Source organism: Ursus americanus, chromosome 33, assembly GCF_024610735.1.
Source record: "Ursus americanus isolate L20-20 chromosome 33, mUrsAme1.1.p, whole genome shotgun sequence".
Classification (NCBI taxonomy): Eukaryota; Metazoa; Chordata; class Mammalia; order Carnivora; family Ursidae; genus Ursus; species Ursus americanus.
Window position 1 is genome coordinate 18,277,510 of NC_142159.1, and position 71,686 is coordinate 18,349,195.

The 71,686-nt window shown below is 51.4% G+C and overlaps 1 protein-coding gene across 1 annotated transcript; it reads right to left on the reverse strand.

The window, feature by feature from the left end:
- Nucleotides 1-22,100: 22,100 nt before the first annotated feature.
- On the reverse strand, nt 22,101-24,984 carry ACTL8 (actin like 8). Its single transcript, XM_045782259.1, has 2 exons — nt 24,637-24,984; nt 22,101-22,853 (listed from the first exon to the last, which is right to left on the reverse strand). The coding sequence occupies exons 1-2, from the start codon at nt 24,982-24,984 to the stop codon at nt 22,101-22,103; spliced, it is 1,101 nt and encodes a 366-aa protein (XP_045638215.1).
- Nucleotides 24,985-71,686: the final 46,702 nt, after the last annotated feature.

Genomic DNA, 71,686 nt, shown 5'->3' on the forward strand with positions numbered 1-71,686 from the left:
GATGTCTGGAACCAGTGAAGAATCCCGAAGCGCTTTGCAAACAGACCTCGAGCCGGCAGCTGCCCCTCGGGAATTGGGGTTAAATTCTGGGCTTGTGCTCGGAGGAGCATAGCGATTTGCTGGATTCTTCCCTGTCTTCTCCCTCGAGAGCCAGAGATGAGACACGGTTCCTGAATTCCTGAAGATCCGAAAGGACCGTGGACACCTGGCAGTGGGAGGCATGGGGGCAGGACAGACACCATCCACCTCGGTGGAGACCACTGGGGACAGAGGCTGAGGACCAAGCATCAGATGTGGCCTGTGGATTCCACGAAGCCCCCGGAACTTAGCACCCTGAGGAGCAGGAAGGGAGGGCAGTCCCCAGTCAAACTGAGCTTAAGCCTGGAATGACTGAATTTACCTGGAATTGTCTGAGATTACATTTTCTGCCCTCAGGCAGAAAGGGAGCTGGGGATAGAAATTCCCTTCCGTGAGAGAAAAATAAAGTTACAGTTTCCGGCACACCACAGTACGTGGCTTGAAAATTCATACTCTCCACACACACAGCCCCTAGATTCAAAAATAATGAAAAGATATCGTGGAGTGAGAAGGAGCTCCGGGCCCCCTACCCCCTCGGCCTCTCTCTTGCCCCTGCAAGGAGGTCCCGGAAGCCCAGTTTGAAAACTTGCACACCAGGCCAAAGGTGGGGTGGCCGCATGTAACCCGTGCCTGCCCTTGGGAGTCTCCCTTTCCCAAATTTGTGTTGTCACCCCAGATCAGGGCAGATCGGGGGCCCCGAGGCCAGTCCTGGGAGCAGACCGGGGAGCACACATCCACCCGGAACCCGGGGGTGCCCCCAGGACTGGCAGGGCAGCACTACCCACACCCGTCGCCCCTCAAAGCTATGTGGTTGCCCCTCGGGACCTCAAACTCGAATTCCCCAAAATGACCGCCTTACTTTGTACCCCCCATACCTCCGGTTCTGGAACCACCTTTGACCCTGGGCCTGAGAGGGAAATGGGGACAGGAACCCATGGGTGTCTCCTTGTCCTTCTCCTTCCGTCCAGTCAGGCACCAGGTCCTGCCAACTGCATTTCTCCAATATCTCCCGAACCCCGCGCTCCCATCACCTCCGCGTACGGACTTGCATCCCCCATGCGGGCGAGCCGCCCGGCCTCCTGGGAGGCCAGAGACAGTAGCAGGCACGAAATTGCCTGGGTTCAAAACCTAGTTTCACCATGACTATTAGTCATAGGATACTGTTTTCCAACCTTCCCCAATCTTCTTAAAATTAGCCTGGGTGGTTCAGTCAGTGAAACGTCTGCCTTTGGCTCAGGTCATGATCTCAGGGTCCTGGGATCGAGCCCCGCGTCTGGCTCTCTGCTCAGCAGAGAGCCTGCTTCTCCCTCTCCCTCTGCTGCTCCCCTTGCTTGTGCTCTCTCTCTCTCTCTCACTCTCGCTCTCAAATAAATAAGTAAATTCTTTAAAAAAATAAAATGAAATTAGCATGAGGCCAGCCTCTACCTTACAGCGCTGTTCAGAGGATTAAATGAGTTCATAGTGCGAAGTGCTTGGAACGGTGCCTGGAACGTAATAAACAAGCAGTAACTAGCAGCTAACATCATTCCCCACTCCATCCTGTCTGCTGTGGCTGAGGAGGGGGGTGTCTTCCCAACCTGCAAATCTGACCTCACCTCCCATCACAGGCCCCCCATTAGACCCTTCACAGTCGGGGCTCCACTAACCACTCGAATTATCATTTGCTGTGTAACAAATGATCCCAAAACATAGTGACTTCAAACAATAAAAAGCATCGGTCATCTCCCTTAGGGCCTGCGGGTCGCCATCCAGGGCAGCTCAGCTGGGGGGCCCCGGCTCGGGTGGCCCAACAGCGCAGCCAACGTATCAGCTGGGGCTGCAGCCCAGCATGGGCTTGATGGGGGCTGGCGAATCCACTTTTAAGATGACCCATCTATGGGGCCATCGTCAGGATGCCTCCGTTCTCCCCACGTGGACCTCTCCCTAGGATGACTGGAGGTGGCAGCTGCCTTCCCCCAAAGCAGCTGACCCAAGAGCAAGGAAGAAGCCACACGGCCTTTTAGGACCCAGCCCCGACAGTGAGATACCATCACCTCTGCCAGGTTCCATCAGCCACACAGACCGACCCCAGCTCAGTGTGGCAGGAGATACACAAGGGCATGACCACTTCAGAGGCTGGCTCCCACACCCCTCCAAGCCACGGCTTTCCCCAGTCCACAGCTTAGGCAACAGTCCTGGAACACGCTGGCACTGCCCAGGCTTCACCTCTGTGCCTTCGCATAGGCCATTCCCTTTGCCTCCAATACTCTTCCCGCACATCTCCACCTAGCCAAGGCCTACTTATGTTTAAAGACTTAGATAAGGATTTAATTTCCAGAAACTAAGGGCTTTTCTGCCCTTCATGGGCCGGGTAAATTCTCTTTCCTTTGCTTAAGACTTTCACAGCTAGGGGTGCCTGGGTGGCTCAGATGGTTAAGCCTCTGCCTTCCACTCAGCGTCCTGGGATCGAGCCCCACATCAGGCTCCCCGCTCAACAGGGAGTCTGCTCTTCCCTTTCCCTCTGCCTGCTGCTTCCTCTGCTTGTACTCTCTCTGTGCCAAATAAATAAACAACATCTTAAAAAAAAAAAAAAGACTATCACAGCTATGGGACGGCCCACAGTGATGATGATATTAACATGCATCGAGCACTTAACTGTGTTCCAAGCACGGGACTAAACGCTCTCCGTGTCGTAACCCATGTGCCTCCAGGAGGGAAGTGCTATTTTACGGAGGAGGGAACCGAGGCTCAGAAAAAATAAGTCATCTGTCCAGGGTCACGCCACTGGTAAGAGGTAGTGTCCAAAGTCGAGCTCAGCTGTCTGACTCGTATCCATTATGAACACAGTGCTACGTCTCTCGCCTTGACCGTGAGCTCCAGGCAGGGTGGAATTTTGACTGATTGATCCCAGTGCTTCCAACACCTAGCCCACATCAAAGAGAGGAGGGAAGTTTTAAGAAGGCAGAATGGCAAGGAAGGTCAGAGAAGCACACAGGTCTCCGTCCGTCCGGGCCTCGGGGTAGAGGTTCAGGCAGGATCCTGAGCCGGTGGCCTGGGTCCCCCCACGTCAGCACCTCCTTCTCCTCCTCTCTGAACTGTGAGATTCCCGAGGCCCAGCCTGTTCGTCGAGCGCCTCCCCCTGGCGGGAGCGGGAAGCGCACCCGGCCTCATCCCACCCCGTTCCGCAGACTTTGGTAGTACCTGTTCTTAATTTTTATGTCTGCCTCGCCACTTGTCCTATTAAAGGAGTAATTTAATTAACTCCAAGAAATGTAATTAATTTTAATTGTTCATGATAATTCATTGTTTAATACTCTATTAATAATTATAAAAAATCCTAATGCCCAGTTACTGTCCAATAATAAGATCGTTAAACACTTGCAGGCGAGACACTCCACGTTCAAGTGCTCCCGCATCGCTTCGGTCTGCGCAGCAAAGCTTCCCCGACGCGACCAGCAGCGTGCTCGCGTGGAGTGTCCCAAAGGTGGTGACTTTACCTTCACTTTGGAGAAGGACGGGGTGGCCCAGAAGTTGGCAAACCGCTTCACAGCAGGCGGAAGAGACAGCGCTGCAGCCTCGGAGGAGGGAGACATCCCTGGAGCGGAGCCCTGTGCTCTCCCCAAAGCCGCGACGAGCCCATCTCGACCCGGCCACACGGCATCTTTGTGACCTTGGGACAGCAGCTGAAGGAGGCGCCAGTTAACATACACTATGGGGCATTCACCATGTCTACCGCCTGCCTGCCATCATTCCTGATGGGGGGGCCATGCCAGTGATCAAGACAGACAAAATATTGCCCTAGGGGAGCTCAAATTCGATCTTTTTTCTAAAAAAGATTTTATTTATTTGTCAGAGAGACAGAACTAGCAGGGGGAGCAGCAGGCAGAGGGCAGAGGGAGAAGCAGACTTCCCGCTGAGCAGGGATGGATCCCGATGCGGGACTTAATCCCAGGACCATGGGGTCATGACCTGAGCCAAAGGCAGGTGCTGAACCACCTGAACTACCCAGGCATCCATGGAGCTCAAATTCCAGAAGGGAGAGTTAGACCGTAGATGGATGGATAGATGGATAGACGCATGCATACATGGACAAAGGGACAAATACATGAATGAGAAAATTCAAAGTCTCGTGAAGAAAATAAAACAAGATACAGTAAAGCAAGTTTTGGTGTGTGAGTGTGTTGGGGGGGTGCTTTTTAGCTAGACTAGTCAGAAAAAGGATTTCAAGGAGATGACATCTGCCCCAACATCTGCATTATGCCAGGAAGTCAGTCTTATGAAGATCTGGGGGAAGAGTATTTCAAGCAGAGGGAAGCATGAGGCAAAGGCCTGGGGTTGAGATAAGCCTAGAGCATCTGAGAGGCGTGAAGAAGGACAAGTGGGCTGGCAGAAACAGTTAGGAGGAGAATGGTGGGTGATGAGGTGGGAGGGGCAAGGACTGGACCACGCAAGACCCTATAGGCCAGGGGTCAGCACACTGCAGCCTGGGGGCCAAGTTCAGTTGGCCACCTGCTCTTGTAAATAAAGCTTTATTGGAACACAGCCATGCCCATTCATTTGCGAAGCACAGCCACTTCTGTGCTATAAAGGCAGTGTTGAATAGTTGCGACAGAGACCATATGGCCCACAGAGCCGAAAATATTTACTATCTGGTCCTTTACAAAAAAGGTTGCCAACTCTCGTTGCAGAGCACTGGATTTTATTTTAACTGTAATGGGAGCCCCTGGAGGGTTTTAAGCAGGCGAATGTCATGATCTAATTTATATTTTTAAACTATCATTCTGGCAGCTGGGTGGAGAGAAGACCGGAGGGGTGGCAGGGAGGGGGGGGGGCAGCGGGAAAAGGCTTTGCAGCCTAGGCTTGGGCTGACGGAGGATCACTGCTGTGCGGAGGCTGGGGTGGAGGAGGCGGGAGGCCACGTAGGAGGCCCTGCAGCCTCCCAGCACGAGGTGATGGGGGCTTGGACAAGCATCAAGGTTGCCAAGAAGGAGAGAGGTCTGAACTGAGAGGTCTTCAGAAGGCGCAACTGATGGAGCTCTTTGATGGACTGAGATGTCAGGAGTCTAGTCCCCCCACCATCACGCCTGTGGCCCCCATGTGGTGCGTCCCTTCACTGGGCCTTGGTCTCCCCCAGTGAAAAATGAGGAGGTTGGACCTTCCAACTTGGCCCTCTTGCTTCGCTCAGTCTAGCCAGGAAGCCAAGTCTGGAGCAGTCACTTTACCCCTCAGCCCAATGCTGCCTCCCACAGTTATGCACCTGCCACAGCCAGCAGAGGGGGGAGGAGCAGACTGGGCGGGGGCAGAGCTGGCTGCGGTGGGAACTTGCTGAGGCAGCTGGGCCAGGGCTGACCTCAGAAGACCGGCCAGACTTGGCTAGGCAGAGGAGGAAGAGGAGAGGGGGCACTCCGGGCCAACCAGAAGACTGTAAGACTAGACTAAGGGTTCAGTCCAGTTTCTTGGAGCAAAGGAAGGAGGAAGGAGCAGAAATCCATCTGGACCTCTCAACTCCAAAAACATCTCAGGAGCAGTCATTCATTCATTCATTCATTCATTCCAGAAACATCTATTGAGAACCTAGAGAACCTAATGTGGATACAGCAGTTAATAAAACAGACAACAATCCCCTCCCTTGTGGAATGTTACGTTCCCCGAAAACCTAGCAAGGACCTATCGTGTGCCAGGAGCTGGGTGCTAGGTAATGAGATACACTCCACCACATGGACCTTCCACGCTCAGGGGGAAACCATTGCATTTGAACATAAGCGCCTGCTTAATGCCTGAGAGGTAGGATACGGTGAGTGTAAGGGGACGTAGGGGCCCAGAGCAGGTGCCATATCCCCTAGGGGCCATGTGGTCTGATGGTTAATTTCATGTGTCAACTTGGCGAGGCTTCGGTGCCCAGCTGTTTGGGCAAACATCAGTCTAGGTGCTGCTGTGAAGGTCTTTTTTCGATGAGATGAACTTTTAAGTCGGTAGACACCTAGTAAAGCGGATCGCCCACCATAATATGGGTGGGCCTCATCTCATCAGTTGAAGGCCTGAAGAACAACAACTGAGGTTTCTGGAAAAAGAAACAATTCTGCCTCTAGAATGCAACTTGAAAACTCACCTGAGTTTCCAACCTCCTGGCCTGTTCTGTGGATTTCAGACTCAAGAACACAATATCAGATCTCACCTGTATGTCTGACCTGCCCTACAAATTTCAGATTCACCAGCCCACGTGTGTGTGTGTGTGTGTGTGTGTGTGTGTGTGTGTGTATCCTATTGATTCTGTTTCTCCAGAGAATCCTGATTAATACAGGGTACCATGGTCCATCTTCACCTGAGCTGACAAGCCCCTGGAAGACGTCTGCGCCAACACTCCAGGGTACAGGTTGAGAAACTGAGGCCCAGACCCGAGAAGAGACTTTATCAGGATCACCAGGACAGACAGAACTTGAACATGGGCCTACCAGTGCCACAGATGTCCCCACGCCTCTTCAGTCTGAAACATCCGGCATTTCGTTTGAGAGTCCAGGGTGCCCTGGTAGAGGGAGATCCGAGAGCCTGGAACGTTCCATAAGGAGGCAGAATCGCCCTTGCCCCAAGCCAGGACGGCGGCCTCGAATCTGAAGGACGGCTCACCCCTTATCCACGGGCATTTAGTACAGGTGTCAAGGCACTGGCTGGGTAGAAATTTGCACCATATTTTCCAGGCCCTTGGGGAGACCATTTGGCATTGGACACCGCAGTGGGTTTGGAAAGCCCCTAGGTAAGCTGGCATTTGGGCCTCGTGGTGCACCCCCCCCACCTCTCAGACAGATCACCCCCCACCTCCACAGCCTGCCCAGGGTAGTGGCAGCGGGGCAGGCCCTCAATTGGAGGCCAGGAAAGGGCTGAGGGGGGGATTCGGTGAGAGGACTGTAGTGTGGCCTGGGCCACTCCTCCAGGGGCTGGTCTGGCTGGAGCTGGGAGGAAGGAGGTTATAGGGGTGCTGGCCTGAGGCAGCCAAGCATCCAGATATGGGCGCAGGGGGCACACAGGCAGAAAGGGACAAATGTCTTTAGACATCCAGAGGGAAATACGGAGTCAGACACAGCCCCAGAGAAGGACACCTTAAACACACACTCACACACACACACACACACACAACTTGCACACATGCAAGCACCCCTGACAGCAGCCAACCAGCTTCCCTGGAATTATCCTCCCACTCCCTATCCCAGCCTCTGGAAGAGAATGACATATGTGTACCCTTGAAAGGGACAGAATGGGGAGCTCTCCAGAGCTTCTAGCCCCCATCCCTGCCCTCGAAACCAACCAAGACCCTGCCCTTTTCAAAACAGGCAACAGGTTGGAAAAGTGGGACCAGGCCCACCCCCTGCAGTTAGACCCCTGCCTCCCCCCGTAGGTGGAGCCTGAATCTGGGGCAGGAGCTGGGGGTCTAGGGTACAGGGAAGGACCTGGCTGGAGGGAAAACTGATGGTCCCCGTGGGGCCCTGGGTCCACAGCGGCCCACTCCCCACCCTGCCCCAGAGGCCACATGGTGGACACAGGGCTGAGAGAATCAAGGGGACAACGGGCCTACCAGCTCTTGAACCCCTACTATGTGCTGGGGACTGGCCAGCAGTCTACCAGAACCACCTCCGTGAATCTCTTTAAAACTCCCCTGGGGGAAGCCTTACTCTCAATCCACGGTCAAAGGAACCAAGTGGGGGATCTGAACATTTAAACAGCATGTCCCCAAGGGTGATGGAGCTTGAACCATAGCTCATCCATCCTTTCTCCTCCACAAAGCTTGGGGAGGCAGCTGTCCCCTGCAGACACTGGGGCACTGAACCCCGAGGAGACCCGGGGAGACTGTCCCTTCTGGGGCGGGGGCAGTGGAACGCACACCCTTGAAACCCCCAGTCCTGACCCGGTCTTTGGGGTCAGGCACTGCCATCTCGGGGGAAGGCCAGGGGCGGGCCCCATCCTGCCTCAGAAGACAATATGGGGGAGGCCATCTGCCCCTGCCTGCCCCCAGCTGGGGCTGAGCACCCCCTCTCTGCCCCCAGCAGGCGTTCCAGAAACAAGGGCCCAGCCTCTTCCTCATTTCCACATGGAAGCCAGTAAGCGGCTGCTTCCCCACCCTAAGTGCTTAAATATACAATTTACTTGAAGGAATTATATGCTGCCGGCTGCTTTTAAAATCGAGAAAAGACCCCCCACAGAACTGTTTCCTTTCCTCAAGTGGCATCAGCTTCTGCAGAGAATCTGCCCAGTTCTCTAATTGCGCCATCTGTGCTGGGGAGGGCGGGGGCTCAGAGTCTGTTCCCTCCAACCCGGTCTTAAATTCCGCATCCCCACCTTCCGGGCTCTTGCTGGGTGGCCCTCCCACTCTGACCCTGCAGCTGCCAGCCGTCCCTCCCATGGGCCAGACCGGACACCTCACCCCCTGACTTCTCACTGTCAGATGCACAGCAGTAACCCCTCAGCCCCTGCCCTGAGGGATCCCCCTGCCCAGATGTGGGGTCAGCAGTGTCTCTCCTAAATGCCGTCACTTTGCAGAATCTTCTGGAAGCCCAGATGGGCATGACCCAGGGACCTTTGGCTGCCCTGTAACAAGACCCCAGTACGGCTCTGACTCCAGAGACCCGGCTTCTCTTTCCTCTCCCCACATTACCTGTCTGGGCCTCGTGGGCTCAAACAGACCCGGTTCGGAGCCAGGCTCTTCCCTTCCCGGCCGGATGCCATGGGGGAAGCCGCTGGACCTCTGTGGGCTTGTGTTTCTCCGTGAGAAAAACAACACACCTTGTCTTCTTCTATTCTTCTGACCACATTTCTCAGTTTGGGTTCCCCCCAAAGCAGACCAAAATTTGGCTACAAGTCAGTTAGGAAGGAGGTGAGCCCAGGACATCACATGCAGGGCAAGGGAGTCCCGAAGTGACAGAAGGAAGAAAGAACGCCATAAAGGGTGGGCACTGAGCACTTACGGCTGTGGGCAAGCAAGGCCCAGTCCCCCCGGGACCCTCTGAGAGACTGGGCGGAGCACAGCTCGGAACCGTCCCCCCATCCCCACTCTTAGGCACAGATGAGGAGCACTGGCTCCCCAGGCCTGTCCCCAGGCGAGGACTGACCTCAGTGCAGGGCTGCAGTGTGCCTGGGGAGTGTCTGCAGGCAACCGGGCAGGGGGCACCTAGGCCCATGACCCACCTCTCCTTCCTGCATGTGGTAGCTCGTGCAGCCCCCAGCACATAGCAGGTGCACAGCTGCCCCATTCTCCACCAGCTACATGGCCTCGTTTAAAATCCTGATCCATTAAGATTGAGACAAAGGAAAATGTCTGGTGCACAAGTCCCAGGCCCTTAGGCCCCCACTGTCCACAGCAGTCGGAGCCAAGCCGGTGGAGGGAAGCTGAGACCAGGGCCAGAGGCCCTGAGAAACCGTGACTCCATCCCCTTCTCCAGTGTCTAGGCTGGCTTCGTCTGCCTCACCTCCCACCTGCCCTGGGCACTGTCAGCACCACCTCCTCCCTGCAATCCCGTCCCTGGTCAGATCAGCTCCCCTGGAGTCCAGCCTCTTGGGATAGCTGGTTCTCCCCTGGGCGAAGTTCCACTTCTCCCTGCCCCCGCCAGCTCCCCACCAGCCCCGCTGGCAGCGGGCTCTCCTCTCACTCCTGAGTGATCTCAGGGACCTGCATGGCCCCTACCTGGGCAGGGAAGCAGTCAGCAGCTCCTTGCCCCCTGCCCGGGTCACCCCCTGCTTCTTCCTGTTTCGGTATTCACACTCCCCCCCCCGGCCCTCACGTTCTCTCCTGGGGTCTGAGCATCTGAGTCCGGCTCTGGGCCCGTCAATGTAGGAGAGGACCCAGGGAAAGCTGGACAGGCCGGCTCATGCCATTCTGACCAGCAAATACCTTTGCCGCCTGCATCAAACAGACAGAGCTCAGCAGGCCCCAATACCTCAGCCCCTTTCAGATGTCCCTGTGTCTTGATCAAATCCTACAGGCTAGACTGTGGACACCATCAGCTGGAGAGGGGAAGCGCATGACAAGGTGACATAGCCGAGGTCATTGCGAGGCCTCAGCCATGCAGGGATCTGAGGACAAGATACTCAGGCAGAGGAAGAGGGAGCAGTATGTGCAAAGGTCCTGAGGTAGAAATGCTCGAGGTATATTTGAAGGGAACTTGATGTTCTATTGATGGAACTATTTTGGTCTCCGTCTGGACGGGGCTCCAAGACACTAGACGCTAATCACACCTGCATTTCCAGCTGAGGCGTACAGACCACGCAAGCAGGGTTTGCAAAAGACCCGGTGAGACCTGGCCTTGCCATTCTTAGCTGACTTCCCACCTCTAGCTTACAAGAGGTTGGAAGGGCCAAGACGGGGCTGGAGGTGAGGAGGGGAGTTTGGGGGTGGGGGACTTTTCAGAGTTCTGAGAGTCCCCCGTCTACCAAGAGAGAAGGGTGGGGTACCTGCCCTTTCCCCAAGCTCGGGGAGGGGTTCTTCAGCAAGGTCACGTGGAGAGGGGGCTTGGCAATGCACAGCAAGGATATAGGACTCACTCAGGAAATGTTAAGACGGTAATGTGGGGGAAGGTAGTGGTGTTTGTCAGGGCCAAGTGTCTCCCAGAGACCAGATATGGGTCACAGAAGGAGGGGCTGATGGAGAGGGTCCCCGAAAGGGCGGGGAGACCTGCGTGGGTATGACATGCACAGAAGGCGGGCAGGCAATCCCACGGGCCAGTCCAAGCAACTGCAGGTGGGGTAACCAAGGTAAAATGAGGTCCTTAGGGTGGGCCCGAATCCAAGCTGACTGGTGTCCTTATGAAAAGAGGTGATCAGAACACATGGAGGGCAGACCTTGCAGAGGAGACCTGTGGGAGGTCACGGAGAGCTGAGACCCGCAAGCCGAGGAGAGATGCCTTCAACCTGCTGACACCTTGATTTTGGACTTGCAGCCTTCGGAAGTGAGAGAAAATAAACATGCGTGGTTCAAGCCCCCCCCCGCCCCGCCCCAAGCTGTGGTGGTTCGTTACGCAGCCAGAGCAGACTAAGATCCTCCAGCAAGTTGTGCCGAATCCAAGAAAGGAATACTCAGGGACCGAGGGGGACTGGGCTGGGGGCGAACGGACCTGAACTCCAAGCAGCTCGGCCCAGTGCTGAGCCACCGCCTGAAGCCTGGAACTGGGATCTCCTCCCCCTTCAAGGTCAGGGCACGCTCCTCCACCAGGCATTCAAGGCCCCAGATCTGTTTCCAACACCCACCAACCCACCTGGGTCCCTTGGCTCTTGACGGAACTGCCGGCCAGCCTTCTCACTCCTGGGCTCTCCTCTGTGCCTTTGCACAGGCTGTTCCCTCCACCTGGATTGCCCTCCCTTATCTAACTCCTAGGCATTCTCTCAGGCTGGGCCAACAGCACCTCCTTCAGGAAGGCTTCCTGGGCCCTCGGCTGGGCTTCCACAGGGCTCTGGGCTTCCCTACTGTTGTGATCAGTTTCCCAGGGCATTTCCTCTCCTGGCCCATGACATACTAAAGAGCAGAAGCCGCCTGGGCCTTGACCGCCGCTTCCCGAGGGTCCGACAGTGCTTGGGCCTTGGGTAGGTGGAAGGATACACAGAAGGAGGCAAGACTGGGGGGCCTGGGACTGCCCTCCCTGAAACGCACACTCACTGGAGGTGAGCATCATTGACCTTCAGAGTCACTGGAGGCTTTGGAGGCCACCTGCTCCAAATTCTTCATCTACATGTGGGGAGGCCGAGGCCCGGACAGAGGAAGCTGCCGGCCCAAGGTCACAGGGGTCAGACGTCCCAACAGGGTACCAGAACTCTGTCTCCCAGCCCAGCGCGCCCTGCACGGTGGTGCGGCCTAGCCAAGCCCCTCTTGACAAGTGGAGTTTAATTATTTACGACGGCGCTTTATAGCTGCGGGTGAACCCACCGGAACATATTTTGTAAAAGTAATGAAGGCTCGGTAATGCGAGACCTCGCTACAGCTCCCGTCACTAAATCTTGGCCCAGGAGTCGGCCAGACTGCGTCGCTGCTTTTTTCCCCCTTCTCTCTTTTGGAGAATTACAGAGTTTGCAGATCAGGGTTGGCTGCGGCACAAGGCGTCGCCGAGACAATTTTTCTCATTTAGGGAGGAGAGGAGCAGGCTTGATGGAACCAGAGTCTCAAGCCCTTAAGTGGGAATCGGGATGGGGAGTCAGCTACAGGGCCCCCACTGACGCCCCTGGGAGGTGTCCCTTGGGGCAGGCGGGACGCGACCCCGGAGCCCTCACTGTCCTCCAGCCCTGGCGGGCAGAGAAGACAGAGGAGCTGAGCAGTGAGAGCGGGTCTGGGAGTCTCTGGGCCTCAGTTTCCCCATTTGTAAACTTGGCCTCTTCTGTCTCCTTCTGTAACATTCCAACAGCAATGGTGAGACACAGGCTTATTCCAAGGGGCACTTGGGCCATGAGCGTCCCGTAGGCTCTCGCTGAGTGCCCCCAAGCCCCCTCAGGTAGGGTCAAGTGACTTATCCAAGGTCACTGCGCTGGGGGGCAACAGAGTTAGGATTTGAACCCAGGCCCTCTGGCTCCAGAGAGCACACTCGTACAAGCTTTGCCCTGAACACCTATGGGGCCGGGCGCTGTAATGGGTGCCTCCATGCTATGGCCCATTATGTCTTCCTGATAAAGATGAGGCATGCTGTCTCCCCTCATTTATAAGTGAGAACACCAAGGCTCCCGGTGAACCCTGACTTGGAACCTGGGTCTCCCACCTAACGACACACCCCAGGTCTCTCCACTCAGCGTGGCTGTTGCCCCAGGACTTTGAGCTAAGTTCCCTGGACTCCAGGAGCCACTGTTCAGCAGCCCCCCCACACAAAATATATCGAAGAAGCAAAGATGATGCCCCCAACTCATTGCACGGGAGGGCTGGGGGGCTCAGACTGAGTTGGCAGGTGATGCTGTTCGGAGCCAGACTAAAGAGAGAGGGGGAGCGGCAGGGGAAGGCAGGGGGCATTTACATGGAGGGTGTTCCTGGAACATTCCAGCATTTGGAGGAAGATTGTGGAGCCTTAAATAATAGAATTTGGGATGAAAAACTCAGATGGTGAAATGGAGGGTCTGGGCAGTGAGCCCCTCACGGAAAGGGACCGTTCATCTGTGACTCTCCAGCGGGGGACACCGAGCAGGTGCTCAGTAAACAGAAGCCAGGGTCGTCAAACAAGATGACAGGATTGGGACCTTGTTCTGCTACTGATAAGAGGCAACCCTGAGCCTATCCTACTTCTCTGGGCTTCTTCCTCATCTCTACAATCAGGCCCATCTCCCCACCACAGAAGACTCTCTCAGGCAGCTACCCAAACACATAATCCTGCAGGTGAGAGGCTTTCAAACCTCCTTGAGAGTCAGTTCGATAAATGCACTCCCAAGACCATGCCAATATTTAACGCCATGCCAGTAAAGTCTGCAAGCAGCTCATGAAATACATCCTGCTGGATACTGGAACCACACGCTTTTGCCTGGTCCTCCGGAGAGAATGCAGAGCTAGCGGACGATTCTCTGTGTTGATGATAGACCTGAGCTCAAGGAAAGAAGATTAAATCGCTCAGTCGTTCGACCAACGTTTACTGAGCAAGTACTATGCACTGGGTCTGCCGAAGACACTGGGGATGCAGCAGGGCATGAAACACAGAGCCCTGCCTTTGCAGAGCTTACCTTCTCGTGGAGAGACAAACCTGTATTTTGAAAAATAAACCAGGGAGACGCAAGAGAGAGGGTGTGGGGCTCAGGGACGTCCTCCGTAGTAAGGTGCTGTTTGAGCAGAATGGAAGAAGCAGGAGAAGGAGGCAGCAGACGTCTGGGGACGGTGCTCCAGGCAGAGGAACCAGCAAGGCCAAAGGCTGGGCGGGAGCACACCTGGCCAGACAGAGGACCACCGGGGAGGCCCGTGGGCAGGGAGAGGAGGAGTCCGAGTGTCGCAGGAGCCACACCAGGCAGGGCCTTGTGGGAACACGGTGGGGATTTTGGCTTTCACTCTGGGTGACATGGGAACCGAGGGAGGGCTTTTCAACAGAGTGCGACGTGACACCGCCTTCAGCAGGTCCCCTCGGCCAGCAGAAGCATTGAGAATAAACCGCATGGAGGCAAGCGGGGGCAAAGCAGGTGGGAGCTGCTCAAAGGAACCCAGGAGAGACACAAGGGCTTGGGGGGAGGGGGTCGCTGTGGAGTGGGTGAGAGGTGGCGGCTCCGGGACGACCTTGAGGTCAGAGACCACAGAAAGGTTATGTATTGCTGCTCTGCATTATGGTCCAAGGTGAATCTGACTTTCAAAGTCTTGGCACTTACAGGTGTCCTTGGCTGCCATTGACACTCTCTCTTTTGACGCTAATCCCCAGAAGCTGGAAGAAAAGGGGCTCCACATTCAAATTGTTCGCACCTCCAGGCAGGTGGGAGCAGGAGACGAGCTAGCTTGGAGGAGAAGCCAGTCTGCATGCAGTACGGGTGGTCGCAGATGCACTGTCCCAGGGGACCCAAGTCTTTCTGAGGGCTCTGTCTACCCCTGGCGAGAAGCTGGTACATGGCCAATAACCTCAGAGCAGCAGCAGGGGCTGTTGGTGCCAACGACGCCCCACCCCCGCCATTAGCCTAAGTGCCAGGCACTGGGCTAAGCACTTCGCTTACCTAGCTCACGTAGCCCTGTCTACACCATGAGGTAGGTATTCCCCCCACTCTACAGATGCGAGTTTGAAGCTTAGAGGCACTGAGTAATCAGCCTGAGGTTGCACAGCTAGAATGTGACAGAGCCCAGGCTAACACTCTGGTCTCTGGAACTGCCCCTTCAGCCTGGCTGGGGCATATGCAAATCCTGGCTCCTGGGACTCACCACCCAGACCCTCGGATCATCTCCCAGCCCTTGGCCCTGGACTGTCCCACTCTTCTCTTCCCAGGCAGGGCCAGCCCTCAACACCCACCGGCTCCATCCACACGCACCACCCCCCACCCTGACTCCCTGTGGCAAAGGCTCTAGGGTCCATCACCGTTTCCCACTGGCAGTGAGACCACCTCAACTCCCAGGGCAGGCGGCTGGAAACAGGCACAATTTTTAGAGAGCTGAAAGCCAAGTCCGTTGCTTATTGCAAAGACAACATACTAATACCGTAGCAAGGCCCGGGGGAACCTTCTTAATGAATATGTAATGACTACGGTGTTAGATGAAATGACAGGATCAGAGGGGATCCCCCCAACCCTGGACAGCCTCCTGGTGGGCCAAGCACTTTGCTGAGTGCACACTCACAAAACCCTGCAGGAGACAGGGCTGATCAGCAGTGTCTTACCCACGAGGGAACAGGCTCAGCAAGGCTAAGTAACCTGCCCAGAGATGCACAGCTAGCCCGGGTGAAGTGGGGCCATGCAGAGGTTCACTGCCCATATGGCAATCTCCCAAGGACTGTTAGACAGGGTGGGGGGAGGATGCTGAGTCTTCCCTCAGCAGGTTAAACATCACACCTGCAATTTTGCTCTATTTACTTTCAATGAACCCATTCTTTCCTCCATAAATCACACAGCGGTCCTGCCCTTGTCAGAATCATCAAAGGCCCAATTAACCCTGAATACCGTGGCCCCTACTCTGCAAACTGCCCCCCAAACCACAGCCTTTCAGGCTGGGAATATTACAAAGCTAGTCGAAAAGCAGCCCAGCAAGCAAGCACTTATCCTATAGCGACCCTGTGGGGGGAGAGGGGAGCCCACATGTATAGGAAAACCACCCACAGCAGCTAAATTCCGACTGCCAAGCCTTTATTAGTGGTGATAAAAGGCAGCAAAAACAGCACAGGGTTTTCGGCTCCCAGGTGGGGGCTGCAGTCCCAGGAATTAGTCATGTTTTGACTGGTAGAGTTATGGAATTTATAATGGAGGCCCTGGAGAAATTAAACACGGGTTACGGCCAACTCCCTCCCCCAGCTAAATGTCTCCTGCGGGAGTGGTGCCTCGGGCTCCCTCACCCCCTCCAGGAGCCTGGTTTCCTGGCCCAGGGGGCTGGGTGAAGACGGTGACCCCCTCAACACAGGGTCACAGAGGAGGTGGCTATCGCCTGCTCTGCACCTCATGGAGGGGGGCGTCCACTCTTCATGAAATCCTGGGCCGTCGGAATCAGGTCTATCCTGGGCAGTGCCGAGCACCCAACCCTGGTTCAGTACGGCTCAATGAAATGAATCTGCGTCTTCAACCTTCTCAGTGTTTGCCCTTGCTAGTTAAGCATCATTCTCTCCCTGGAGGGAGGCAGTAGTCGAAGGTCAGCAGAAGTGGCCTGAATTTGGGCAAGTCCGGGGAACTCTGTCTTAATTAAAGAAAAGAGCTGGACCCACCTTTCACACTCTGATTTTAGGGCCTCTTTAAGAAGCCAAAAATGCCTGGGAGCGGTTGTATATCAAGCTCCTAACATCTTAGTGGAAAAGTTCATCAAAAGGACAGGATGAAAAGGAATCTTAGCTAGCAGCTTGCTAGAGCTTGGGGCGTGCTTCGTGATGCCAATGTGCAGTTGATGGCTCCTGGAGTCCTTAATCCTGGCTTTTTGTTGCAGACCAGGGACGCAGGGAGAAACTTAACCCTTACAGAGCACCTACTATGTGCCAGGCACTGTGCTAGGCCACTTTACAAACATTCCTCAATTTAACAGATCCTAGAAAAGGGCTCAGCACAGGGTAGATGCCTAATAAATAGTCATTGAATGGATAAATGACTTTAAGCCCCGTATCAGCCCGGTGAGGTAGGGTACTATAATCATCTCTTTACAGATGAGGCAATAGCACCAGAGAGGGGGAGTTCTTTGCCCCAGGTGACACAGCATGCGGTGGGAAACAGAGAGTCAAGCCCAGTGTCTAACTCCCAGACCAGAGCTCCCTCTGGCAGGAATTGTTGGCTCTGGGATGGAGAAGGAGGCGGGAGGAAGTGAGAAGCCCCAGGAGCTGTCCAGCATTTGCATTGCTGGAAGGAGAACACAGGAACCAAGCACAGACTCCCAGGTGAGGCAGGGCACTCTCGTGCCCTCCGCAGGAATTCATCTCAGTCTCTCACCTTGGAGACTACTCTCCCCGAGTCCCCACCAGGCTGCCTCTCCTGCCACCACGCAGGTCGAGGTGCTCTAAAACAGCTACCAGACAGCTGCCAGATGATAGGATGGAAGCTCTGCTGGTCCCTCAAACCCACCGCAAACCCAAGTACCACCCATACTAAATCCCCAGTCTAAAGCATCAGAGTGGAGCAGGGTCTGGAGGCACAGAATGTCTAGCCTAGAGTCTAATGGAATGTGTGTTTTCCTGATTTATGTTAGTGCTCTGGTCTTGTCCCTCTCTAGGCCATTCTCCAAACTACACCCAGAGCTCCAATTCAAGTGACGTCATGACCCTGCTTACAATTCTGAAGTCTTCACTCCTTGGTGTGACACTCGATGTCCTTCAAGAGCTGGCCTTACCTACTTCCACCGATCCCCACTACCTACTGCTCTCATTCTCCAGCCATTCCAAATTCCCCATCTATTTAACCCCAGATACCAGGTTGTCGAAGACATCTATGGGGCTGGTAGCAGGGACAAGCATTCCAAACAAAAGGAACAGAGTGTGCTAAGCCCTGCTCTTCTGCAACAGTCATCTCGGAATCCCTTCCTACTGAAGACCCCTCTGGCTGACCGCCTTCCCCTGTAGCCAGCCACTCTGTGACAGAATGTGATTCTGCCCACCACTCAGACAAGAAATTACCCTGCAAACACTTCCCCCTGGAAGGTAAGCTAGCACGTCATGATGTTTTATCCATTTGGTATCACTAGCACCTACCTGCATGTGAGCAAGCAGAAATAAACAGAAGAGCCAGGTTTTTGCCTGAGGACTTGGTTAATAGAGGCTGGTGTGTATAGAAATAGTAACAGTTATAATGATAATGTATGATAATAACAGCTAGCCCCCATGTATCTGGCACCTGTGAAGTTATACATGTTAACTCATCAAATCCACAGGATAATCATCAAAACCACCCAGAAGGAAGCCGCTTCACCAGGTCCATTTTACAGACGAGAGAACTGAGGCACACCGAGTTAAGTATCCTCCCCGAAGGCAACAGAGCCAGAAAGCAGCCCAGCAGGGATGCCAACCCAGACAGTCTGGCTTCAGAGTCTGAGCCCTCATCCATGTCACCATCTGCTTCTCTAAAGGAAGGGGACCCAGGGTGGAAGAGGCAATGACAGTCTCTCCTAGAGCCAGGAGGATACTGGCGTTCACTTTGTTCTCCGCATCAGCAGGAGCTTTCGGTTCTCAGGGAACTCGGGCGTCCAAACCCCACCCAAACCCAAACCCAAGGGTGCCAAGCCCCAGCCTTGGCAGCAGAAACTGGCAGGATTGTACCCTCACAGCGGGAACAGCCCACCTCAGGGGCCCTTCTCTTTGTCCCCTCCACCAGCCCCATCCAGCCCCCACTCCCCAGCTGCCAAGACCCTGCCTCTCACCCCCCTGCACCTGGCTGCCCCTGGCAGGTAGCCCCAGACCCCTCATGGAGGAGAAGCTTCCCCCAGCTCTGAGCAGCTGCCAGGCCATGCCGGAGCCGGCAGGCATCTTCTGGGCACCACTTGCCGCCCCGCCAGGCCTGGCATGCCAGCAGCTCCACGTTAGGTTGATGGCCCTGCTCAGCCCCACGGAGCTGCTATTTTTAATTTAATTGGAGAGTCGGAGGAGAAAGATGGTACCCAGCGAGGGAGTTTTAAAAGCTTTCGGGATGGGGGAGGGGGGAGAGAATGCGAAGAAAAGTTCGTAATTATACACCAGGCAGCCAGATTTGATGCTTGAACAGAAAGGTTAAATGTTACATTCAGAATAAAATGAGAAAAAGAGTCCTGATGACAGTTGCCCAGAGCTAAATAAGGAAAAAAAAAAAATACCCCTTGCCCGTCTCTCCTCCAGCTTCCTCTTCTCCCTCATACTTATTTCTGAGTTTCCCCCCTTCTGCCTTTTAAAGCTCAGGAGCGCACAAATAAACCAGTTTGGAGCACAAAGATTACTACTCAGTATGTCAACACTTGATTGCCACCCAAAAGCAGCTTTCACTCATGCCTGAAAAAAATCACACATTTTCATTTCTCAAGCCAACAGGTTTAACAGGGCCCAGAAAACTGGGATGGCAGTCAGGCACTGTGGGGAATCACATGGGCTTTAGTATGAATGGACCTAGGCTCAAATCCCTCCTCTGCAAAGGGACAGATGCCTTAGGTCATAAACAGAAGTCTGCTGGTTAAGACTTTCCTATTATAAAGACAGAGGCTCCGATGGCACACTTCTTTCATCCTTCTTTTTCCAGCAGGGAATATAGATGTGATGCCTGGAGCTGCTGCAGTCATTTTGTGCTCATGAGTCAACACACTAAAAGTGGAAAAACTGAAAGACAGAGTTCTTGATGATATGGACATACTGCTGTTCTTCAGGGCTGCCTGCTTGTCACCTGAGACAAAGAAATCCCCATATGTTTCAGCCACTTTTAGCCTAGTTTTCTAGAAACATTGAATCCATTCCTGACTATGACAATCCTTTATTAGCCTGAGCTTGAGTGTGAACTTGAGCAAGAGCTTCACGTCGCTTAGCTTTGGTTTTCCTATGTTTAAATGGGGATGAACATCACTGTGTGTTTGTGAGGATTGAATGTGACTCCATTCGTAATGCAGGATGACTGATGACTGCCGTTGTTATTCACACTCCTGATTAAGATGAAAGTGATATCAAATTATAAAATTTAAAGTCACCTCTTCCATCTCAATAACACTGTCTGGTTTTCAAAGAGACTTCTCAGGGAGGCTTTGGCTCGGGTCATGATCCCAGGGTCCTGGCATCGAGCCCCGCTTTGGGCTCCCTGCTCAGCAGGGAGCCTGCTTCTCCCTCTCCCTCTGCTGCTCCCCCTGCTTGTGCCTTCTCTCACTCTCTCTCCTATTCTCCGTCAGATAAATAAAATCTTAAAAACAAAAAACAAACAAAAAAGAGACTTCTCTTTCTTCGTCTTAGCTCATCCTCAACCTCAAATCTCTGAGGGGAGGAAGGATTATTCCCTATTTTATGCCCAGCAGACTCAAGAGAGGTTAAGGAACTTGCCCAAGTAGCTTAGCTAATGACAGGGCCAACTGATAATTCAAATCTGACTCCGAGTCCCGGGGGCCCAGGACAAGCTGATTCTGATCTGTTCTACTACAGGCCCCACTTCTCCTCCTGGGGACCACTGATGTCTCAAGTTTGGGGCAAATGCTGTGGCTGAGACAGTATGGTTCATGTGACAAAGACAACGTGAGCTGGACTCTGGACTTGCAATTCCCTCTCCTGTCCCTGAAACCTCAGGATTCCTTGGGCTCCAATCTTCTGCCCACTGTACTTGTTACTCCATTAACATTAGGGAACCAAGAGCCCTGTTCAGAAGCAGCCATATAGGGGTGCCTGGGTGGCACAGCGGTTAAGTGTCTGCCTTCGGCTCAGGGCGTGATCCCGGCGTTATGGGATCGAGCCCCACATCAGGCTCCTCCGCTATGAGCCTGCTTCTTCCTCTCCCACTCCCCCTGCTTGTGTTCCCTCTCTTGCGGGCTGTCTCTATCTCTGTCGAATAAATAAATAAAATCTTTAAAAAAAAAAAAAGCAGCAGCCATATAACCCCATGCTTGAGAACCCAGACTGGATCTGAACCCCACTTTTGCCACTCACCAGAAAAAAGAATTTTTGTTAAATAAATAGTTTTCTCTGTGTATTAGTCAGGGTAAGTAAAACAGCTGCTGTAAGAAACAACCCCCAAATCTCAGTGGCTGAACTTGGCAGATTTTTCCTCATGTCCCAGTGCAGTGCATTAGGGTTGGGTGGGGCTTGGGGAGGGGGGAGGTCTATGCTCCAGCCAGTCATTCAGCCTCCTTCCTATGGCAGCTCTGCCCTTCCCCCATTAGATCCTCCACACCCTGCAGGCTGATAGGGCTATTTTAAGGGTCAGGCATTCGCTCAACTGGCCAGAAACTATGGTATAGTCACATGACTCTACCTAACTATGGGGGGAGGTGTGCTGGGAAGCGTAACCTCACCATGTGCCAAGGAAGGAGGGGGTGGTCACCCATGGTCTCCAGCAGTCCCATCTCAGGCTACCCTGATCAAAAGTAGGCAGCCCCCACCCCCCAGATCACATGACCTTGTTGCCTTTGATTCATGATTTCATTCTTTGTCACCTCAAATGGATTTCCCTGTTTACTGCCTGTGTCCCCGCAGCGGACTGCAATCTCCTTGAAACCAGAAACCTCAAGCATCTTTCTCCCCATCGTCCCTCCAGTATTTATCAAATGAGTATTACACTAGTAGAAACTCAAACTTTAACAGAATATTGGGACAGCTGGGATTAAGAGAGAGATTGTGGCAGAGGAAGAACAGGACACTCCAGGCCCTTGTGCAGCCCGCTCGGTGGGCCCCAGAGACTGCCCTGGACCCATGCTGGCCCTCACGTACTTATGTGCTCACTGTGTCCCCCCCAGAGACGGTCCACCCCACCGCCGTCCATGACAGAAGCCAGCACTGGTTCCGAAGAAATTATTTATTTGCAGATCTAAAACGAGACTCTGGCCACGGGAGGGGGGGCCCTCGGGCTCCCCTGTAGCAATTCCTCCCTGGCCAGAGAGAACGAGTAAGACTAGAAAAACTTCATCTCTCCCATCCCACCCCCCCATCTCCTAGTCAAAAATAACTGGGACCCCAGCAGAAGGTCCCATCTCTCTCGCTCCTGTTAAAACCTACTGAACTGAGAACAGGACAGCCCAAGGAAGATGCCAGCCAAAAGTAAGTGGCTATTGGAGATGTTAACTGACCACTCCCCTCAAATGACAGGCCACCCCCTGGAGACACTGTCCCTGGAGGGCTTCCCTGGCCTCCTCTGGGCTGGATCCCACTCTTGAAACAAGATGAAACCCTAGAACCTAAAAAACACCCTCATGACCTCGGGATTCCAAAGCCAGCTAACCCTCCCCCTGCCTAGACCCTGTCCCCAGAAATTAATCTCCCCGAGCCCCTGGGATGGAACCTTGGGTCGCAGGAGCCGCCAGCCGGTCACAGCCTCTGACTCTCTTCGTACTCCTCTTTGGTCATCCACTCGGACTTGTAAGAAGACAGATGGGCCACAACGGACGCTCCCAGCCAGACACTAAAGTTTCTGTTGGAACCCACCCACATGGTGGCCTTGGTGGAGGAGAAATGATCGGCGATCAGCTCCTTGTACAGGCGCTTGGTGAAGCCGGGGTAAAGGGTGTTGCCCCCGCAGGCCATAACGTGGGAGGTGAGCAGCGGGTGCACGGCGGCCTCGCAGGCCAGGATGGCATCCACCACGGCCTGGGAGATGCTGGGCCCTTGCAGGTCGAACACCTGGGGGCTGAAGAACATCTCGGGGGCCAGCCGCTGCATGGGGGTCAGCTCCACCGGGGTGCCGTCGGGGAGCTGATAGGTGTTGTTCTCATCTGAGCCGCTCGGCAGGCTCTGGCGGAAGTCCAGCGCCTCCGCCAGGTTCTGCGGCACGTAACATTTGCTCATCTGGGTGGTGGCCACGGTCTCCAGCTGAAACAGGTTGTGGCGATTGCAATCCTCCTTGAAGAGGCTCCTGAAGAGATAGGCCGTCAGATCCTGGCCCGCGAACTCCAGCGTCTTGCCGCTGGGCCGTAAGGGGCGGCCCAGGTGGAACGGCTGCACGCGGGTCAGGCCGTAGCCGGAATCAACCACCACGCCGGTCAGGAGGCCAGAGGCGTACAGGGACATCTCTAGCTGGTCCGCCAGGAGTATGGACGGCACATCCTGCAACTCAAACATGATCTGCAAGAAGGGAGAAGAGCCGCTAGGGTATCTCCCCCAACACCAAAGGCCCGATCCATTCCTGGCTGCTGTTCTCCCCAAGACAGAGCCACGTGCTAAGCTCTCAGAACTGAAGTCGGTGCAGACCTGTGCCCCCAGGGGACTGGGGGGCTGCCCCGGGGAGGTGGGGCACAGAGCCCCTGGAGCTCCTGCTGTGGGAACAAGAGAGGCGCTAGGGGATTAGGAGTCAGATTGGCCCTGGGTGGGGGTGGGGGTGGGGTTGTTTGAGGACCCTCACTGTTCAGAAGACCGTTTTTTTGGTGGAGGTGTGGGAGGAGCTGTCAGCTGCTGCGAGGAATGGTGCTGAGATACTTGGCTTTGTGAGCCGGGGACCAGCAGGGGTGACGGCCAAGGGGCAGATCTGCAGCCTGACCCATTTCTTTAGAAGAGGGAAGAAGAAATTAGACAAGAAACACACGCATCATATCCGCCACTGCCTCCAAAAAAGGAGGGAGGGAGGGAGGAAAGAAGGAAGGAAGGAAGAAAGGAAGGGAGGAAGGAAGGGAGGGAGGGGGGGTAGAAGGAAGGGAGGAAGGAGGGAGATACATACTCTCACCTCCTGGTAAGTGAAGCCTTTTTTTCTCCACGCATCAAGACAAAACTGGAATTCTGACATTTAGGTTTTGGCAAAGTCCCTAGGCTGATTTTCTCCCCCACCCACCACCACACTCCCACTCCCCAGATCTTTACAGAGCACCCCCACCGCCTCCGTAATTCCCCAGCTCTGACTGCACCCCCAGGTTTCTGACCCTACAGTCACAGAAAAGCAGCACTAGTCTGCCCTCTTCCGTGGCTTCTGGCCACGTAACCACCTCTTCAGGCCCCAGAAGGCCCATTCTCCCTGCTGATGGGGAGGGAGCTCCCGCACGCCCACACTCAGAATACTGTCCCGCCACCATCCACTTCCCAAATAGAAGCCAAGGCCCGCTTTTTCAAATAGGAAATTAAATATGAATCCCACTTAGAACTCTCCAGGATCTTCCGATTTATTTAGAGCAGGGGTTGGCAAGCATTTTCTATAAAAGCTAGACAGTTGGGGTTGCCAAATTTAGCAAATAAAAATACAGGCTGCCCAATTAAATTCAACTTTCAGACAAACAACAAATAATGTTTTCATATACGTACATTCTGTGCAATACTTGGGACATGCTTATAGGAAAGCATTATTTGTTGCTTATCTGAAATTCAGCTCTAACTAGGGAGCACGTGTTTTATCTAGCAACCTCTAAGTAAGTTTTTTACCCTTTACACATTATAGATACAGTCTCTGCCACAACTATCACAGCTCCGCTGATATGGTGTAAAAGTAGCCAAAGACAATATGTAAATGGGTGAACATGGCTATGTTCCAATAAAACTTTATTTATAAAAACAGATGGTGGGCCAATTTGGCCCACCAGCTGTTTGCCAAACCTAGATTTAGAGTAAAATCTAAGCACTCCCCACAACCTCTGGGCCCTACAAGACACGACCCCTGCGACTTCAAGGTGGAATATGGTCTCTGAACATTTATGGGATCCACGAGCAAAGTATCCAGTGCCTCCCCTTCTCCACACAGCATTTCAACTGCTATGTCTCTATCTGTTGGAGGAAACTCCGTGAACCCCATCTTGCCTACAACAGGTGCCAGGCACACACTGGGTACTCAGGAAACATTTATGGGGTGGATTAGTTAGAAAGCAGAGTTCCTGATACTCAGTCACGTCTGAACACAAAGTGCCAGGCCATTTCCCACTCGCCTTACCTCCAGGGTCTTCCGTCGGTCCGCAGGCTCCTTCAGAGGGGACTCTGTGACCATCACGGGGAAGTCCTCATGCTCCCGTCTATGTCTCTCCAGGACAAATGACCAGATGTGCTCCACACCCTCCCAGTTGAGGATACGGCCACGCTGGATAGGGTAGCTAAAGGTATCAGGATGGCAAATGTCAATGCCTAGACTCACGCGCCTTTGGGCATAGCTGGGGCCGGGGTTCTCCCTGCACGGGACGTAGTTCACGATGCTCGGGAAGACCATCTGGGGCTCATTCCACCCAGATAAGCCAGCCTTCAAAAAGCCAGACCCGTGGTCGATGATAATGGTTCTCGCGGCCATGGCGAAGGCAGAGGTGGGAGAGGTCTTCTGGACTCGACTGTGGAGGGAAAGGACAGGGGGTTATTCCAGGCCACCATGGGCTTCTGCCCACTCTCCACCCCAGAATCAAACTTCAGGCTCCCCTAAGGTGTGTCCGTCTCCCCTTCCCAGCCTTTGCACAAGCTGTGCCTGCAATGTTCCTCCTGTCCCAAACTCCTAATTATCCTACAAGGCCCTGCCTGCAAAGTCCTGCCAAGCTCTCCTTCCCACCCACCTCTCCCATTGTACTTTGCACACTCATCTGTTACATCAGGAGCACACTTCCACTCCACAGGAGCAGAGGTTGGGCCCTGCTACTCTTGGCAGCTGTAGCAGGAAGTTTTCACCCAGGAAGCACTCGCTGGCTGGCTGCCTGATTCGAGGACTCAGGGTCGTGAGCCTTGGAGGCCACCGTCCTCCACAATAATAGCGTAGGAGCAACAACAGCATGAGCAGTGGTAGCACAGTGACAATGACGATGATGACAATGACAACTGGCAGAGCCGCCATTTCTGGGGTACACACCCTCTGTCTAGCGCTAGGAGGCATACCTTGCCTGGGAGTTTGAACTACGTAAAATTACCATATGTGTCAGTCAAAAATGATCAAATGCACTTTCATATGGCTTGAGCGTGTGATCATTTCATCTTTACCACAACCTGTCAGGAGGTACCACTGTTACTCCCATTTTACAGGTGGGGAAACTGAGGCACAGAGGGCTTGAAGTTACTTTCCCAGGGCCACACAACTGACCAGCAGGGCTGACAGTTATACCCAAAGCAGATTCCAAAGGCCACACTCTGAACACCGGGTTAAGCCCAAGAAGTAGGTTTTGAGTAGGAACTAGGCGGCTGAGCTATTGTTTAAGGGAGGCCATACACAGGATGTCTGACCCTGATCATGGTCAGTTTTGATGCCTATAAAGTGGGGGGAATAAGAACCACCATGCTGGAAAGGTAAGTGTGGTCACTACCTGATTTCTGGACTTACTACAAAACTACAGTAAGCCGAGACAATGTGGCATTGGTGTAAGATTAGTCACAGAGACACGGGGGTCAGAATGACGAGTCCAGACAGAGATCCTCACACAGTTTGACAAGGTGCAAAAACCAGGACAGGGAGGACGGACAATCTTTACAATAAATGGTAGGGAACAACTGGATATCCGCGTGCAAAAAAACGAACCTCAATCCGTACCTCATACCTTATTTAAAAAACTCAGAATGGATCATAGATCTAAATATAAAACCTAAAACTAGAACACAACTTTTAAAAGAAACATAGGAGAAAAGCCCTGTGACCTCAGATACAGTAAAATATCCTTAGAGAGAACATCATTAGCCTGGTCCATAAAAGAACAAAATAATAGGCTGGACTTTGTCAAAATTTAAGAAATTTGCATTTTTTTAAAAGATTTTATTTATTTATTTGAGAGAGAGAGAGAGCACAAGTAGTGGGGGGAAGGGCAGCAGGAAAGAGAGAAGCAGACTCCCCGCTGAGCAAGGAGTCTGATGCAGGACTTGATCCCAGGATTCCAGGATCATGACCTGAGCAGAAGGCAGATGCTTAACTGACTGAGCCACGCAGGCGCCCCAGAAATTTGCACTTTGAAAGACACTGTGAAGGGAACAAAAAGACAAGCCACAGACTGGGCGAAAGTATTTGCAAATCATATATCTGATAAGTAATTTGCATCCAAAAAACATAATGAACTCACAAAACCCAATGTAAGAAAGACAATCCAATTGTTCAAGTGGGCAAAAGATTCAAACTCGTCACAAAAGAAGATATACAGATGGCAAGTAAACATATGAAAAGAGGCTGAACTCATGAGTCATTACAGAAATGAACATTAAACCCACAATGAGACGACATAGTCTGCCTAGGAGAATGCTCAGAGTTAGAGGCCGACCAGACTGACGTTGGCGAGGACGTGGGGGGGTCCTGGGACCCTCATACGCTGCCGGTGGGAATGCAAAATAAAACATACACACCCACCATACCTAGGATTTCCATTCCTGGGCATTGCCCCCACGTTCACCCAAAAACCCTTATGCACACGTTTATAGTTGCTTTATTCATAATTGTCAAAACCTAGCAACCACCTAGTGATCCTTCAGCTGGAGAATAGAGATGGATAAGCGAATCTCCATTCAATGGAGTTATACTCAGCAACAAACAGGAATGAACAAGTGGTATATGTAAGAATATGAGTAAATCTCGAGGGCACTGGGGAAGAAGTCAGCCTCAAAAGGCAACAACTGTACGATTCGACTCCCATGACAATTCTGGAAAAGGCAAATGTATAAGGACAGAAAACTGATCCGTGGGTGCCAGTGGCCAGAAGTGGAGAGAGGGGGTGACCACAGGGGGTCATGGCAGGATTTAGGGTCATGATGGAACCGTGCTAGATCTGGGTCATGAGGGGGAGTATATGACTGTGTGTGTTTGTCAACTCTTGCAACTATACATTAAAAAGAGTGAGTTTGGGGCACCTGGGGGGCTCAGTCAGTTAAGCGTCTGCCTTCGGCTCAAGTCATGATTCCAGGGTCCTGGGATTGAGCCCCGCATCAGGCTCCCTACTCAGCAGGGAGTCTGCTTCTCCCTCTGCCTGCTGCTCTCCCTGTTTGTGCTCTCTCTCTCTGATAAATAAATAAAATCTTCAAAAATAAATGAAAAATAAAAAATAAATAAAAAGAGTGACTTTCACTCTAAGTAAAAAATGTTAAGGGAAAAACCCTGTGGGTGTGGGGACACTTGAAAGGTGGTGCAATCACCTTGCAGAATACGACCTGTCACACAGACAGCAGACTCGGTGCCCAGAATGCACGTGGGTAAAAGACACCCAGAAGGCAGCGTAGCCCGAAGGTTATATTTGGGGCTGTCATTTCGCCGGCTATATGCTCTGCCTCCATTCTGGGCAAGCAGCTGTGCCTGCACGTCACTGTGGGGCATGACAGCCACTGCCCAGCCCTGGCCAGTGGCTCCCCACCACCACCACCAACCTTGGGGCAGTGACAAGGCTTCAACACCTTGAAATAGCTCTGATATCGGACGGAGGAGAACATCAAGAAAGAGAGATGGAGCCGAGGTGTTGGCCTCCTCCCTGGCCTGCTGGCGGGCTGAGTGGTGGATTCCTTACCCTGAATCACCCAGTGATGGAGAGCCGGCTGCCTGGATGACATCCACTGACCTCCCTGCATCACAAGAGCAGACTCACTGATAGATGCTTCCCTGGCCCTGGCCTTCGGAATCGGAGGACCGGCAGCTGGGATGACCTGCACTGTGGCTGTGCACCAGGATGCTCACTGAGGGAGGGACCCCAGGCTGGTGGGCCCAAGTGACTTGGCCTGGGAGCAGAAGGCCCCGTTCCTCTCCTGGGCCATGACGTAGGAAGAAAGTCTGGGGGATGCCACGGAGCCCAGGTCCAAGGACAGAGATACAATCTACATATTCAAAAGCATTTTTACGGAGTCACCAATTCTACAAATTCCTACAGAGCACCCACGATATACCAAGGACCATTCTAGACTGAGTGAATGGAGAGGTTCCTGCCCTCCTGGACCTTACATACTATTGAGAAAGACTGTCCGTAAGCACCAGATCAAATACATCATGCCAGGGGGAGGGGAGCAGGATTGAGTACAACGCAGAAAAATAAAATCTGGTAAGAGGGCCGGGGAGAATAAGGAGCACAGAGGTATGTTTGTTGATCTAGATGGGGCAGTCAGGAGAGGCCTCTTTATCAGGTGACCTGTGAGCAGAGAACAGGAGTGAGAGAATAAGGGATGCAATGACCTGGAAAATTGTCCAAGCCAAAGGGATAGCAGGTGCAAAGACCCTGAGGAAGAAACTGATCATGTGTTCTAAGAACAGCTAGGAGGACCATATAGGAGGGATGTATGTAGTGGGTGAGGGGAGGGGTGCCAAAGATCTTGGGAGGACCTCACAGGCTTGCATATTGTTTAAAGACATAGGAAACCACTGGGGGGGGGGAGGGTTGAATAGAGGAATGACATGATCTGACTTGAATCATACACACACCACTTGGGCTGATAAGAAAAACAGACCACAAGGCCAAAGATGGAAAGGACATGACAGATGATGGTGGCCTGCATACGGCGGCAGCAGGAAAGAGGGTGGGAAGCGGTCAGACTCTGGATGTATTTAGGAAAGACTGTTACAGTAGAGCGTGAGACAAGGAGAAGAATGAAGGAAAACACCAGGATCTGGGGCCTGAAAAGCTGGGAGAATGAAGTACCCACTTACTGAGATGGAGAACACCGTAGAAGGAGCAGGTTTGGGAAAGGGAGGAAATCAGGATTTTTTATGTTGGACGTGATAACAGTGTGCAATGCCTATTAGGTACGCATGGTGACGTCTGGAGGCAGAGTCTGCAGATGTCTGATCTGGAGATATAATTGGAACTTACTGAGTGGATGAAATTGCAAGTTTTGGGCATGGATGAACTCATGAAGAGACTTGGGGTAGATCAAGACCGGTGCCTGAGGGTAATTTAAGGTCTAGGGGCTGGGCATTGAGAAGGAACCAGTAAAGACGATGAGAAGGAGTGACTAAGGGGTAGGAAGGCATCTCAGAGGCCAAGCGGAGAAAATATGTCAAGAAGAGAGAAATTAGATGAAGACCCAGAAATATCCATGGAATTTAGCAACACAGAAGTCACCAGCAGCCTTGGCAAAAGAGTTTCATCAGAGTGTCACCAATGGAGAAAAGCCTGAGGGGTGGGAGACAGAGATTCTTACAAACCTGGCCCCTGCTCTGCAAACACACCAGCAGAGCACGTAACAAAAGAAACGTTAAATGTTCGAAATTAAAGGGCAGGGTCACAACACAACGTACATTTTCCAATCCTGGATCAGAGAAATAAAATGACCATAAAGAACATTATTATGGGCTTCTGGTGCTGGCCAGGAAGGAGTGCTGCACCCCACCTCCCACTGAATATAACTAACAATGTCAAACAAAATGCAAAAAGGAAAAGAAAAAGTACAACAGGCAGATTAAGGAGAAGAATCAAAACTTAGAGAAGCAACCCACCTAGGGGTGAAGTTCTTGTCTGTTCTATTTCCCTTTTTCTCTTGCAGTGTCAGCCTGTGGCAGGTTCCTAGCTGTGCTTCAGGAGGGGGTAACTGACCTCTAAGACCAAGGGAAGACCTGTCTTTCTGGCCATAACATCAGGAAAAGGAGCCCTTGTAAGTCAAAGAGGATGGAAAAAAGAGAGCAGAGAAAGGACTCCCCTCGTTCAGTGTAAGAACCGGCTCAAGGCCCAGACGTGTCCGTGCATGCGAGGGAGGGACCTAAAGCAGCAGCGCAAAGCCCCTATGAGTGGAACTAACATTGGAACCATCACCCACAGAAGAAGACCGAGTATAGCCTGAGCCCAGCTGGGCCACCGCACGCTAAAACAGAACCAAGAAAAGAAGTGTTCTCCAGAGGAGTCTCCCAACAGAATACTCAGGATATGCAGCATAGAAACCAAAATTACCAAACACACAGAGAATCAGAGAAACCTAACTAATCCCTCAGGGAAAAGATAAACATGCCAACCCTGAGATGACCCAGATGCTGGAATTACTGAAGACGTCCAAGCAGCGGCTATAACGGACATACAGGTAGACGTGTGGAAGCGAAGGGAAGGACAGGTGTTCTCAGTGAGAAGTAGATTCTATAAAAAGAACCAAGAGGTATGCATAATATCTGAAATTTTTTAAAAAAATCTTTTCCACGGTAGAATGGAGGTTGGCAGAGCAATGAATAAGATAAATTAAGATATCAACAGAAATTACCCAATCTGAAAAGCAGGAAAGAAATAATGTAACAAAAAGAGCCTCAGAGACCCACGGGACAATATAAAAATGTCTAATATTCATGCCATTGAAGTCCCACAAGAAGAGAAGAAAGATTAGCACAGTACAAAATATTTGAAGCAATAATGGTTAAAAATTTCCCAAATTCTGCAAAAGATATCAATCTGCCAATTCAGGGAGCTTGGCACATCCCAAAGAGAATAAATTTAAAAAACAACACACAAACACACGTGTAGATACAGTGTAGTCAACTACCGAATACTGAGGTTTCCTCTTGCTTAATCTTGAAAGCCTCTAGAGAAAAATGAAAGCATTATAAAGATGGGGGAGCTGGGGACAGCAATTAGGCTGATGGCAGTCTTCTCATAGGACACAAATGTCAACCGAGAATGCCATACCCACCAAGAGTATCCCTCAGGAATGAAGACAAAATAAGACATTCTTAGTTGAAGGACAACCAGGAAAATTCATCCCCAGCAGCACTGCTTTCAGAAATGCTAACGATAAAAAAATAAAAATAAATTTCAAATAAATAAAATAAATAAAAAAGAAATGCTAATGAAAGGTCCTCAGGTAGAAGGACAATGATACCAGAATCTGGAACTGCAGGAGTGAAGAAAGAAGAGCAGATTGAGTAAATACCTAGGCAATAATAAAAGGATCCTTTTTCCTCTTAAAAATGGATATGGCCATTGAAAGCAAAAATTATAACAACGTGCAGTGGTGCTTCCAGGGAATGTCAAGTAATGCATGTAAGTCCTATGAGAAAGGAGGTGGCGGAAGGGACTTACACAGTTGCAAGTTTTACAGGCTATGTGAAGTGTAAACATTAGCGCTAAATAGACTGTTAAAGGCTAGGTATACAAAAAAAAATTTTTTTTAATTTAAAAAAAAAGGCTAGATATAACCATGGCAATCCCAAGAGCAAACAATAAAAAAATAATAATACAAAGAGATGAACCCAAAAATCCAATAGATAAAGTAAAACAGAATACTAAAAAAATATTCAGATAATCTAAAACATGGCAAGAAAGAAGGAACAGAGAAGAAAAACCACAGAGCAGGGAAGGAGGGACACAGAGTAGCCCTATATCCAACCATATCAACAATTACACGAAAATAATATGTCCCAAGCCACACCAATGGAAAGACAGAGATTGTCAGTCGGAATAACAACAACAAAAAGACCTAACTGTAGACTGTCTACAAGAAATCCACTTTAAATACAATAATAGAGATTAGTTAAAAAGTAAAAGAATAGAAAAAATCTAAACCACGTAAGAATGACTCAAACGAAAGCAGGAGTAGCTATCTTAATATCAGACAAAGTTGGCTTCTGAACAAAGGATATCACCAGGAGCAAAGACAGGTGTTGCATAGTGTTAAAAAGTCGGTTCACCAAAATGACATAAAATAATCCTAAGTATATATGCATCTAACACATATTCAAAACTCTTCAAGCAAAGACTAAAAGATGCGTAAAGAGAAATAGAAACATCCACAATTCAACCTGTTAGCCTCAGCTCCTTTTTCAGTAATTGAGAGAAAAAGTAGACAAGCCAAGCTGGCTGGCTGTTCAGGAATTCTGTATCTTTGCTAATTTTCCAACTGACATTTATAAAGCATTCCATTAAACAAGAGCAGAATGCATATTCTTTTTCCAAAGCACATGGGACACTCACCACCTTACAGCCACAAAACAAACCTTAACAAATGTAAAACTGAAATCAGATAAAGCATGTTCTCTCATCATATAGGAATTAGCCTAGAAGTCAAAAACAGAATGATATCACAAAAATCCCCAAACCTTTGGAAATTAAACAGTTCGAGTCTAGGTAACACATGGGTCAAATAAAAAAATAGAAAATATTTTGAAATGAATGGAAATAAAAATACAACCTATTAGAATGGGCGGGGTGCAGCCAAAGCAGTGCTCAGGGGGAATTTATAGCATTAAATAGCATTCATGTTGGAAAAAGGAGAAAGGTTTCAAGCCAATAATCTAACCACCCACCGCAGGAAACCGGGAAAGGAAGAACACATTAAACCCAGAGCAAGCAGAAGGTGGAAATGATAAGAATCAAAATCACTGAAATTGGAAACAGGAAACCAATAGAGAAAACTCAATAAAACCAAAAGCTGGTCCTTTGAAAAGATCAATAAATTAATAAACGACCAGTAGGACCAAGAAAAAAAAGAGGAAAGACACAAAGGGTTGATATCAGGAATGAGGTGACATTACTTCCAACTCAACAGACCTTCAAAGAGAATATTATGAACAGCTTTCTGCCTGTCAATTTGACAACGTAGGTGAAATGAACAAAGTCCTTCAAAGACAGAAGCTACCACAGTTCACTCAAAAAGAAATACATAAGCTGAAGAGCCCTCGAACTAAGAAAGAGATGAATTTTTAGTTTAAAAACCTTCCAACAAAGAAAATGACGGTCCCCAATGGCTTCACTGGTAAATTTTACCAAACGCTGAAGGAGGAAGCAAAGCTCATTGTACAGAATCTCTTCCAGAAAGCAGAAGAGGAGGGAATGCATCCCAACTCATTTTGTGAGGGCAGCATTACCTTGATACCCAAATCAAAAATACTACAAAAAAACCCTACAAACCAAAATCCCTCATGAACACAGATACCAAAAATTCTCGATAAAGTATTAGCAAACCCAGGAATATATAAAAAAGATAATACACATCAACTGAATGGGGTGTATCTCAGAGACATAAGGCTGGCTCAATATTTGAATGTTGACCTACCAACATTTTATGTTATGACCTACCAATATTTTAATGTTGACCAAATTTAATACTTCAACCTACCAACAGAGCAAGAAGAAACACCACATGATTATCTCAATGGAAAAAAAAACATTATATAAAGTTCAATATGCATTCAAAATAAAAAGTTTCAACAGCTAGAGCTAGAAGTGAATTTCCTTAACCTGATAAGGGGCATCTAGAAAAAACCTTCAGATAATGGTAAAAGACTAGAACTTTCCTCCCAAAGATCAGGAATGGTAAGGAGGTCACCTCTCACCACTCCTAGTCAACAATGAACCAGAAATCCTACCCAGTTCAATGAGGCAAGAACCAGAAGGAAAAGGCATACAAATTGCAAAGAAATAAAACTGCCCCTATTTACAGAAGGCATAATTACCCATGTAGAAAATCCCAAAGAACCTACAAAAAAAAAAAAAAAAGATCTACAACTGGTAAATGAGCTTGGCCAAGTCACATCATTCAACTTCCATATTTTAAAAATCAGTTTTATTTTACATACCAGCAACAAACAGCTAGAAGTCAAAATTTTAAAAACAGTGCCATTCATAATAGCATCAAAAACCGCAAAAGACTTTGGCATAAATCTAACAAAATGTGTCATAAAATATGCTGAAAACTACAAACATTGATGGAAGAAACCAAAGACAATCTAAGTAAATAGAGATGCCGTGTTCATGGATGAGAAGATGTGGTATCATTAAGATGTCAGTTCTCCCCACACTGATTTACTGATTCAATCCCAATCAAAATCCCTGCAGAATTTCTGTTTTTTTAGGTATCAACAATCTGACTTTCAAAGTTATATGGGAAGACAACGGAATGAGAATGGCAGAAACAATTTTGAAAAAGAACAAAGTTGGAAGACTCACACTATCTCTTTTCAAGACCCACTACAAATCCACAATCATCAAGACGCTGTGATATTGGTATACGGGTGTCCACACAGATGAGTGAAAGAACAGAGCGCAGCAACAGACTCTGACAAGTATGGCCAAGGATTCTGACAAAGGTGCCAGGTAGGTCATGGCAGTGATGAAAGGTAGTCTTTTCGACGAACAGTGCTGGAAACAAATTGAAGCACTCTGTGGAAAATAACCTCACCCCATTCCTCACCTCTTACACAAAAAATTAACTCAAAATAGGTCACGCAAACTGTAATTAGAAAACCCCAAACTGGGGGCACCTAGGTGGCCCAGTTGGTTAAGCATCTGACTCTTGATCTCAGCTCGGGTATTGATCTCAGGTCATGAGATTGAGCCCTGTGTCGGGCTCCATGCTGGGCATGGAGCCTACTTAAAAAAAAAAAAAAACCAAACTGTAAAGTTTATGGGAGAAACCATAAGAGAATATCTTGTGACTTTATCTGAGAACATCTAGGTCTTCTTAGATACAGCACCACAATCCATAAAAGGAAAGATTTTAAAAGAATTTTATCAAGACTTAAAAAAATTCTGCTCTTTAAAAGACACTCCTATGGGAATGAAAAACATTAGCCACAGTGCTGGTAGAAAAGACCTGTAAATCACATTTCTGATGGAGGACTTATATATAGAATATATAAAGGACTATCAAAACTCAATAATAAAAAATGAGCATTTTAAAAATGGGCAAAAACGTGGATGCTTCATCGTGGAAGCTATACAGATGATAAATAGACATGCAAAGGGATGCTAACCTCATTAGTCATTAGGGACCTGCCAAGTAAAACCACGACGACATATTAGAAAGGCTACATATTAGAAAGGCTAAAATTTTTTTTTAAAGAACAATACCAATTGCTGGCAAGGATGGGAAAGAACTGAAACTCTCATGCTGATGGGAACATAAAAATGTTCAATCAGGAAAAGAGCTTGGCAGTTTCTTACAAAGTTAAACACCCACCTACCAGTCAACCCAGCAACCCGATTCTTAAGAGAAATAAAAATTTATGTTCACACAAAAGCCTTTACACCAATGTAAATCACCCACAACTGGAAACAACCTAAATGTCCTCCAACTGGGGTATGTCCACCCAACGGTGTCCCGCTCGGAAGAAAGGACCAAACTATGGATAAGCACAACAGTATGGACAACTGCCAATATCCGCGCGCGAGATGAAAGAAGACAGACCTGCAGGCTGTATGTTTGCATTAATAGGACATTCTAGAAAAAGGCAAAAACTGTCAACACGGAGAATGGACCGGTGGTTGCCGAGGGCTGGAGATGGTAGAAAGGGTTGACTACATCGGGGCACCGTGGAATCTGGTGGGACGACACAACTGGATTATTATCTTGGTGACATGGAGAATCACATTGAAAAGGGTGAATCTTACTTGCATGCAAATCTTTTAAGTGAATTTTTGAAAAGAATATTTGGGGAACTCTCGGTGATATTTGAACATGGGTTGTGTCTTCAACGTCAGATTTCCGGCATTTAATCACCGTATTGTGGTTTTGAAGGAGAATAGCCTTGATTTTAAAGAGATGCTTAAAGAAGTATTGAAGGTACAACATCATGCAATTTGCTGCCAAGTAGACTGGGAAATAACCCAGCACACGTATATAGAAGAAATCTCAAAGCAAATGTGGTCAGAAGATATTGGCTACTGCATAGAGGTGAAGGGCTTTCGAGAGTGCATTGAACTGTTCTCGCACCTTCTGAAAGTATGAACCGTTCTTAAAATTAAAAGCTTTCAGGAAAAGAAAGGCTGGGAGGACAGAAATCGGAGACAGTGAGTATAGATTTTGATGAGTTCTGCTATGAAAGGAAGCAGAGAAATACAACAATAGACGTGGAGAGATACAAGGCCCCAGGGGGTTTGGGTTCTTTTTTTATATATACAGATGAGAAATAATATGTTGGTTTTGTGCTGATGAGAATAATCCAGTGGAGAAAAAAGTTGAATGGCATCAGAACAAACCCCAGTTAATTCTAGACTCCGTACGAAACTTTTGCCTGTTTTTCCAAAATCATATTCTACCCTCTCCCTCAGCACATGGGCCTCCAGCCCCACTGACCTTTTTCTGTTCTTTCCTTCCCCGGGCCACAGCCTACTCCGTCCTCCCTGGGAGCCTTGCATTCCCTTTGCCCTCTGTCTAGAACACCTGTTCCAGCTCTTCTGGAAACAGCTGCCTCTCGCCATGACCTTCTGAGCCAAAGGGCTGCCCCATCGGAGGTGGTCTCCCTGTGCACCTGCTCTGCTCCCAGCCAGTATCACAGCAGCGAACTTTACTAGTTCCACAGCACTTTTCCCCATACCCAATACCCAACACTTCTGGGGTGTTGTCTGTCTTCCAAGGGCCACCAGAATCAAGCCTTCACTCCAGAAAGCTTCTAGCACCAGCCGACTCCCACATGGGAGCTCATTCCTCCACAGACGACCATGACCCAGAACACCTGCTGATGCCTACCCTGTGCCAGGTTCCGGGCAAGGCACTGCCCACGTATTATCTCATTTAAACTGCACAACAAGCCAATGACAAGGGCCTAGGACCATCTCCGGTGTCCAGATGCAGGGATTAGAGTTTACAGAGGTGAGGGCATTGGCTCCAAGACACCCAGTCTACAGGGCCATCAGGATTTAAATCCATGCCCGTGGCTTCCAGAGCCCAGGTAACCACTGCCATGGTTAACCAAGGGGCTCAAGCTAACTAATTCTCTAACCCTTCATTTTCAAATGAGAGCAACTACCTTTCATGGATGCTGAAAGGACAAGCAAGACTGCTTACAAGAAGCGCTTCAGAACCATACCGCGTTAGCTCCCATTAGTCGTTGAAGCTTGTTACTGCTAATTGTCTACCCCGGGTCTTCGCTCCCCCGGGGTCTGCCCACGTTTGTGCACATGGGCACTCTGGGGTGTGTCCACCAAGGCTCCCTCTGGGGCCCCTAAAAAACGCTTTGTGTTTGTTTGGAAACATTTTGTAAGGAACTCGGCACCTTTACCTACATTCTTGCTGGACCCTAAGAAGCCCTTGTGACATGGGGAACCTCACTCCATGTTTGGATATCAGCACTTGATTGCTGCTCACCCTTAGCGTACGTCCCACAACCCCCACGCCATGGGACCCCTTCGCCCCCCATCTCACGAGCACAGCCACCCTGTGGGCTAGACCCCGTCACCAGACTCAGGGGTTTATGTAAGGAAACTGAGGCACGGGTAGGAAACTCACCAAGTCCCCACAGCCACTGAGTGCCGAACGAGGATACAGACCCAGAGTCTCTGGTTCCAGGGCTCATGCCTCTCACCCAACAGCCACGTCATTCCCAGCCTCTCCATGCCGTGGTAGGCACAGCACAAAGACACCCATGTCCCAATCCCCAAACGTGCGAATGGGTTAGGCTATGTGGCCAAGGGGAATTAAGGTTACAGGAGGAATTCAGTTTACTACTCATCTGATCTTGGGATAGGAAACATATCCTGGATTATCCAGGTGAGCCCAAGGGAATCACAAGGTCCTTGAAATGTGGAGGAGAAAGGGAAAAGGTCAGAGTCAGAGGAAGATCTAAAGAAGCAGCCACACTGCTGGCTCTGGGGACGGAGGACGGGGCCACGAGCCCGGGAGTGCAGGTGGCCTCTAGAAACTGGGAAAGGCGGGGAGATGGATCCTTCCTTAGGGCCTCTAAGGGGAATGCAGCCTTGCCAACACCTTGATTTGACACTCTCTTTGTGCTTCAGACCTCCAGAACCGTAAGGTAATAAATCTGCCTTGTTTTAAGCACAAGTTTGTGGTCATTTGTCATAGCAGCCATAGGGAACCCATACAGATGGAAAAGCGACTCACGTTTCTTTCCTGTTCATGGCTGACCAGGCCACAGGGGACCCATGGTAGGGTCCGAAGGCAAAGTCCCTACCCCAAATACCCACCCCTTGCCTCTTGTAGGGAGATCCCACCTGCCGGGCTACCAGGTGAAACCAGACATTTTATCAGGAGGCCAGTCCTGGCTCGCGGCTTCCCTGCACATCAGGAACCAAGCTGGGGGACAAAAGCCAGGGTCCCTGCAACAGGCCTCATCAGCTCCAGGGTCCCCTCCCGGGGGGCAGGGAGCTGAGCAGGTCCCACCTCCGGAGGCAGATGGGCTGAGCCTCATCATAGGAAGTCCAAGGGCAGGGTAGAGTTGATCCTTCCAAAGAGCAACTGGGTTCAGGGAGTGCCTTCACTGGGGAAAGGAGAGGGGAGGCAGAAGGGAGAGAGACAGAGACAGAGAGAGACATCAAATTTGCATGAGGGGAAGACAGGGTTTTAATTACTCCTTTTCTTAACTCCATTGTACCTTGAGGTATTTTAACATTACTCTCCCTGGCAGGGAGGATTGATTGATTGTCTCTTGGCATTCAGAAACCCTGATTAATGTAAAACTAACCAGTCGTTCTGAACTCTGGGGAATTAATCACTTAAATGTGGGAATTACTCAATAAACCATTCAAACATGCAATAAACCAAGCCATTAAAAATTAATCGCTCGACATCCTGGCCGTGTAAACAGGGCTAATAAGATCCTGGCAGCCTAGACTGAGAAGGAAGAGGGGTGGGGGGAAGCAATGCCTTTAACCAGCTGCCCCCAAGGACCAGAGGGGACACACCAATGTCCAGGCCACATGTCACAGATCATCGGGGCAGGTGACATCTGGTCCCTGGCCCCCCCAACCCCGGCCAACCCTGGCCCTAGGACAACGCCGGCAAGACAGAGAGGAGTGCAGGTTGGTAAGAGGTGACAGGGTTAGAGCTATAACCTTTGACAAATATTTTTTTAAGACTATTTTTGTTTTTTTATTTATTCGACAGAGAGTGGGAGTACAAGCAGGGAGAAGCAGGCTCCCCACTGAGCAGGGAGCCCAATGCGGGGCTCGATCTCAGGACCCTGAGATCATGACCTGAGCCGAAGGCAGACGCTTCACCAACTGAGTCACCCAGGCGCCCCCTTTGACAAAAATTTATTGTGCTGGGCTCTGCAGATACAGCAGTGAAGAGGAAGACCATGGTGCTGTCACTGGTGTGTGCATATGTGTTAGAGGGAGGCAAGAAACACTTGTGTTATAAAATATTGTCTATAAAGAAAAATAAAACAAGGGACAAGAGTAGGTATACGGGAAGAAATTCCTGTTATAAACAGGCTGATCAGAAAAGACCTCTTTGAGGAGGTGCCATTTGACCAAGATGCGAAGAGGTGAGGGCACCAAGCATGCAGGTATCTGGGGAAGAGAGAGGTCAAGGCCACGAGGTGGGAGTGTACACAGTGTGGTGGATGGGAGTGACCTGGATATGTGGGGTGTGTTTTAGTGGGGAGCACAGGGTGCAGAGCGTCTAAGGCCTTGTCGGGAAATCCTAAAGGAGGACGTTGCCACTAAGGCTTCCTTTTAAAAAAAAAAAAAAAAAAGATTTTATTTATTTATTTGACAGAGAGAGAGACAGCCAGCGAGAGAGGGAACACAAGCAGGGGGAGTGGGAGGGGAAGAAGCAGGCTCCCAGCGGAGCAGGGAGCCCGATGTGGGGCTCGATCCCAGGACCCTGGGATCACGGCCTGAGCCGAAGGCAGATGCTTAATGACTGAGCCAGCCAGGCGCCTCGCCACTAAGGCTTCTGAGCAGGATGAGAGGGGACGTCCCTCCTGCATGTTTGAAGAGCCACACTGGCGGCTGGACTCAGGATGGGTGATGGGCACAGGCAGAAGCAGGGAGGCCAGTTGGGAGGTGGCCACCATCACTAGGGCAGTCACCGTGGCCCCCAGTTGTATATGCGTCAACCCCACCTGGTCAACAGCACCCACATCTGGCTTTGGACCCATAGTTTCCTTAACCCTCAACTCGGGACTGGGTCCCAAACCCTCACCATAGTGACTGGTTCAGGGAGGGACATGGGACCCGATGTAAGCCAATGATGAGGAGATATCAGCTCAGGGCTTATGGAAAGAACCTTTTTCTCTTATCACAGAGGGCCGCCCCCAAGAGCCATTTTCTCCCGTTTAGCATCACATGTCAGATCTGAAACTCTCACAGTCCTTACTGTGACACGGCTACCCCTTGAGGTTAAAGTGGGCCCAGAGAAAGGGGCAGAGCCAAGAATGTCCCAGAAAAATGGGGCCAGGGGCAACATCATGAGCTTCTGGATCAAACTGCTCCTGAAGCCAGGTTCCCTCTAGGGTTTTCAGTTCTTGGAGCCAATCAATTTCCTTGTTTCATTTGAGCCAGTTTGGGTAGGTTAGATTCCTGACTGACACAGAGTTCTTATGCTGTATCATTTCACCTAGGCCTGACACATACCCTATGAGGTAAGTATTATACCCAATTTTCCAATTTATAGATAAGAAAACGGAGGTCCAGAAAAATTGCCCAACAGCATACGGCTGGAGTCTGGCGAAGCTGGAATTTGAACACAAGTCTCGTTGGCTTTAAAATCTTTGCTTTGGGGATCTCTAAAATCACAGGGACCTTCAACTGGGCCCAGCAACTGAATTCGGGAACAATGATGCAGCACACACTGTTCCCTGCTCACACCCTGAGAAGACTTCATCACTAACGGGCATCACTCACCATCTGAAAAACACTTTCCTGATGTGGTGTAGACTCTGTCCACCCACTTCCAGGCACCTAGAGGCCCCATGTGACATAGTAACTGAACACAGACCTGACAAGATCAAGGACTAACCCTGGCTGCTGAGCCATGGCTACCAAGCCCAGGCGAGCCACCCTCTTCCAGGCCCCGCCACAGAAGAAGACTGACGTTGATGCTGAAACCAGGAGAAGCTATCAGGAGCTGGTGGTAGCTGGGCCCCTTGGAGAAGCCCCAACCTGGATGACAAGACTGGGGTACCACTCACAGGGGAGGCCAGGGGACCATACTTGTGTCCCACATGCCCCGGGCGGGTCACAAATTTGAAAACCAACAGAAGCTTCCAGAAAAATAGAAAATGCCAATATTGGTAAAAGAATAAACAAAAAAGTTGAGCAGACCAAGCCATCAAATAAATTGAAATGGTAATCCAAGATACCCCTCAAGGGGCCATAACCCCAGGTGAGCACAGAGGTGAGCGCTACCAAATGGGTCATCCCTCAATTACAGAATAGAGGGAAAAAGGAAAGCACGGATTTCATTTTACGAACTTAGTATAATCTGAATTCCACAACTGAGTAAGGATCCTATAAGCAAGGGAAATCATAAGCACATTCCACTAATGAACGTAAGTAATAAAACTCCAACATAAATATCAGCTAACCAGGGTAAGAGTCAAGTTAATGAAATCCAGAGGCAGCGTGGGTCAGATCAGGTCAGACAGCCTGGGTTCGAATGCGAACCCCTCCACTCCTTGCTAGCTGCATACCTTCCTTGAACACTGCCGTGGACCCCGGACTGCACCCCCAAAGAGTATGTGTGCACACACACATGCACACACAAATGGACACACATGCACACGTGCGTGCATGCACACACACACATATCCACGGTCACTCGGCCACACAACCCAACATCCACTCTCATGACTAACACCCTTCAGGCCCCAGACAAGAAGCTTGTGCAAAAACTCCTGCTCAACGTCACAGAAACAAGAGGCCACCTGAGTGCAAAAGTTGGGGCTCAGAAGGACCCAGCTTTGGGCTGCAGGAGGCACAGGGCAGCAGAGGTACTTTGCGAAGAGGAAAGGCAAATTAACCACTGTCTCAGACCTTCCTCCCAGCCCCCATGCAAGAGATTCCTGCAGAATGAAGGAACGTGTCCTCCCTTCCTGCAGGCTCCCATTTGTGGGAGTAGAGGCGCTCATGAATTAGCCGGACCAGGACAGCATTCCCAGCTCCTCATGGGGCAGCTCAGGGACATGTGAAACTTTGAACAAGTCACATGCCCTTAACATTTGTATGTGCCTGGATCTAGCAGTAATTATTTATATTGCCAACTAGACGGACAGGGAATGCCAGAATTCTGTTTTCAAAGGGCAGGCACATCCCAGCTTCAAATAACTTTGCATTTAAAAATTTTATTGATGTACACTTTGCCTCGTAATGTTTGCAGCTGATTTTGAATTTTAGATGAAAAACTTCTGAAAGCTTAAGAAATTCTTTTTATTTTTTTATATTTAATTTATAGTTCATAAAAGTTTAATTTAGTATACTTTGTACATAATTATGTTTTATTTTTTTCATCTTTTATCTCACTGCTATCAATAGGACCCAAATTATGGGAAAGCCTTGATTACAACAAAATTTAGTTATTTTACCGAATTAGAGACAAGGAAAGTCAGTTTTGTGGAATAAATATGTAACTTATGAATTATGGATGACTTCATTACTCACCCAAATATTTCTGGCTTATTAACAGAATACTGAAATGTGTGGTAATAATTAAATTCGGTGATCTTGGTATCTTGTAGATTTGATCTTTATCAAGGTAGATTTCTGAGACAGGAGGACGGAACATATTTTATTTAACAGCTTGTTAACTTGTCTTATAACTTTATTTTTAAGTTGAAATGAAATTTACGGTATTAGTGAGTACGGGGTTTTGCTTGTTTTAGAATAGTTTTTTAAATTTTTTTATTGAAGTATAATTAACGTACAGTGTTATGTCAGTTTCGGGTGCACAATATAGTGATTTGACAATTCTACACATTATTCACTGCTCATCATGACAAGTGTATTCTTAATTTCCCTTCACCTGTTTAACTCACCCCCCCACCTCCCCTCTGGCAAGCACCACTTTGTTCTCTATAGTTAAGAATGTGGGTTTTGGGGGGCTCTAACTCATCCCCCCCACCCAACTCCCCTCTGGCAAGCACCACTTTGTTCTCTATAGTTAAGAATGTGGGTTTTGGGGGGCTCTAACTCATCCCCCCCACCCACCTCCCCTCTGGCAAGCACCACTTTGTACTCTATAGTTAAGAATGTGGGTTTTGGGGAGCTCTAACTCATCCCCCCACCCACCTCCCCTCTGGCAAGCACCACTTTGTTCTCTATAGTTAAGAATGTAGGGTTTTGGGGGGCTCTTTTTTATTTGTTCATTTGTTTTGTTTCTTGAATTCTGCATATGAGTGAAATCATATAGTATTTGTCTTCCTCTGACTTATGTCACTTAACATTATACCCTCTAGATCCAACCATGTTGCTGCAAGTGGCAAGATTTCATTCTTTTTTATGGTTTAGTAATATTCCAGTGTACATATATTTAGAATTGATATATGGCTATTCATTTATACCCTTTTCCTGGCCTTACAAATGCTGAAGTTGAGCCTAACTAGCTGTGCAACTTTGGGCAAGTTAATTAGCCTCTCTGTGCCTTCCTTTGTCTCATCTAAGAAAGGGATAAGAAATACTGCCTCACTCACAGAGCTATTGCAAGGATTGAGTTCATACCTATAAAGCACCTATAATATCGTCTGGCACATAGAATTTTATAATCACTTTTAGACAGAGTAGGGTTTCGCACAGAAGTGCAAGAATTGTAGCAATAGATTGACGAAAACTTTGATTGAATTTAACATTTATTTTTAAAAACTCAACAAGGAATTGAAGAGAATCTCCTTAACTGGATCAATGCTACTCATAAAACCTACAGAAAATCTGTCTTTAGGTAAAAATCTTAGCCCTGTTCCTTTTCATATTGGGAATAAGGCAAGAAGTCTGCCGTCACTGCTACGACACCATTCAGTATGGCACTGGAGATGCTGGCCCATGCAGTTGGACAAGAAGAAATAAAACATAACATCACCGGAAGAAGAGAGAGAAAACTATCACTGTTCACATTTAAGATAATAATGTCAGCACCGATTAAAAAAAAAAAGTCCACTAGAATCGAAACACGTTCAGAACAATGAACTTAAACAGGAACATCATCTTCTATGCTGCATATAACCAATGAGAGACAGCACTCATGTTATCAACTAAAAGATATATCCTATTTTAGAATTGACCCAAATGCAGGACTTGTACGAGGAAAAGTTTTAAGATATCAAATGACCAAAAAGAAAAAGAAAAAAAAAAAAAAAGGAAATCTAAATGTCACATGAACATCGTTAAGATGTTAACTCCCCAAATTAATCCAGAAATTTTAATGCAACTTCAATAAAAATCACAGCCAGGTTTTTAAAAATTGATTAAGCAATTCTAAAAGAATCTGGAAGAAGAGAACAGCTCAACCTCGAAAAAGAAGAACAAAGCCTCTGGCCTCCGAGGAATGAACTGTCCAAGAGGTAGGGCGATAAAAACAGCTATCATGTTCATATAAAAAACAGATGAAGAGCGGAAGGGCAGAGAGAGCTCAGAAGTGGGAACCTCCTTTGCGTGCCAAGGTGAAGCCTGATAAAGGTGGTCCCAAACTGGAGAGGAAAGGATAAAACGTGGATGGTGGGAGGCAGGGGGAGGGACTGATTTATGGTACTGATTAAACTAAAGTTGCCTATTTGTCAGACAGAGAACACAGGACAGGATCCAGACGGATCAAAGTCCTAAATTTAAAAAGTAAAACTGTAAAGCTAAGGGGAGAAATCGTGGGAGAATCTTTCTAGCCTTGGCATCGGGAAGAGCTTTTAAAACACACACACACATACACACAATTTCTAAGGCCAAAGGCAAAAAAAACAGGAGAGAGAGATGTAACAACATAAAAGTGATCGATTTCCGTTCCGTGAAAGCACAGCCGCGTTTAACAGACACACATCACAATGTGAGAAGCATCCCGCGATGTCTAACAGCGACAAGTAAGGAACTCTTACAAACCAACAAGGGAACAAAAGACCAACAAATGGGGGAATGGGTGAAGTGCCGAACTAGCCAGCTCAGGGACAGGTGATCCAATTGGCCAGCAAGATGCAGAGGTGCTCTACCACACAGATTAGCAAAACTGAAAATCACCAACAGGTGTAGGGGAGGATGCTGGAGGGTGGGGGTGGGGAGGAAGCTCTCGGGCCCCACCGGTGGGAGTGAGCCCAGCAGGACCACCGGCGCAAGCTGCTGACTGGGCATTCCCACTCCTTGGTCTGCACTCCCAGAGAAACGCCCCCCCTCCAGGCCTGTGATGGGGCTTTACAAGGACGCTCCCTGAAGCCTGGTTCGTGGAGCGGGACCTGGAGAGGCCACCGACATGGGTGCCACTCAAGGTGAGATGGAGCCCTGGACGATGGCATCCGTGGACAGCTGGCTGGTCCCTGGACATTCCAGCCACAGACGAACTTTGAAACAGCACTGAGTGAGCAAAGAAAACGAGCTCATCGGTAGCACGATGCCGGTGACGTAAGCGAGCCTCCGTATTTTATATGGATGCACGCGGATCTCAGGAGAGGCAACAAGCAGGGGCGTCCCCGTGGGGAGGGTCGGGCAGCAAGACTGGGAAAGAAAGATGTGCCAACAGTGAAACCTCAGAAGCGCCTTGACCAGACAAATGGTACAATGATGTGAACTTGCTTTACCTGGGGACAAAAATAGAAGATTTGTTTTTTTTTTAAAGCTAACCTAGTTTTGGCGCGTGAAAAGCGGTGGGGAATGAATGCAAGGCAATCATGCGAGATTCAATCGTCCTGGTAGAAATGAGGGCACAACTCAGACTAACAAATCTTGAAACAGAGCTCCAAGAAAACTCTACGGACCTTTCAAATCTCAATTCCTCCCTCCCTCCTCTCCCTCACTCTCTCTCCCTCCCCCTCTTTTGCTGGCTTAATGTTCTTCCCTGTGCTCGGCACCTGCCAAGTAAGCCGTCGTTAGACCTCCTCTGAGAGCCGGCGCCCCCTCCAAGAGGCCATCCGGTGCTGCTTTCCAGCATCAGAGGGTCCCCTGCCCTTGTAGACCCCACCCCGCCTGCCTATCCTAACTGCACGTTCAGGGCCTGGCTCCCCCACCTGACGCTGAGCTCCGTGGGCACCAGGTCTTCCCCGAAGGGGGCACGAGGGTGGAGGGAAGTGAGGCCGTGGGCTCCATCCTGCAGGCCTAGCACGTCTGTGTAGCTCGGGACGAGATGGCAGGAAGAGCCGGGCTGATTAAGGCAGCTTAGTTCCACTGCACATTTCACAGAATTACAAACCGATACGACCTCTGCCTTCTAGGCAGAACCGGCCTAATTAGCTAATTCTTTGAGATCTGGAAAGAACCCAGGTGCCCCCAAAGCAAATTCATAGTGGGGGATGAGCTGGACTGTGAATCCACTCCAGGATTTGGCTACACGAAGAGCCTTTTTGGAGAGAGGAGAACTCCCCCCACCCTCACTTCTGTCCTCTCCGCATTCAGATCTGATAGCGTTCTGGTCTCATAATTATTCTAGACCTCACCCATCTCGTCTCCTGTGGAGCCAAGTCCTCGGCTTCTTGCCCCCCTCCCACCTCACACCCCCTTTCTGCTGGTAATAATGGTTACTGTTTGCAGGACACGGCTCAGGAAATGCCACCATCCCAGCAGGGCTTGGGCACACTATCAACAACACCTGAAGTCCCTCAGTGGCCCAGACGTGGCCACGCCCATCCTGCCCATAGAGGTACAGAAACAGGCTGCAAGGTGCTGGACACTTGCCCTCGGCCCCCAGCGAGGCAGGAGAGACGCACGTCTTCAACCCAGTCTGGACGGAAGTCGGCTCTCTTTCTGCTAAACCAAGTGCTTCTTAGTGCCAGGTGCCCCCAGCTGGGCTGTAAGCCGGGGGGGGGGCAGGAGTGTGGGGCCCCCAGTGATGGCTACTTCTCTGGGACACCAGGGAAGGGCCCCCACTGGCTCCAATCGGGGGGCTCATGCAGAGGGACACCTGAGCGTGACCTGAAGTGGACGTTCCCACCCACCTCAGCCCTCAGGGCTGGTCTGTTCCTGTTGGGGTGCCAGAGATGTGCCAGCTCTCATTGTGGAAATCCCCAGCCTGGAAGTTAATGAGCAAACTCCAGGAGCACGAGTTAATACCCCCAAAAAGCTGCCACAGAGACCTCCCTCCTCAGTAGGTGAAATTGAGGGCATCTTATCAGCTGCTGAAGAAGGGTCCACCTGGAAGAATTTAGAAGACAAGGTCGAGAAGCCCACCATCGGTATCTGAAGCCAAGTGCATCTGGGGTTTGAGTCCCGGGCCAACCACATGGTAGCTGTGTGAGCCTGGAGGCTGGAAAGTTCCAGCATGTCTTGTGCCAGGATCTGTACACACACATACACACACACACACACACAGCCATCCCCAACCTTCCATCAAGTTAAAGCCCACCCAAACCACTTCCTGTTCCTCCTCTTCATCCTCCAGCAGAGACAGTCTGGGCATGCTCAGTAGCCACGGCAGCTGGGGGACCTCAGGACGTGCTGCCCCACGGCTGACTCCGCCCTGGTGAGACACCCCTGGGGAGCAGCACGCCCAGTAGCCTCCACAGAGCAAAGCCAGCTGCCTGCTGGGCTCCAGCACTCACTAGCTCAGCTTTTAAAGGCCCCCGAGGGGCTCCTGGGGGTTCAGCCCTGGCAGGAAGTAGGCATCGAGGGAGTGAGAGGCTGCGCCATGCTGCAGCCCATGCCAGTTCACTTGGTGTGCAGTCTTGGAATTGCCCAAGCTCATCGGAAGGAGGGAAAGAGCCATGCATGCACACCCCAATCCGCCTTGTACAAACAGGGAAGGCAATCACGGCCATGTTCAGGAACCAAAGGGCAGGTACCACCGTTCTGAGCTCACCGGGTCCACACCCCACACCTAGACATATCCAACCTCTTATGCTCCATGTAGGACCTTGGCCCTGCTTTTTAGTTTCCACTTTCCAACCTCGTGGAGTGCAGCCAAAGGGAATCGGTTCCCCCAGAGTTCTGGTGTGTGTTGCAATATTCTCTCCCAAAGAGTGCTCTTTTTTTTTTTTTTTTTTTATTGCTTCTAAATCTTCCCTGGTGTAGCTGAAGCTTCCCTCTTCCCCCCCAAGTAATGGAGGGAAGGGAAAACTAAAAATAGAAGGAAATTTACATTTGCAGAACACCTGTTATATTTTACTACATTCTTTCTTAATCCTCATAAGAACCCTGCGAAGTGGTTGGAGTGTTTATAGTGTAGGAAATGGGCTCAGCGAAAGCCGGGTTTGCAGGGATGAACCCTCCCTAGAAGGTGGGCGTGGCCCTAAAACTGGTCAGCGGGGAGAAAGGTGGGGGGTTCTATCTGCATCTTCTAGGAAGGAGTAAGAGAAAGCATGCCCTTCGTAAGAGAAAGCATGCCCTTCTTCGTCCTTCCTCCCTTTTGCTGGCTGAAATACAGACACGCTGGCGAGCTCCAGGAACCAGCTGGGAGTAGCAGGGACTTGGGGAATAGAAGCTATACATAGCAGAAATGGAGAGGAAGATGGGGCCCCAGAACTGTAGGCCCCATCCCGGACCAGGATGGACCCCACCTCTACACTATTTGAATGTGGGAGTGAATCAACTTCTCTCTTGCTTAGGCCTCTTAGTTGGCTTTTCTGCATCAACCTTAAGCTGATAGGGCGAACTACAAGATAATCCTCCTTTTGCAGACCTTATCAGCACATTGTCCTACCACCTCAGCATTTAAAGGGGTAAAGGGAATTTCTTTTCTTTTCTTCTAGTATTGCTCACCCACCCCCTCCCACAAGAGTGGTTTGGTTTTTAAGTGCACTTTTCTCTGAGGGGGAAGGAGTAGGCACTATCTGGAAGAGCAATTCTCTAGGATCTCTACATCGCCTTAAACTTCTCCTGTGATGGCAACATCAGTCTGTGACAACCAGGAAAATATCATATAACTTCATACAGTAGGTAGTAAGACACAGTGACATTAAAAAAAAAATTGCAGGAACGAGAAAAGTAGAAAAAATAAGAGGAGACCAGGAAGACCTACATACTTGCAGCAATCTGACTTGAGCTTCCTAGCAGCCAAAGCAAAGAGGGGAATACAACTCATGGTGACTGCTGGTTGCTTCATATCTATTTTTCAGGCTTTGAGGCCTGAAAGCCCCTTGGCCTGTGCGACCTAGAGGGGCCAGTGCAGTCAGTGGACAATGCCGGCAACGGTCCTGGTGGTAAATGTAATAATGGGCCTTAGGGTATAATGTATCCAATCCTCCCAACAACCCTGGGTATTGTTCATGGTCATCCATGTTTTACAGATGAGGAAACGAAGGCAAAAGAAGCTAAGGAGCTCTGCCCAAGGTCACACAGCTAGGGAATGGCAGAGCTGAGATCCCAGGCCAGGGAGCTGGCCTCCATAATCCAGGCTCTCATGCAAGGGCTGTAAGGTTAGCCAGACCTGGGTTCATTTGTTTTTAAGATTTATTTATTTATTTGAGAGACATCAAGAGCGCATTGGGGGGAGGGGCAGAGGGAGAGAGAGAGAATCTCAAGCCGACTCCATGCTGAGCCTGGAGCCCAACACAGGGCTCCATCTCATGACCTTGAGATGACGACCTGAGCCAAAACCAAGACTGAGCCACCCAGGTGCTCCAGCCAGACCTGGGTTCAAATCTCATCTACTGTCCACTGCTGAGCAGCCTTGGACAAATGATTGCACCTCTTCGAGCTTCTATTTCCTTACCTGTGATGGGAATAATCCCATAAACCAAATGGGGTAGTTGCAAGAAGACAACAAGAGAAATTTGCACGAAACCGATGTGGATGAGACTTCTCTGGGTGCCCTGGGATTACAGCTGAAGCCAAATGAGAGCTAAAGAGGGCCGAGACCTCTCAGATCCCCTAACCCCCTCTCGTCCCCTGCCAGGACTGACCAGGGGGCAGCAGAACCAGTCCTAAACACCGACTCCCCCCACACATGCTGAGCACAGAAGGTCGGCCTCACAGAGAGCAGTGCTGACCATGGAAAGATGACATAAGCAAAGAGATGGGAGTTTTATCAAGGAGCAGGAGCCTGGAGGTACCATCAGAGCAGCAGGACCCCCAGAATGCACAGAACCAACCCAAACCAGAGCAGACGCCCACCCCTCCGTGGCCACCTGCCCAGCCCGCTAAAGAGTGAGCCCCCTTCCTTCTGCCCCTTCTGAGAACCTGGGGAAGCTGGAGAGCGGGAGCTGGGCAGAGAGCTTTGGATGGGACATGAGAGCTGGGGTCCTAACACAGATTGGACGATGTCCTAATAACTGGAAGGGGCCAGGAAATACTGAAAACTGCCTGAAGATATTAAGGTCCAAGAAAGGAGAATTTGAGAAAATCCTGTTAAGGGCAACAAGTGGAAAAATCAAAACCGTTTCCCGTTTTTACCCACGGAGCAGTGACACTCTGTGAATAGAGCCCCTTGCACAGGGCCCATGCACACAGCAGGTGGTCACAAACATCAGCTCCAGGTACACAAGGGTGAGAGCCCCGGTCGGCTGCTGCCAACTACACCCCCTCCCAAAACTGGGGACCCGTCAGGGTCAGCCCCTGTCCAGGGAAGCTGCTGGATTTGAACACTCCTACAGCAGAAGACACAGAGTCCTCTCATGGCACCTGTCCCTTGGGTCCATCTCCTCCCCCAGCCTGCTAACCTCTGACTCTCCTTGTCTTTTAGTCTGCCGCCGACCTAGGTGACGAGCGATAGCAGGACAGTGTCCTCTGTCCTCCCCTTCTCTTTCCTGGTATCTCCCGTCTTCACTGCTGCTGGGGAAGGTCTTAGCAGAGCCCCACCCAAAGTCAAGCCAGGGGAGGCCACCGCTATGACCAGGAGGGCTCAGGAGAGAGTCCCATGAACTCTGGGACGAGACAGGAGCCGCTGTCCCTGCTGCCAACCTGAAGGGGGAGGTGGGATGAGCAGGGGAAGGAAGGGATGGGTAAGAAGGGGCTTCTCATCACCCACGTGAGGCCCAAAGAGGGCAGAGAATCAATGTTGGACACAGACCCCTGGTCTCCGTGTGGGTTTGTATTTGATTTTGAGAAAGACCGGGCTCTTTCCTGTGCTGGATGTCAAAGAAAACCCTTCCAGATAGCGGAAGGCAAAGCCACGTGGTCACGCAACACTCAAGGAGTTATTGGTACACGCGGGCTGTTCCCACATGTTTGATCACAGCGGCACAGGATGTGAAAACTGCCTCCGAGCCTCAGTCCCCCCCCCCTTTGTGAAGGAGGGTTGAAAACTCATCCACCAGGAAGAGGAGAGGTAGCGTGAAGGGGATAAGTTGGGGAAGGCACTGGGCGGGGACATCTGCCAACAGGAGGAGCCTAATAAGTGCTCGGGCGGCCCTTTCTTGCACTCAGACTGGAGGGAGACAGCCGCCCTCACTTGGCTGAGCTGCCCACTCTCCGATGCAAAGAGGAGGGGGTGCCGAGGCGTCGAGGGAGCCCTCTGGGCTGCAGGCCCAGCACTGAAGGTGGGGGAGCCAAGGAAGCCGGAGTCACGCACTCCACAGATGGCGGAGAGGAGGGGGCCGCGAACACGCGTCTCGGCTCGCGTTGGGAGGAATCAGGGTGGAGGGAGCTCTTATTTTTCCCCCTCTCTCTTCCTCGTGTGATGTGTTTCTGACACTAATCAGGGATCCATCCCCCTGGGAGCCAACAATAATGATTAATGGTGTTAAATATAGCCAGAGACCGCCGGGGCAAAATTAGGCGCCATGCATAAAACATCACTCGTCTCGTCAGGCAGGCAAATCAGCCGGGCGCTGGGGCCGGGTGCCCACGGACCAGCACCCACCATCGAGCGGCCCGACCCGGCCGCCTCCCCGCCGCTTCCAATGGGGGTGTCTGCCGGGGAGCCCGCCGCGCACTTGTGCCCAGACACACCCCCCACGGACAGAGCCACCACCAGGCCCCGGAGTCGACCCCGAATAAAGGAATTGGTATTGAGGTGCTGGAAAGAAATGTGCTCAGGACCCAAATGGACCTGGGTTCAAATCCCAGCTCTTCCACCTCCTAGCTGAGTGGTCTCGGGTATGTCACTTCCCACCCCTGAGCCTCGGTTTACTTTTCATAGCCAATAAAGGTGAGCATCAAGGTATGGGGAGACCAGACGTAATGCAGTAGGCACTTAGAAAATGTTAGCTCCCTTCTTCCTATTCCGCTACCAGCTAGCTGTAGGACTTCAAGCAAATGACTCAGCCTCCCTGAATCGATGTTTCTCACCTACAAAGAGATGTCTCCCGTCGCGGGGCTTGGAAAGCACCTACTGTGTGCTAAGACATGTGTTGATTATGCTGTGGTGAGGTCTGAGCACCAGCTCGAGCATTGTCCTAGATGCTGGGGAGAGCCCTAAGACGGAGACGTCCGGTTCCTGACCTCGGGGAGCTTACGGTCCAAGGTGGAAACAGGCAGTAAGTTAAACAGATGCAGTAACTACAAATTATCAAATATTTTCTACAGGAAATAAAAGAGGCTAAAATAAAAGGTAAGTGGGATTGGGAGGGGCTGCTCCATGGAGGGAAACCAGGAGAAGGACCTGGCCCTTCCAGAAGCGTGGGAGAGGTAACTTCCACCTGGGCAACCACTCTCCCTGGTCCAACCCCCCCCCCGGAGTGTCCCTCCCGCCCGTGACACGGGTCCCCTCACTCTTAGGGGGGGCTAGGGGGCACAGAAGTAGCTTGTCCCCTAGGATCCACGGCCTCCAAACGTCCCATGGTGCGCGTGTCCCAATACGTGTTTGTTTCTCATGGTAAATGCACACCGCCATCGTTAAACATACACCAAAACACTCCTCCAGAGCAGGAGGTGAGGATGTACATGAATGAAGCTCTAATTCTGTCTCCCGTGCTCTGCGGCTCTTTTCACACTCTCCTGGGGGGGATCCACGTAGCCCACTCTGGTGACCACGGGTCAAGAGCAGCCCACAGCCCACAGGGGGCCCGCGGCATGCCAGGAAGTCGGCTGGCAGACGCAGGCCCTCCCCTCCCACCGCAGAGGCACCGGTAAGGAGTGAAGTCTCCATGCTCTTCTCCGCCACATCCGTGCCGGGGCGCGTCAGCTCTGGGTCCCCTCCGCAGCGTGGTGGCACACCTCCCCTGCACCCACACGTCTTCCCATGGCCCAGGTGGGAGGGACCACTCTGCGGCCACTGCTCCTGTGTGCCTTCCTCCAGGAAGTCCCCCTCGCTGCCCCCTTCCTCACTTGGCTAATTCAGCCAACAGCCCCCAACATCAGCTCAGGTAGCCCCATGACTCACAGGCTGTAAACGGATGAGGATGCCTATGGCGGGCAGTGAGCTTCCTGGGGGCTTGGGCCATCCCAGGTCCCAACTGTCCGTGCTGAGGGCATTTGGCCTGGACACACCCATCTCCTGGCTCCCAATGGGGAGGCTCTGAGCTGAGGCAGCAGCTCCCTGACCGTGGCCCCACCTGCACTCTGTCACACTGGTTGTAACTATCTCGGTGACACTGAGCTCCTTGAGAGTGGGACCATTGCCTATGTATCCGACGTCTCAAGTGTCTGCCCCAGGGCCGGGCACAGATCGTACATGTGGCAAATGTCGATTAGACTGATTTGTGGCAAATGTCAGTTAGACTGATTTGTGGCAACAGTAAAGCAGACAAGTGTGGGTGAGGAAGCCTTCTGGACCAACTCTGGAGACCCAAAAACCACGGAAGAAAAGACAGGGGTTTCTTTCTTTCTTTTTTCTAAGATTTTTTTTATTTATCTGACAGAGAGAGAGAGCACAAGCAGGGGGAGCAGCAGAGAGAAGCAAGCTCCCCACGGAGCAGGGAGCCTGACACGGGACTCGATCCCAGAACCCTGGGATCATGACCTGAGCCAAAGGCAGACACTTACCCGACTGAGCCACCCAGGCGCCCAAAGATGGGTGTTTCTAATCAGGTAAATCCGAACCCTGCACGCAAAAGATACCATGGACACGGGTAACAGACAAAGGAGGGTCTCGGGCAAGAGGACCAGTCTGCAGAGGCCAGAAGAGCGTTAATACCTACGCGATAGAGAATGCCGACAGGTCTACAGGAAGGGGACAAATGACCCGTGGGCAAAAGAGCAAAGGTTTCGCAGAGGAAACTCACAGGCAAGAACGTCCAAAGAGCCAAACAGCTAAAAGCTTCTCAGACCCCCTGCTAGTCGGGGAAACGCAAATTAAAAGTAACAATGAGATTTCACTTTATACCTCTCAACTTGGTCGAAACTAACAAGACCGCTAACAACTCTTGCTGGCAGAATACAGGGAAAGGACAAGTCTCAAATTTCTGGGGTAAATGCGAAGTGTTTAGCAGGCAAGAGCTATTACAATTAAAAGCACACAAACCTTCTGACCCATTGCACGATTCGACTCCTGGAATTATGCCCCAGAAAAGTCAAATCTAAGGATGTCCCTAAGGATGGATGTGTGCATGGAGGTCTATGGTCACGCCTCTTCTTATGGTAACAAGCCGACAATGAATAACATTCAGCCGGGGAACGGGCAGTCAATGACTGTACAGCCACACTCTGGAATCCTATATGGTCATTAAAAAGAATGTGCTAGAACTCCAGCTCTCCATGTGGCAGGGTTTCCATGGGGCATGAGTGAATGAGAGGTGACCCAGGAATGTGAAAAGACTGGTCTATGTCTGTATGTGATTCTAAGAATGTGGGAAAATATGAAAAGATCTATACGAGATGGTCTCAGGGTGGGAGTGGGAGGGGATGAGGTCACTGAGGAAGGGTTAGGGGAAGAAGAGACTGAAGGAAAATTATGCTAAGATGTGTAACATAAGAATTATGCATTTATATCAAACTGCTTGTAAAAAGGCATTGACATGGGGGCACCTGGGGAGCTCGGTCAGCTGAGCATCCGACTCTTGGTTTCAGCTCATGTCATGATCTCAGGGTCATGAGATCGAGGCCCGCATCAGACTCCGTGCTCAGCGGTGGGGGGAGGGGGTTCTGCTTAAGATTCGCTCTCTCCCTCTTCCTTTGCCCTTCCCCCCACCCCGCTCATGCTCTCTCATAAATAAATAACATAAAAATAATTAAAAAATTAAAAAGGCACTGACGTTTATAGACAGAGGAAACACACATACACATTCCCCTCCCTCCTTTATCGCCCTTGACCTGGTGCTCACTTCCATCCCTGACTTCCTCCGCTCTCCCTCTCACTTCACGTAATTCAGGCAAGAAAGATGAACACATTTCAAATAACACCTTCTTTTCCTGACACCCTTAAGTCTTCAGAACACAGCCCACAACTACAAAGCAAGACAGATCTGATAGCCAACACGGATTATATATTCTTCACTCCGAGGAAAGCGCTTTGAGCTAATTACTCTTATTTTATACAAATTTAAATAAGCTTATTAAGCTCATTGTGTCAGACGTGCCTGAAGGTGACCCTGACGATCTACATGTTGGATCATCCCCCCACCCCTGCGTGTAGGTGGGGCCTGGGCTTGCTTCCAACCAACAGAACATGGCAAAGGTGGTGGGACGCCCAAGGATCGTGTTTCCCTCTGTAAGACTCTGACCTTGCAGGCTGAAGACCCAAGGCTCTGCCATTGGCCTTGAAGAAGTATCAGCCGTGTCACCAGCTGCCTCCCAGGAGAGCCACCAGGTGGAGTGGTGTGGGCAGCCACTGGGAGCGGACGGGGGCCTACAGGGCCCGAGCGCCATCCCGGCCACCAGCCACAAGAGCGTGTACGTCCTGGGTCAGACAACCACAGGGAAACGAATTCTGCCAACCACCTGAATGAGCGTGGAGGAGATGCTTCCCTGACCAAGCTTCCCACTGAGCACACAGCCCGGATGAGACTTTGACCGCAGCTGTCTCAGACCCGGAGTAGGGAGCACAGCTCGGCTGTGCCCGGGGGCCCCTGGCCCGCAAGAATGGGGAGAGGGTGCATGTGTGCTGCTTCGGCCTCGACGTCTGTCGTGACGTGTCATATGCAGCAAGAGAAAATGAATACACGCATCCAATTAAGAAATAAAATTAAGGGGGCGCCTGGGTGGCGCAGTCCTTAAGCGCCTGCCTTCTGCTCAGGGCATGATCCCGGCGTTATGGGATCGAGCCCCACATCAGGCTCCTCCACTATGAGCCTGCTTCTTCCTCTCCCACTCCCCCTGCTTGTGTTCCCTGTCTCGCTGCCTGTCTCTCTCTCTGTCAAATAAATAAATAAAATCTTTAAAAAAAAAAAAAAGAAATAAAATTAAGAACATACCAAGAACTGTAAGACGTGACCATTAGGATAAAGGATAGCAGATACGAACCAGCTAAGAAGTGTCTGGGGCCATGGACCCTGCAGGCATCCCATAGTAGCAGGGGACAGATATCTGAGACCCCAAGGGACCAGGAAGGAGGTGAGGACAGGTACATTCCAACTCCCAGCTACTCCTGTCACAACCTACCGGACGGGTACTTTCACCGCCCCCTGGAATGGAAGGGGCTGGTCCAAACGCTCTCATCCACAATCAGCGAAACCTTCCCAGGGAGACTGCCCCGCCCCGTCTGCTGCACACACCGAGCCCTGGGGGCCAGCGCTGCCGTGGACAGCCCACTTCACAGAGGAGAGAACGGGTTCAGAGGTCACACAGCCAGCAGGTTGGGAACACTGGGCTGTGTCTCCTCTAACTCCACAGCCCACACTCTTTTAACACACCATGCGGCTTCCCTGGGCCTCCGTCTTCCCCATCCATAAAATGGGGGAGAAGCATGGTGCCGACCTCACGGGGCGTAAATGAGTTAATGCGTGCAGAGCATTCAGAAGAGTGCCCGGCAGGACGGGGGACGTGCTGACTCTCTTTCCTACTGTTCTGTATCGTTCTATCCTGCCATCAGAAAAATTCAGACAGAGGGGTACCTGAGTGGTAGTCGGTTAAGCATCTGACTCTTGATTTCGGCTCAGGTCGTGATCTCAGGGTCATAAGATCAAGCCCTGGGTTAGGCTTCGTGCTTCCCCTGGAGTCTGCTTGAGATTCTCTCTCTCCCTCTGCCCCTCCTTCCTCTCTCTCTAATAAATGAATAAATCTTATAAAAAATGCAGATAAAAAGAACAAAAGTTCAATTTCTGAACAGTAACAGCTCCTGGGGAAATGGGCGTTTACCACTTATTTTTCCATACGGTTCTTTTTCTTCACCCACAGGGTGCAAGGTAACCAACTCTCTAAGGTTCCTGTGGGGCCATCTTCCCATATCAGAGACAACAGGGCCTGACATGGTTGAGCACTTGGCCCATCCAAACAGTTAAAGGCAGGCAGGCTGACTGGAGGACAGATTCCTGTTTAGACCTAGAGGGGAGACCCGGGTCCACCTCAGAAACCCCAAGCTCCAGCCAGCGGGCCAGGAGATCTCCTTGGACCGGCCCGGGCCAAGAGCTCTGTCGTTGCAGAATTCCAGGCCAGCAGGGCCCGAGAGACACATTCCCTAGAAAACAGAGCTTCTCTTAGAACAGAGGTGAATACTTGCCTGCTGAAGAGCCCAGGAGATGACAGACATCTCCGGCACATGGCCGCGCAGTCCTGGGTCCCCTCAAGCTCATGGGAGAGCAAGAGCTCATCTCTAGAACACACGCAAGGGCCAGGGGTACCGGCGCTGCAGAGAGCCACGGGCAGAGAAACAGGACTCCTTTTCCTTAATTCCAAGCCAATTCAGTCCAGGACACAGCGTGAAGTCCTGAAGGTCTTAAATAACGCAGGCCGCCTTCACCGAGAGCCCCCAGGCTGAACCCGACACCGGGACCCAGCCAGGATCCCAGGAAGCATGAAAGCAGGGGCATCACCCTCCGCTCCAGGCGCCCCATGCCCCAAACACAGATCCAGTGCCAAAGACTGGCATCAGTTAAGTGCTTACAACACGCCCTCCCCCCAGAAGCAGGAGCGGCAAGGATGGTCACGACGCAGCTGTTTATACAGAAGGAAAGGAAACGGGGCCATTTGTCCAAAGAACAGAAGACGGGTTAAGCTACAGAGCCTCTGGACCACAGAATTCTGCGCGGCCAGGATAGAGGCTTTGTGAGTGTTTCTTCGCACGCCAAGGTATTAAACATTTTAGGTTAAAATGTCAGCTTCGCTCTTACGTCTATTATCATCCCCTTCGTGTCGAATGAAATACAGAGGAGAAGGTTCAGGAGGTCACAGGGCAAGGCGGTCGCCGTGGCTGTCTGGGTAAGGAGATTAGAGGGGTTTCTCTCCTTTCGCTTATCTGCATTTCCTCATTTTCCCTTCCACGGACAGATAGTGCTTCATACAGTTTAACAACGACAAAAACAAACCAGACGAAATGAGTACTTTAGCTTCTAAAACCAGGGCGCACTTCCACCGCATTATCTCTTGTAATCCTCAAACCGGGAGCAGATGCCGCAGCTCCGGTCCCGCCTCCTAAGCGCTGTGTCCGACCTGAACTGTGGGCATCGTCCATGGCGCCATCCACTCATCGTCCACGGCGCCATCCACGGTATCGTCCACGGCGCCGTCCACGGCACCATCCACGGCGTTTGGGCTGCTTCCTCCGATTGGTCCTGAAACTCTTCCCCTCTGGTGGTGGTGCCAGCTGGGGTCTCTGGGGGCCCAGGGGCGGGTTTTGGGGCGTGGGAAACACATGGCCCCAGAGTTGTACACCAAAGGTGTGTGTGTTCGTAATGTACATTCTTCTGGGGAGCAGTCTGGAAAACTTTATATTCGTAAAGATGGCTGTGACTCCTGAGAGGCATGACCTACTGTCCTGGGCCCTCCCGAACAGCCCTCTGCCCACCTCCTCTTTGTTCCAGCCAGCTCCTTCACTGGTGCCCGTTTTCCAGATCTTCCCCTCTCCCCGCCTTCTCTCGGGGCTTCCGGTGACCCGTCCTCTGTCCTAACAGTCCCGCCTGCCAGAGATGTGTCCTGCAAGAGTGCTGTGCCTTATCTTGGAGTCTCTGACGAATCAAAGCAAGCTATGTGTCTTTGCTGGGGAGGGGACATGGTGAGTTTTCTTACAGATCTGGATGGTTTGCTCCCTCCTGAAGCCCACCCATCAGTGGTCCCTGTAGTAGGCTGAATAGTGTACCCTAAAAACTCATGTCCATCCAGAACCTCAGAATATGACCTGATTTGGAAATGAGGTCTTTGTAGGTGTCATTCGTTAAGAATCTCAAGATGAAATCATCTCGGTTTCGGTTAGGGCCTAAATCTAATGACTTATAAGTTCCTGGTGTCCTAAGAGAAGAAGATGCAGAGCCGCACAGGAAGGAGGACAGAGGCAGAGAGCGGAGGGATGTGGCCACAAGCCAAAGAGCATCAGGAGGTGGCCAGGAGCGATCCCACGCAGAGAGCCTTTGGTGGCAGCACGGCCCTGCCCGCGCCTTGATTTCAGTACGGTGACACGTTTCAGACTCCTGGCGTCTGGAACTATGAGGGGATCCACTTCTGTTGTTGGACGTTTGTGGCCATTTGCTACAGCACCCCCGGAAATAGGCACAGCCCCCAATCCCAGAAAGACTTGGAGGCACCAGGTTAGAAGCTCTGGTACGAGCAACGGTCCCCAGGTCTGCCTGTGCTCCCTGGATGCCCTACACCCCTCATCCTCAGGGCACTCCCACGTCTGCTCTCCTCCAACACTCCTGATTCAAGACCGGTTCCATCGAGCCAGGCTCGGCACCAAGCCCCCTCCGCCACATCTCACACCCTCCTCCCACCTCCCACGTCCTATTAATAAAACAAAGTAAAAATTAAATTACTTCTAACACACCCCCGGTCTGCTTTCAAGAGGGCTGGATGGTTTGAAATTCTAATTTGCTTTCCAAGGTCTTAAAATAATTTCACAAGAGCCCCGGCGATGCCACCCCCACCCCCGCCTGCATCACAGAGCGGGATCAGACAGCGGGAATCCGGGCTACGGCATCAGAATGAAAAGGAAGGAAGGACAGTGCCCGGACAATGGGAGAAGTGGGGTCCACGTCCAGACCCCTGCAGACTGTAGGTGCCATTTCAAGGGAGACCCCGGCCCTCTCTGGACCTCTGTTCTTCCGTCTGCAAAATGGGAGGCATTCCGAGGTCGGGCCAGACTAATGCCACCTCCTGGCCACAGCCAGTCTCGAAACCAGAGGTTCCAATCCTTTTTGATTCATGGACTGTGACAGAGTCCCTGTTGCTCACCCAGATCCAGGCCCCCCTCCCCGGCACATGGACGACTCACCTTCTGGCCCCACGTGGGGCCGTGAGACCAGTTCTGGCTTGTGAAGGTGAGCAGGTGAAGGTGAGCAGAAGAGATCACTTCCCGGCAAAGGAGTCTAAAAGGCACCGGGCCAGGGTGCCTGGGTGACTCAGTTGGTTAAGCATCCAGTTCTTTGTTTTGGCTCAGGTCACGATCTTAGGGTCGCGTGAGATGGAGTCCTGCATCCGGCTCCACACTCAGTGGGGAGTCAGCTTGAGATTCTCTCTGTGCCTCCCAGCCCCCCTCAAATAAATACATAAAATCTCTTAAAAACATTTAAAAATAAAAATAAAACAGGCACAGGGCCATCTCCATGGGCTGCCCCTCTAGCAGGGACCATGGAGGCCCCATGGAGATGGGGGGGGCCACAGATCCACCCTGAAACACAGAGTTACAATATGGAATGGAGCCATCCAGGAGAGACCCCCAACTCATCTCACACTCCGCATGGGCAAGAGCTAGACTTGCTTGTTTGAAGCCACTGAGATTTCAAGACATATTCATTACTGCGGCACGGCCCGGCCTAGCCTGACTAACACGGGTGTGATTTCCTTTTAAGGATCTGGTGATGAGGAATCAGGGCAGAAAGCTGTGAACCATTCAGCGTGGCTGGAATCTCAGGGCGTGTTGGGGCTGGAGAGGCAGGGAAGGGAGCACTGGGGATGGGGAGCGACTGGAGGCTCTTCTGTGAGGCTACCGCACCTCCAAGCAAAACCAGCCCCGGGGAGAGGTGGGCCTATGGATGGGGCTGGAAACATGCCCAGCTTCTCCTGACCCTGAAGAGGCTGGTGTCAACAGTCCCTCTAACATCACTTCTTCCACGGAGGCCCCCGAGCCACCTCATTCAGGAGCAGGAGCACGCGGTCAGTGTCTGGGAGGGGGGGCCCCAGGGGGCCCCATCACTGCTAGCCTTCAACCCTCAGACACTCCCTGCCTGCGGTTCGTCAGACACAGGGTGGTGCCCAGGACAGCCCATTTCCATAGTTAGAGCAGAAAAGCCCTTAGATCTCTGATCACCCCCTTTCCTTGTACCAAGATGAAAGATGGGCACAGAGTGGGGAAGCAACTTGCCTAAAGCCACACAGCAAATCCACGGCACAGCTTTATGACTAGGATACAGACCAGACCCCAAGCTTGTTATGCTTTCTTTTACTCCTCTGATCCATAAGATCCCAGAGTCCTTGGGATTTCTGTTTCACCAGACACTAGCCCTTCCCTGAATCGGCAGTCTCACCCAGCAATAAACCTTCAGCCAACCAGGTGTCACTTCTACTTTCCATGCAAGAAAGAAGGGGGAGGACCCAGGGTCTCGGTGGGAACGGCTGTGCTTGGTGCCTTTCATGGGTTCTGGTGAGCCCCCAGCCCTGTGTCCCCCCTCCCACCCACCCTCAGGAGCCTGAAAGGCATCCTAGGGCACAGACCAAAAACGCTGCAGCCTTGCAGCCCCTCTGCCCAGCGAGACTCCATCGAAGAAAGAACAAGCCCTTTGCAGCACAGCTAGCAGCATCTCAAGGCTCGGTGCCTGGATAAATCCTCCCTGCTCGTCCCCAACCTTCCAGAGCTGCCTCAGCCCACCGCGGCACAGGGGACACGGCCTGACTTGTTGTTGGCGAGGCACACGCCCTTGGATAAGCATGTATCTCAAGACAGAGCAATTCCTAACTGTTCGCCAAACCCGCTGGGACCAACTTGTCTCCCACTCAGTCCTCCAGGCCACCGATGGTCACCATACCCGCTCTGCCAGCTTCCAGAGCACGCGGCACGGCAAGCGAGGAAAAGGGGAGAGGCAAGTTCCCCAGCCTCGGATGGAACGCTCTAGCACATACACCACCCCTCTGCTCCCTCACCATCATGGCAGACATCACTAATCCATCATCAGAGTCTCTCCCACCAAGTCCAAGTGCAGCCTGGGATGTCTCCGCGCCCCGGTTAGCAGCGGTCATCTGTCAGAGCAGGTGCGCAGGGTGAAAGCATCTTCCCACACCTGCTATCGCCGGCCAAAGATCGCAGACACAGGGCTGCCTTCCACCTCTGGGCACGCATTTATCTGGTGGCGTGAGTGAAAGAATCAGGACACACTGAGGAGCAGGAATGACGCATGCCGAGGGCCCAGGGGTAAAGGATTTCAGGAGGCACTCTACCGAGCAAGGGATGCTGGGCACGCAGAAGTCACCTGTGGGGAAGGTGGGGTTACACTGTAACCAAGCGGCCGGCACCCTGGAGGGGCTAAGAGGTTCCTCAAGAACCAGGACGCAGTAGCTTACATTTCCTGAAGGTTCTGACCCAGCGGGACATGCGCGTGATTTGCATTTTTGAGGAGCTGGGCTGCTTCTGCCGTGGCGAGTTCCTGGCTTAGGAACAGAAAGCAAAGCAAAGGGACAAATAGGTCCCTCTGGAAGCAAAAGCATAAGAAGTGAGGCCACCCTAGGGATCGGTGCTAGAGCCAGTCTTATTTAAAGCCCTTACAAGTGAGCTGAGCGGAAGAGCGTGCGTGAGATTGCCAAGCTTGCAGATGGCACTGGCTCCCGGGGAGGGAATATGAGGCCGTCAGGGACACATGGCAGGGAGAAGGGGAGAGAGCAGCATGGAAGGGAAGGCGAGTCTGCTCCAGAGAGACGGGCTCCGGGAGAACACAGCTGCCCAAGCCCCCGGGCAGGCTGCAGGGAGCCTCCCTCCCACCTCCGGGAGCTGCCCCTGCACCAAGGGGAGAAGGGCCCGGAAGAGGAGGAAGGAGAGCTCAGCACCAGCACACAAGTGCCGGCTGCCTGCTCCAGGCACTAGGCAATCGGACTCGTCAACCCAGAGGATCCTTGCTGTCTTCCAGGTCCGAGGCGGTGCTGCTCAGAGAGGACAGCGCTTGCCAGAGCCCTGCGGAAGGGGCAGGGTGGAGGTCCCCTCCTGCCCCGGATCCTGGTGCTGTCCTCACCACGAGCTTCTGTCCACAGCTCTAAACCTTGCTATGGCTCCCTGTGGCCCTCAGGGGCAGGTCTCAAGTCTTGGTTGGGGAGAAGAGGCAAAGGGGTGCCAATCCTGTTCCGTCATTTACAGGCTGTGCGACCAGGGCCAGTGACCCCCACCTCTGTGCCTGGGCATCTCCATAGGGCAGACAATGCCACCTGCTCCCAGAGCTGCAGACAAGTGATGGCATATGACGAGCACTATTGTGTTATCGGCATCCCTAAGACCTTCAGTGCATGTCCTCCTCTCTGGGATGCCCCCCTCGGCCCTCAGAGATGAACAGCAGTCGTACAGAAGCTTCTGCCGTCTCTCGGGTATGCTGCACTCGTATCTATGTGCCCTTCTGCCTGCAGTGCCCTGCCCTCCACCCCACCTTAGCCTCCCATGTAGCCTCCTCTTCCAGTCCTTTCACTGAGTGACGCCTCCTCCAGGGAGCCCTCCCCGACTCTCCCAGGAAGACCAGGCACTTCCCTACACTGCCCTGGAAATCTCCTCTCCTAGCTCTAAGACCTCCCCTCCGCACACCGTGCTGGGCCTGGTCTGTCCACCCACCAGACAGAGCACCTGGGGCAGACGAGTGTTGGGAGGGAAGGAGAAAGAGGGAGGAAAGGAGAAACCTCAAGGAGCTCCAGAAGAGAAGTTCTCAAACATTAAGAGGGACATGGAATTGAGGCAAGCCAGGATGGAGAGTGTACCTTTGGTGTTGAATCAAGAGGAGAACCGAACTGGTCCATCAGATTTAGCTCCCCCTGGTGTGAGTGACCTTGGCAGGAAACAGCACATACCCCGGGTCCAGATCTGCGAAGATTTCCTTTTGGGTGTCACCTCTGGGTCCACCTGAACTTTTAATGCTGATGCCACGGCCCTGGCTGGCTGGACCTCCCGGCCTCTGGCCCCTGTCTATTGACTTCCTTCTAGAACCTTCCACCTCCCCATTGAAGGGCTTGTAATGAACTTCGGTCACTGCCATCCCCAGAGCCAACTCTTTCCTCCACTGCCAGGCAGAGCTCAGTCAGCCTCTGGAAGCCAATCCGGAGGGTGGGCAGGGTCAGCCTCTGCAGGCTTCTCCCAGGACCCCCATTCCTGCCTCGTTTACCTGACCCCTTGGGCCCCAGACTTCCTGCCCGATGTCAGTCCCAGGTCTCTAATTTCCTGGGGGGACTTCGCCAACCCCCATCTGGCCTCAGTGTGCCCCCCTGTATTTTGAGAGTCAGACTTAATTCTGCTCCGATCTGACAAGTCCTTTCTGAGGAGCCAGCAGGGCAGCCCTCCCGGACTTTTGTGGGGGAGCATTTCCCAGGAACCTCTAGGCCTCTTGGCTCAGCCCCAAGCTCCAGGGCCAGGCCCCCTGCATAAGAACAGATAAATGAAGAGGGCCACAGGCCATGTCAGAGGGGGCAGATGCGTCCAAGAAGGTGAGAGGGGACACCTATCACCAGATATGGGACACGGATACTGGCACCAAGACTCCAAAGAAGGTGCTCTCCAGCCTTCTTCCAGCTGCCTCCATCCGGCCTAGTGTCTGGTACCCGCAGCTGAGGTCAGAGCAGAAGGGCCCCGCCCTCACCCTCTACCCCCCTTGCTCACTGTACTCCTGGATCTCTAGCTCCCTTCTGTTCCTCAAACACTCCAGGCATGGGCCTACCTCAGGGCCTTTGCACTTGCTGTTCCTGCTGATGGAACACCCTTCCCCCAGACAGCAGCACGGCTTGCTCCTTTACCACTTCAGAGTCTCTACTCAGATGGCACTTTTCCATGGGCCTTCCTCGGCCCCCGGGGAGTTAAAACTGCAAACCCCCCAAAATATTCTCCAGTACCCCTTCCCCCATTCCCTGCTTTATTTTTCCCCATTGCACTTAGCACCATCTACGTACCATAAGCTCCATGCAGGCAGGGGTGTTGGTCTGATATTTATTGAGCACCTACTATATGCCAGGTGCTGAAAACACAGCAGTGGACAAGGCAGCCCAACCCTTACCCTCGGCTTTGCCATTTGAGCCAGCGATCAGCCAAGATGCCCAGAGTGACTGAAAACTTGCCCTTCGGAGTGCCCTTGTCTGTGAGAGGGAGTGAAGAGACACCTCTCAGGTCAGGGTCATGGGTAGAGCCAGAAGTCCAAGACAATGACACATAAACACAATCCCACCGCTCCCTCTAAATGACCCTGGAGAGGCGGCAGCATGTCCCCCATTTTATAAAGCAGAAAACAGAAACTCAGATTCCCTGTCCACTTCACAATAATGAGGCACTATCCTACACACTTTGCAGGGATCACCTCCCTTAATCTTCTCACTAACCCTATGAGAGAGATCCTCTTATCCCCACTTTACAGACAGGAAAGCTCGAGCACAGAGAGGTCAAGCATGGTGCCAAAGTCACACAGCCAAGAGGAGAGCAGAAATTTTAGCCCTTGTGATCCCATCTCTTCTCCTTCAGGCGAGACTGCCCCCCACACTCTGTAAGGTAAGGCAGAGCCTGGCACTCCAGAAACGCTCCTTCCAGGTGGGAAACTTCTGGACTCCACAGCACAATAAATGCCTATGAGGAGTCAGAGCCCGGCCGCCACCACACCCCGATTTGGCCATTTCTTTTTTTTTTTTTTTTAAAGATTTTATTTATTTATTCTACAGAGATAGAGACAGCCAGCGAGAGAGGGAACACAAGCAAGGGGAGTGGGAGAGGAAGAAGCAGGCTCATAGCGGAAGAGCCTGATGTGGGGCTCGATCCCATAACGCCAGGATCACGCCCTGAGCCGAAGGCAGGCGCTTAACCGCTGTGCCACCCAGGCGCCCCCCGATTTGGCCATTTCTGACACCGCCCACATTGAACACTTGCTCCGTGCAAAGAAAGCGCTTCCTGGGCATTCTCTCTGGGCCGACATGACTCGTGGCCTCTCATTTCACACAGGAGGGACCAGAGAGATGAGGCGGCTTGCCAGAGCTCACACAGCAAGGCCTGGTGGCGGTGAGCACGTGACTGCCAGCCCAGCACACTCCTGACTTCCGGGCGGGGCAGGGGCTCCACTGGGGGCCGGGAGCCACCCGAACAGAGAAAATCTCGGCTTCTCCTAAACACATAAAACAAGTCCCTAATCCTTGTTATTAATGTAAATACTATTCCAGCAAAGCAAGCAAGCTCCCTGCCTCCCCAAGGGGATTACGTCTACAGTGTCCAACGCAGCGAGGACAATAACCAATTGACTCTTATTAAAACTCCAATAATGTTGGTGTGATTGCGGCTTTGATAAGAGCCCTGCTGTGAGCGGGGGTCAACCACATTAGGAAAATGTAATTAGACTAATACATTCCAGGCAATCCTTTCCCTCTCTCTCTCTTTGCACCAAGGAGGAACCACTCACAAGACCTCATTACTCACAGGGAGGCCCCACCGTGGGCTCTACTGCAAAGGAAAGCGGGTTCGTAGACCCGCCTTGTTCTGACCACAGGAAGACCCCCGGGGCTCCCAGAGCGCCAGAGCATTTGGGACTTACTGGCCCAAACGGCAGGAAGCTCAGGGAGCAGCAGACGCATGGGAGGGACGGGGTTTTACCATAGAACCCAAGGTGGTGCCTTGAGATTCCAAAAGGCCAGCTTCGGGGGGCAGCGAGGGGACAGACTGGAGAGAAGAAGCAGCTTCACCCAAGTCCCCGAGGCCGTCCTAGCCCCACACTGCAGGGTACCAGTCCATCTTCCAGGCGGAGGCCCTGTTTGGAAAAGACCCCGCCCCTCCTCCTAACTCCTGACCTTCCAACACTGAGTCGATTCTGCCGTCAGACTTGTTCTGAAAACGCAACCATGTTCTGCTGCGGCCCACGGATTACGGAACGGTGTGAGCACTGCACGAATGTCTCATTGGTTTATGCATCGTTTTGTCCACAACGAACACCGGGTGAACAGAAAACCACACCGCCTGAGCCGAGGACGACAGGAAACACACACACCTTCCCCGACAAGGGCCCCGCCCACCTGGCCCTGCGGCTACAAGGTTCCACTCCCTTTCCCATGACTTTTCCTTCTGCGCCTTCACCAGCAACCTGACGCCCCCTCCTTATCCACCCCCCAACCTATTTTATATTTTTCTCTCCACCCACCGGGCTTTTACTCTCTTTACCTCTCGCCTCTTCCCCTTGCACACAGGGCGGCAGGTGTGGGAACTGGGTGGGCAGCCGGCAGGGGGAGTAGGCATAACTGCCACCTGCGAACGTCAGGTCTTTTACAAGATGGAATGCCACATGTATTTAGTAGGTGTGTGTCTCTTAACCTGAAACACGGATAGAGCTCAGCCGCCTTTTCATGAGATTCCTGCCCTTCGCTGTTGTCACTGATGATGTGCCTGTGTGTTGTGCCTAGCCCCGTGTTCCGCTTAAACCCCGTGGGGCTGTATTGTTCAGTTCTGCATTGCACAGTGATTTGGAGGCACGCGTCTGTCAGGTTATAGCGGAAGGGGCTGTTCTTCGCACACATAAACCACGCTTCGAGGCGAGGGTGGTGGAGAATCACGGGCCCATTGCACAGAAGTGGACGTGAAGTCCAGGGTGACTCACCTGTTTCCTCACTAGCTCATGCTGGCCCCCTGGTCTTGGATTCTTACGTTTATCGCACATCTCTTCTGTGTCTGATACTATGCCGTGCACTTTATAGTCAAGTTCGAGGCAAGAGGACAGAAGGAGAACAGGCTTCAGAGTTAAGAGTCCCTGAGTTCAAATCCCAGCTCTGCAGTTTAGCTTTGTGACCTCAAGGAAGTTTCACAACCTCTCTGTGCTTCGTTTTCTTGTCTGTGAAATGGGAATCGTTCACAGAGAGGTTGTAAAGATGACAAAATTAAAAACTGGGGCAAGAGGGCATTTACTGTTTTATGCTGTGACCTGAACCAGGGTCTGGGACAGAGACACCACCCCAAAAATGTTGGCTACTCTCATTATCAGGGCTTACCCTACACACTGTGGCCTCCAGTGCTAGCTGAAAGGTGACAGGGGACGGGGATGCTGGGTTGGGGGGTGAGGCTCTTGCAGTCAGACCCAGCTGCCAACTTCCTCCTTTGTGGCCCCGGACAGGCGACCTGGGCTCTCAGCCTCAGTCTGCTCATCCATAAGGTGGGGTAACAGTTGCTTGCCCCTCATGGGGTGGCCATGAGGATTCAGGGGATCCCCTGTGCACGTCACTCACACGGAGGGCCCAGCACGTGAAGCAGAGGCAAGACGGGAGGTATGACCCTGGGCTGCCTCCGCCCGTGGGCGCTGGGCTGCCTCAGCTGAGCACACCTGTTCTCCCAGTTAGTTTCCCCAGCAATGTCCCTCCCCCAGGCCCCAGACTATAAGAGCCCCACAGGTGCAGGAAGAGAATCCACTCTGGCTTTTTGGGCCTTCTGGAGGTCATCCTCAGGACCACTGACTCCTTGCCCAGAGTGGATGTCTCTGTGTCTCATTGGAGAAGATCCCTAGCCCGTGGGCAGCCCAGACTCTGCCGCCTAATGCCCATCCCTCCCCGAAGATGCTGGCACCACGGGTTTGGGGGAAGGCTCCCCTATGGCAAATTGCCAGTGGACTGGCCACGTCCCAGACAACAGGCTCCTCCATGACCTTCCCAGGCCACACACTAGCCCTGGGACAGGAGGCCAGGAATAGAGTGGACATGAATGAGCGCTGCTTGAAAACCTATTGTCCACCAGGTATCACGCTAGGCATTTTATATACAGTAACAACTACTTTGTCAGGGAGATCCTCTCCCTCCATTTTACAGATGGGGAAACTGAGGCTTAGAGAGGTTAAATAAGCTTTCTACCCTGGAGCACAAAGGTAGGAGGCAGCAGAGCTGGGATGGGAACCTGATCCAGGACCACAGTCCACATGTTTCCACCAAGCACAACTCCCTGCCCAGCCAGCGGGTCTATCCGGGTGTTCTGCTCGTCCTCTATCCCCCAGCTCACCCACTGGTTCAATGGGGGCCATGCTGGCCCCGTGCATATCGCTGGATTATTCGAGAATCAAGGAAGAAGGCAAGGGGCTTGGAGTATTAGGAAAAGGGACCGTGGGAAAATAGGAAACCCCCCCCCATACACACAGCACGCACACCCACCCTCTCCCCAGTGACCAGAGCTGCAGGAACCCAGCTCGGACCGCGGCAGCGTCTGTTCACCTGGGAGCCAGGCCCCCCCGCCCCAGCAGTGTGTCAGCGGCATCTGGCCTCTGCCTGACACTTCTAGGGACAGGCGCTCATGATGCCCAAGGCTGCCTGTTCCAACGTGCTGCTAGAGGCCTCAGAGCCAGAAATCCATCTCCCTGTCAGTTCTGCCTGCAGATCCCGGAGGATACCCCCGCTGGGATAACATCTTCCCTTCCTGAGCAGGGATATTATGCTCGATTCCTCCCCCCGCCCAAATCGTCTCTTTCAGGGCCAAATATTTTACTGCCTCCAACCCACCCTCCTAGGATGAAAAGAATAATGGCTGACGATAAAGGCTGTATCAGTGACTAACAACGAGCACATCATCGGCCTTATCCTACATCAGGAGTCAGCAAACCATGGCCCATGGGCCAAATTCAGCTCACTGCCAGCTTTTACATGGCCTCTGAGCCAAGAGTGGCTTTTGCACTTTTAAAGGGTTCGGGAAAAAAAATCAGAAAAAGAAGACTCTTGGGTGACACATGAAAAGTATATGAAATTCAAATTCCAGGATCTATAAATAAAGTTTTATTGGAACACAGCCACATCTCTCATTTACATTTTGTCTACGGCTGCCTTCAAGTCCCCACAGCAGACTTGATGAGTTTGGCAAGCGACATGGCCCGCAAAGCCTAAAATGTTTCCTAGCTGGTCCTTTACAGAAAAAGTTTGCCCAAAAAGTTTGCTGACTTATATTCTATGTGTTTTACATATAGCATTTCAATCTTACAATAGCTATGAGGAAGTTAGTACTGTAGTCTTCATTTTACAGACAAAGGTGCAGAAGCTCAGAGATGTTATGTAAGTTGCCCGTGTCCCACAGCCTCATGTGGTAGAGCCAGGATTCGAACTCAGGCAGTTGGACTCCAGTGTCTGTGCCTTACCCACTCCCCTATTCCTCCTGGTCACTGCCTGGGGCTGACAGCACACACCCCAGCCCCAGGGCAGCCATCCTCCTCCCCTGTCTATGGGCCCTCTTGGCTTCACTCTGCATGGGGGGAATGACCGGAGCACCTGCTCGGCCCATTGGCCACTATGACCCCCATACCCTCTTCTAACCCTGTTGGCTCTTTGAGGTCTTTCCCAAGCCCACCCTAAAAAGGACCAGGGAACCCATCGCTCTCTGGATACTACGGAACTGATTCACGAGCACCCTCCAAACCAGGAACAGTAGCAGATGTGATATAAAGTCAATAGCTCTAGCCAGAGGTCTCTAAAAATTCATGAGAGCCAATAAATCTTGCTCTCGGGCTGCCCACTGGCTTCCAATAAAGCTGTCCCGCCCACGATCTTGCAAAGGCAGAAAGGAGAAGTCTCTGGGTCTGCGGTCCAGGTTAGAGAAATCTCAAGGCCACCAGCCCTGCTTTTCTCTCTCCAAATCTTCGAGGGGAGAAGGTAGCATGCTCTGTTGCTATGGAAACTAGGCTAGGCTGTGTCTGCACCAGGAAGGATTAAAGACAGACATAAGAGGCAGAAGTAGTCCAGAGGGACATAGAGACAGGCATGGGGATTCCTAATCTGTGATTAAACTTTCTCAAAGAGGTTTCTACCCCATCATTATTTCGGAGCTCAGATGCACATTATAAACCCCAGGCTCATCAATAAATACAAATCGATAGATCTAGAAGGCAAATATTTGACTTTTACTTACATGCATATGAAATCTGCATCTCATCCAGCTGGAAGACACCCAATGATCCAGCCCTGACCTTACCGGCTGGTGACCCACAGGCCGATTTCAGCCCAGGAAGCTGCTTTCCTCGGCCTGCACAATGTTTTTTTCCAAAAATTTCTAAATGAATCGCTAACATTTAAATTTTGAAATATTTAAGAGCGCAACTCAGATCTCTGGCTTTTCTTAAAATAATTCCGAGATCTGGCCATAGCAGCCCTACGCGGTGACAACCGGTTAGCCCTAAGCAGAAACGGCCCCTACAGGCAGGGCAGGGGCCCACCGCGCCCCTGCACCCCCAGCATCCTCTTCCCTCGCCTGTTTCACACCGTTGTCTTTCCTGCAGGGCGGAGAGCCCCCCGCAG

What these genes read in the sequence shown, in the direction of transcription:
- ACTL8 (XM_045782259.1), bottom strand. Translation starts at nt 24,984, where the DNA reads ATGGCCGCGAGAACCATTATCATCGACCACGGGTCTGGCTTTTTGAAG. An exon ending in ACCGACGGAAGACCCTGGAG is followed by an intron (nt 22,854 to 24,636) that starts GTAAGGCGAGTG and finishes CCCTTCTTGCAG; the next exon opens with ATCATGTTTGAGTTGCAGGA.